Source organism: Vulpes vulpes, chromosome 12 (genome assembly GCF_048418805.1).
Source record: "Vulpes vulpes isolate BD-2025 chromosome 12, VulVul3, whole genome shotgun sequence".
In the NCBI taxonomy this organism is placed as follows: Eukaryota; Metazoa; Chordata; class Mammalia; order Carnivora; family Canidae; genus Vulpes; species Vulpes vulpes.
The window spans coordinates 140259049-140331137 of NC_132791.1; the positions used below are offsets into that span (position 1 = coordinate 140259049).

General features: G+C 39.6%; 1 protein-coding gene, 1 long non-coding RNA gene, 1 other non-coding gene and 1 pseudogene across 4 annotated transcripts; 2 read left to right on the forward strand and 2 right to left on the reverse strand.

Annotated features, from left to right (window-relative positions):
• Positions 1–1384: 1384 nt before the first annotated feature.
• On the reverse strand, positions 1385–41315 carry TEKT3 (tektin 3). The gene is made up of 8 exons (XM_026005200.2): positions 41216–41315; positions 30856–31462; positions 28227–28310; positions 20085–20155; positions 16147–16290; positions 13240–13462; positions 10042–10196; positions 1385–1702 (listed from the first exon to the last, which is right to left on the reverse strand). Exons 2-8 carry the CDS (start codon positions 31432–31434, stop codon positions 1486–1488), a joined length of 1473 nt encoding a protein of 490 aa, XP_025860985.2. The 5' UTR covers positions 31435–31462; positions 41216–41315; the 3' UTR covers positions 1385–1485.
• LOC112925025 (U6 spliceosomal RNA) lies at positions 14284–14386 on the reverse strand. Its single transcript, XR_003236001.2, has one exon. It is a non-coding gene; the product is annotated as a U6 spliceosomal RNA (small nuclear RNA).
• On the forward strand, positions 37116–37541 carry LOC112924751 (SKA complex subunit 2-like; annotated as a pseudogene).
• On the forward strand, positions 40870–57680 carry LOC140594730 (uncharacterized). Of its 2 annotated transcripts, none has more exons than XR_011995943.1 (3): positions 40870–40994; positions 42130–42211; positions 57488–57680. It is a non-coding gene; the product is annotated as an uncharacterized lncRNA (long non-coding RNA). The 2 variants fall into 2 exon arrangements; XR_011995942.1 differs by lacking the exon at positions 40870–40994 and adding an exon at positions 41549–41695.
• Positions 57681–72089: the final 14409 nt, after the last annotated feature.

Sequence of the window (72089 nt, forward strand, 5' to 3'; positions counted from 1 at the left end):
TGTCTATGTTTTTATGATAAGAGTGAGGCATGGTATAAGTAGCCAGTGATAGAAATTGGTTATAGAACATTCTAGAATCTCAATGCAATGGTACATCAATAAGTCATTAAAATGAAGCTGTAAAAAGAATGTTTAATGACATGGAAAATGTGCATATGATTAAGTGGAAAAAGCATAAATGAGCTGAAATGAATGAGGCACAGAGAATGATATCAGACACATAGTAGGTGCTGGCTGCTTTATTTAGAATCATTCCAATTTTGATAGGAACGCCAGTATATAAATACAGAAATAAAACTCCGTGTATGTCAAAATACCTAGTCAGTTTAGAAATATAGAAGACATTATCTTCTTTTGTTGTCTGTATTTTCTCAAGTTCCCACAGGCAATATGTATTGTTTTTTTAGAGGTAGAAAGGGAAGGTTTTCAAAAGCGATGCTGTGGGTAAACAGCCAATAACATATTTACATATGTAAATAACCATAAACATTACATTACCCATATACGTAGCTAAACATTCTGTACACATAGAGTTAAAGCCAAAGCACAGAAAATAAAATGTTGACAAACCTCAGTGATCATTTCTGGGTCTTATGATAACGTGTGCATTTTGGGAGTGTGTGTGTGTGTGTGTGTTTCTCCATTTCCAAAATATGTCATGCAAATGTTTTTCATTTATAATAAAGAAAAAGTTATTTTAAACAATAATCCCTGGGATACCACAGGACCTCCTGGAATTTAAGCAATGCTCAATTTTGCAACCCATGGTAGGGACAACGCCTCTGTCATCCTGGACCCCTTGTACTCAGTTCCCATGGAGTTACCAAGTCCCGTTGATTGCTTAGAATATGTTTTGCATTTCTCCTTTCTTTGTTTCTACTGCCATCACTCTAATTTCATTGCTCAATCGCGATTTCATAAGGCCATTTCCCTGCTCGGAGATGTCCGTCAACTCCCCTCAACTCCTTGACCTGGTGATGAAGGCCTCCCCATGTTATATACCCTCCATATGAATCACAGTGAAACTTGTCCCCCTACTATTGTTCCAAAAGTACTGCATATTATTCCACCTTTGTTTGTGCTCAGATCACCACATACCCAAGAGTTTTTGTCCTTTCCTCTGGGTTTCCTTTGAGACAGAGCTGAAAATCCACCCTATTTGTGATTCCTGCCCCCACCGCCTCAGAGGAAATACATTTCTACTTTCCAGCCCATTTGTGTTACTCAGAGAACAAGAATAACACAAATAATCTTTTTTTTTAACCTTCTCATTAGATTGATTATATTTCTTTATATCCCTTCCATAGCTCAGAAACCTAGTAAATAGTAGAAAATGAAGGTTTGGGCGTAAACAAAAGACTTTCCAAGACAGGACACTGGTACATTTCTAACAACACAATCCTTTATTTGGTGAATATATTAGCACTCAGTTTAAATTGCTGCCACAGGGCTTTGGTTCCACTTTTCCAGTTCCTGGTGGGGTCCCTAACAGAAGCCCACCAGCCGGAGGGTGTTGGGGAAGGTCTTGCGCATGCTCATGCATTTTTCCTGGTCAATGTACAGGGAATTGGCTTTGACAGCCAGGTCATGCTCCAGTGTAGCTTTGGTGTGGACCAGCGACTGCAGGGTGTCCTCCGCTTCCCTCAGGCGCTGCTGCAAGGTCTGGATGGTGTCATCCACCTCATACACTTCATTAACAAGACTGTGTAAGGAAAGAAGCACCCGATTAGCTTAGCAGAAGTCACATCCCTAAGGCTGGTTATGTGCTGAATTAAGGGCCTGCATGGTTACTGAATTCCTATTAGAAGGTGGCTGCTGGGCTGAGTGCACATGCATCATCCCAAAGTCAGAACAAATGTGCAGAGGAAGCAGTACTTGGGCTTCCTTGTAGGTCTGGTATCAGGCCAGGGCCACATCCCTTAACAATGCCCAGGATCCAAAAGGCAAACTAAGCATATTTTAGGGATACCATCAAATTTTTGTACACACACACACACACATTAAATTATTACATAATTTAATAGAAGAGGGAAAACATAAACATGTGACACTTTTTTAAATAGTAAAGATGTGAAAAATCAAAACTTAGCTGGACTTTCTTACGTTACTATTTTATCATGGCAATTCTTTTCATTGTTAGGAGGAAGGGGGATACCCAACTTTACTCAATGGCTAGAATTCAGCACAATTTGTCAACATATCCTGGTGGTGGCCGTGGTAGAGGTTAGTTAATGAGGCATTCCTGAAATTATAATGCCCGTGCCCCCCAGCAACATCCCAAGGCAATGCCTCAAGTTCCCAGACTAAATATATTTGTAATTGTTGAAAACGTAATAGGACAAGATAATGTTTAAAATCAGCTATATAAGTGGTGAAACAGGTTGTAGCTCTAATTACCTTGTGATGATAAAAAATGACACATTCTTCATTAAGACAAAAAGAAAAAAATCATTTCATAGAAAAACCTATCACATCTCCTCAAATTATATTAGTCAATATTGTTTTAATATTTATTTCTCTGATTATTAGAGAAACTTCCCTGAGTGTCTACTGGCCTTGTTGCTTGCATTTCTTCTGTGAACTACTTCTCTCTTTTGCTCCTTTCTACTGAGGTATAACTATTTATCTTACTCATTTGCAAAGAGCTCTTTCCATATTAGGCATATTGATCTTTTTTTGTCTGCTTTGCTCCTGACAAATGTTTTCCCTGATTTCTTTTTTTTCTTTTTAATTTTGGTTATGATGTGTTTTCTATACATAAGATTTCAAATTTTTACAGTAAGCCAAATCTTTTTCTTTATGATTTCTTCCATTGTGTTTATATTTAGAAAGTCTTTCTCTCTCTTTTTGGGGGGCAATTAAACAGAGGCTCCTTTACCCACTGATTTGGCCAATTATATTGAAGAGAGATGACTATGTGGCCACTTAAGAGAAAAGATAGGGAACAGTTTATAAAAAGACAATAATAATAATAGTAACACATTTATTAACTACTTTATTATATATGGTATATAACATATATGTATTATATATACACACTCTACATGTAGTATTTATATATATAAATATATATGCATTGTATATACTATCCTAAGGACTTTCCACAATCAAAAAATTTATTATTAATTTCATAACAACACCATGAAGTAGATACTATGATTATCCCCATTTTACAGATGACAAAACTGAGGTATAAGGAATTTAGGTTACTCTCCTTAGAGTTTTGCATGGAGTGACCTATTGGCTGCCTTTAATTACCATGCTGCTCCCTGCCTGATCCTGGTCAGTTGAAAACACAACTCCAAATTTAACAAATTGTAAGTAGTGCTTGAATATTAAAGTTTTCTTTATTTGGGAATTCATTTATCTGCAGACTGGAGGTGCACCGAGTTAATTAAAATATACAGTAATACAGGGGTCCTGCCTGCCTCATTTAGTAAAACATGTGACTCTCAATCTCAGGGTCATGAGTTCAAGCCCCACTTTAGGTGTGGAGCCTCCTTAAAAAAATAAAAATAGAAAAATAAAATAAAACATCCACTAATGTAAAGAGAATGGTGATGATAACCACAGACCACATAAAGATGTGTGTGTCCCTAGGGATAGAAAGGAATTTCACCATCATAGAAAAATATCCAGGCCATGTTAAAATCATTATACCAAGGCAACAGTCTAGCTTCACAGAACTCTGCAACTGGAAAATAAATGTGAGAGGTCACCAAGCCCAGCTTCCTTGTTTCACAGACAAGGAGACTGAGCCAGGAGACTGATGAACTGCCTTCTCCACAGGCACGCGGCTCACATGTGTTTATAAGCTTCACACAGTTATCCAGGAAACTAAGAAGGAAATAGGGAGTCTCACTGGCCATAATAAGGAACTGGGTCCCATTTCCTGCCCCTACCATCTCAGCTCCCTGCAAGGGGCAGAAGCAGAGACCAGGGAAGTGGCTTCAGGATCCAGGACCCTTTTGGGCAAGACCATTTCTATTTGTAATCCCCACAGTGTAGGGTTACTGGGTAAACACACAGGATGCCTCAGATAAATCTGAATTTCAAAGAAATGTGCATTTTTTTTTAGTGTAGGTATTTTTTTAATTGTGACCAAAGACACACAACATAGAATTTACCGTCTTAACCACTTTTAGGCGAATGGTTTAGTGGTGTTACCTGCATTCACACTGTTGTGCAACCATGACCACCGTCTATTCACAAAACTCTTTATCTTGCAAAACTGAAACTCGGTCCTCATTGAACATTAACTCTCCATCCCCCTGGGGCCCTGGTAATCACCATTCTACTTTCCGTCTCCCTGAATATTACTGCTCTATGATCCTCATACAGGTGGAATCACGCAGTGCTTGTCCTTGTGTGACTGGCTTATTATTTCACTCAGTGTAATATCCTGAAGGTTCATCCATGTGGTAGCAGGTGTCAGAATTCCCTTCCTTTTTAAGGCTGAATAATATTCAGTCTATGTATTTTCATTTGGCACAAGGCTTTTTTTAGTAGAAGTATTTTATGCAGTATTTGGGATATATTTATACTAGAAATTATTCATTGTTTACTGAAACTCAAATTTTACTGGCCATCCTGTGTTTTGATTTGCAAAATTGGGCAACACTACCACAAGGGCCAGTGTCATACCAGCACAAAGTAGGCTCTCAAAGAATATTAAGATGGCACCAAAGCAATAACTTTTCTACCCAAAACTCTCATGCTCTCTTCTTTGGCACATTTTTAAGGAGGGGCACCAAATCAGAAGCCACTGTGTAGACAGAATGGCGGGAAGACAAGAGGGCAGGAAGGGGGGGGTGGTTCTCATTTTGTACCCCGTAGAGATCTGTATTCATTGAATTCATTTTAACATCAGAATGCATCTTGATCTTACTTGTGAAATTAAACAAGAAAACTTTCAGAGAAAAATATGGTAAAAAGTTTGACTTAAAAGAATAAAGGAATAATCTCTTTGCAGTATTATCTTATGTTGCGTAGTAGTATGAGGAAACAGCATTCACACCTAACAATAACCTATATGCTGTAGCCACATGACGGGAGGAATGCAAGCAATACTTTGAGAAAAAAGAATTTGTACTTGTCACGGGGGAAGAAACTCACAATATGATGTTCGTTGAAAAAATCAAGATAGGGGCACCTGGGTGGTTCAGTGAGTTAAGCGTCTGTCTTCAGCTCAGGTCATGATTTCAGGGTCCTGGGATTGAGGCCTGCATCAGACTCCACACTCAGGGAGGAATCTGCTTGTCCCTCTTCCCCTCCCTTCTCCTCCCCTGCTCATGCTCACGTGCATGCACTCTCTTTCTCAAACAAATAAATAAATAAATAAATAAGATTAGAAAGAAAGAAAGAAAGAAAGAAAGAAAGAAAGAAAGAAAGAAAGAAGATAGAAAATCCCATAGGAAAAAAAGAAAGAAAGAAAGAAAGAAAATCCCATAGGCAGCTTGATCACAATTTTGTCAACATACCTGGTGGAAATACAACAAAATGCTAACTCTGGTTTTCCCTCAATGGCAACAAAGAATTGAAGATGGGTTTTATTTTTTACTTCCTTTTTCTGATTTTTCCCCCCATCATGAGCGATAGATACTACTTTTAAAGCCAGAAGGAACACGGTTAAATATTTTATAAAATGGAAACACAATTTTGAGGGACTTAAACTCTTTTTGGCTTTTAGAGACCAACACAACAGGGCGACGGGGCCAACTTATCTTGCTGGGACAGCACGACAATCAGATTATGATGGTCTAGAAATGCCCAGGAACTGCTCTCCCATGCCCACCTCTGGGCACACCCTCCTTCAAGGATGTGCCAGCTGCTGGCTGACCCTGGCTGAGGGAGGGAGTGGAGTATATGTGTCACCAGCACCCCAGGCCATCTGAGGTCCCATCTCAGGCCAAGGGGACATGGTCTTTGCAGATGCTAACCAAAGCATCTTGATCACCCACCACACCCACTGTGCCCTTCCTTCTCTGCTCTGCAGGCAAGTCCTTGAATATGCTTGCTCTGTCTCGGACCTCAGCAACTTCACCCTTCCCGTCTCCACTGCCCAAAATACCCTTTTTTGTTTTTAAAAATTTTATTTATTTGAGAGAGAGAGAGAGAGAGAGTATGAGAGAGAGGAGCAGAGGGAGAAGTAGATCTCCTGCTGAGCTGGGAGCCCAATGCAAGGCTCAACTCCATCTGAGATCATCACATGAGCCAAAGCATCTGCTTAGCCAACTGAGCCACCAGGCATCTCAGCCCAGAACATTCTTACCCTACTTTTCATCCCACTAATTAATGCCATCCTCAAAGCCCAAATGTGAAGACACTCTTCAAGAACTCCCTCCCTCACCCCTAGGACTATTTTGCTACCTAATGGCATGTGTTCCAAGAGCACCAACTCTTCTGCAGCCCTCCTGGCACTTGGCTGGGCCTGTTTGTTACATCTTCCCTGCAGGCCATCAACGCAACAAAAGCAACAGCTCCCTGAGCCCACCTTCCTCGTGGGTGCATCTGCAGCCCCTTCTGCAGTCCACAGGCATCCCAAAAATACTTGTGGGATGAAGACCACTTCCCAGCCCCAGGTGAGAGAGGTCACAGAAGGAGATGGGGAGCTGCCTGGAAGTCCAAGTTCACAGAGTCTTCAGAGAACAAGAACCAGAGCCCACGTGACAAAGAGGAAGCACAAGCTGGAGGGGAAGCCTGGAGGGAAGCTTGGAGGGATCCACTTCCAAGACAGTCCAGGAGGAAGAAGACACCACAAAGGGTCCCCAGAAGGCTCAGAGAAGCAACAACAAGCTGTGAAAACAGATCCACACAGCGCATCTCCCTTCATCTTAGAACCTGCACTGTTTTCTCACTTTTTTTTTTTTTTTTTTTTTTTAGAAAAGGAATTGAAGATCCAAGAACGCAGGCAGCTGGTGCCTTGCCTTGCACTGCTACATGAGTACAGCTGGGAGATCCTGCACTTCCCTCCCTGTGCCCTTAGAAACACATTTTCACCCATCTTTCAAGGCCACATCTCTCCCTCTGCTTCCTTGTTCTTGGCAGATCACAGAAAGCTGTTCTGCTGAAACCATTCATTTTGGGGGGAAATTGCAGAACTGAAAAACATTTTGCATTCAAATACAAATAAAGCTACTGTCATTTTTTTTTAATGCACCAAGATTATTGAAGTAAAGCAGAGCCTGGTCTGGCCTGCCGCCACCAAAGATGCCAAAAATGTTTAGAATTACTTTTGCAAGAACCCGTTCAGAAAATGTTAAATGAAAACAAAAGTCTCAAAATGAAAACTGCAATTTTTCTCCATCCTTGTTTCCCTGAGTCCTTGGTCCTTTGGACCACGATGCTTTAAAAACAAATCTTTACAGAAACAAAAGTAGGTTTTGTCCTAAAGTCTATAAAGGAGAAATGGACATGGTATGGATTCTACAGGAAGCAAAGGGAGGGTGAATTCCATGTAGCTGTGAAGTGAAGAAAAAAAGGAAAAGTCATTCAGCTTCTGTGGAGCAACCTCCCATGCCTCATTTGTCTGAAAACTCCAATGTCAAATTAGACCACTACTCAAAATCCTTTTAAAAAGCAGCCTGGGTTTGTCTGGTGCCAGTGTGAACAATTTATGTATCCCTGTCTCTACTCCTGGTGACTCTGCAGAAACTTCCAGAGAAAGAAACTTCACTCAGCTTCCCCTAATAAGATTTGCAGAAAGCCACAATTCATGATCTAAGCCTAACTGGCCAGATGTCTGAGCTCTCACTACCATGCTCTTCAAAAGCACGGGGACACGGCAGACTGGCCACCCGGGCACCTGCCTGGCCTCCGGAGTGGAGAACAGCTTATCCTAAATCATGAACGGGCTATGTAGGAATAGGGCTTCTCTAGAACCCACTTGGGGAAACGTGTAGCCATCCTGGATGCACACCCATATGGCTACGGCCCAGACAACGGCTCCACAAGGAGAAATGCAGCTAATCCATTGGCATATATTCTAGAACATGCTTCTTAGCACCCAACACAGACAACATGCATGCTGTACAGTAGGGTGTTTTGCTGTAAGGATCTCCTCTGTGACCCTCAGTTTCATCCTCTGTGTGAGAGAGAAATAGGGATACAGTACCTGCCTTGCCAGCTCACTCTATGAGGGCAATGCCTCCATGTGGGCATTGAGGGAGTTGGATGGGATCAGGCATGCAACAGGGAGATGGATGGTAAAAGCACCATACATGTGAAAGATGGGGAAAGCAAAAGCAAATGGTTGGTTTGGTTGAAAAGAGCTCCGCAGTGAGGCAGGCAAGGGCTTAAACTGTGCCTCTACTTACCACATCACACAACCTGCTTCTGCCTCATTTTCTTTATTTGTGAAATGCAGATCATGAATGAGGGCTGAGGATGGGGCTCGCACAGAATGAGATCCATACATGGTGGCAACTACTCTACTCTTGCCATTTCAGCATCTTTCTCCTCTTCATCATTGTTGGCCTCACGACGATCTCCCTGACTTGCTTCCTAGGATCAATCCTTTGTCATGAGAAGGGAATCCCATCATGGAACCAGGTAGGGGACAACACTAGTGGCATCTCCCCACAGCACCAGAAAGGAATTTGGAGTTCAAGAGTGGCCGCTTTGGTTCCTCCAGGTGCTATAAATTTGATTTGCTTCTGTGCAGGGCATTTCGTGACCTGAGAAGAGTGATGAAGAAATCAGAAAGAAATGGCAAGCCGGCCAGTATTGGGAAGTTGGAAATGAAGCCAGAACGCTGGGGGAGAAAAGCTTTGCCCAATTCCTGACAAGACCATCCAAAAAGGAATGTTCAAAGTTAAAAATGATCATCATAGGGGATCCCTGGGTGGCTCAGCAGTTTAGCACCTGCCTTTGGCCCAGGGCATGATCCTGGAGTCCTGGGATCGAGCCCCACTTCAGGCCCCCGGCATGGAGCCTGCTTCTCTCTCTGCCTCTCTCTCTCTCTCTCAATCTTTCTCTCTATGTCTATCATAAATAAATACATTTTTAAAAAATGATCGTCATAATAAAAGGCATCTAGTGTTTGGGAGATAAATGGCGGCACCAGAGTCATGCCGCCATGTATATGGGGGAGAGGACTGTGCTTGATGAAGACAGCTGGTTTCAATTTCTACTGAGAACAGAACAAACTGAAATGAATCTGAGGTAGTCCCAGGAGACCATGAGGATGGTCTTAATGAGGAGAGAAGATATCAAATGCCAAGAGACGCCAATGAGAACAAATGGGTGAGAACAAATAGAAAGGGGTCAGTGGAACTGGTACCACAAGTCCCTTTTCTAATGAGTCCCAGGCACTGAAAACCACACAGCAAGCAACATACTCTGCTGCTTATAAGAGAGGTGTTCTGGAAACTCCTGACCCCTGGGAAGCACAGAGGAACCCAGAGGACCCATCGGCCCCACTCAATGAGGCTTAACATTTATCACTTGTTTTTTTTTTTTTTTTTTGCATACAGTGTTGATTTTATGTCCTTTTTTTTAAATTGTGGTAAAATGTACATACAAAAAATTTACCATCTCAACTATTTTTAAGTGTACAGTGCAGTGGTGTTAAGTACTTTAAAACTGGGACACCTGGGTGGCTCAGTCATTGAGTGTCTGCCTTCGGCTCAGGGTGTGATCCCAGGGTCCCGGGATCGAGTCCCACATCAGGTTCCCCACAGGGAGCCTGCTTCTCCCTCTGCCTGTGTCTCTGCCTCTGTGTGTGTGTCTCTCATGAAAAAATAAATAAAATCTTTAAAAGAAAAAGTACTTTCAAACTGTTGTGTATCCATCACCACCATCCATCTCTGGAACTTAACCATCATCCCCGACTAAAACTCCATGCCCATTATTAATAATTATTAACACTTTCAAAGAAGGCTCCTAGACAATGACTGTTAGTGTGCTCTTCTATGTGACAGCAGAAAGCGACTTTATAAAGAACATGGAGCCGCCACCATGGGGCAAGTGGGTTGCCCGGTGGGTTGCTCCAAGGTGCACCCTGGCCTTGCCCCTCCTGCCAAAGGCACACTCCCACCTCACCGTAGCTGAGCCATGTCCCGGCAGAGTTCTATGTTGGGTCTCCTCGTACGCTCGTCCAGTCTGGTCTGAGCCACCTTCAGGAAGGCAGACTTGTCTTTGATGGCCTTCTTGATGGATTCTATGGTCATTTCAGTCTGGAAAATCTCCTGCAGGGTCTGTATGAAAAGAAGCAAATGCTTGAGGCCTCTTGCATTTAAGGCTTGAGGCCTGCCTTGCCCTCTCCACTGGGCAGGTGGATTCTCTCAAGGCCTTTTTCCCTCCCTGTCCTCCAGACTCTCTGGAGAGCTGACTGTGTGTGTGTCTCTTCCCTCTCCAGGGGAAATCTGCCAGGCCGGGGGTATTTATACCACAGAAATGAGCAAATATGACAAAATGGCGCCCCCTCCCACCCACAGCCCCCAGATCACCCGTCGTTAAAAATTCACATGTGTGCATAACTCTGAAAAAAAGTGAGGCTGTGAGGTTTGAGGGGCCCTTAGGTCATCCTCACATAGCATGTCCTGCCTCTTTTTCTTCTTACCAGTGTCCACGGAGATATTTTCCTGCTGGTGGAGGATTTGCCTTGAAGCAAATCAAGTTCAAGTTCCTGGGTGTCTCACTTATAAAGAAGGAGTACTATACAGGATGCTATTCAGAATCCTGATTTTATATTATTTTTTCTTAAAGAATGCCCCCCCCCCAAACTGTATAAACCTGAGTCCTTTCTTGGTCTTCTCTCCCACCTATGCTCTGACAACTCTTCTTTCTTCTACAGCTTTGACCTTTGCATTCCCAGTTCTCCAAGTCCACTTAGCACTGCCCCCCACTTACTCAACTACCTTCCTGTGGCCTGAAGACACACCCCAATGTCCCCAAATTCTTATAAAACCTCATGTCTTTACCACCACGCTCTCACGCAGTCCCACCTGGGTATTCTCCAGCCGGTACCCTCCCACCTCCTGCTCCCAGTCCTCATGGCACACATTCCATAACAGTCTTGTTCACTCCCTCTACTGAGACCAGCAAATCTCCAGGTGGCCCCTCTACACCTGGACCCAGTGGCCCTCATGAAACTGCACTCTCAGAGTCAATAAGAATCCTCCCCGATATCTCCCTCTCATTGAAACTCTTGCCCTGCTTGTCTTCTCTGGCCAAGCACTGTCCTAATTCCCAGCCTCTCTCTCTAGCTGCTCCTCACCACTTCCAGTGCAAGGCTGTATCTTAAGCCACTTCTCTGCTCTGTCCCTTCTCCCCTCTCATGTAGTGTAACATCAGGGAGATGTTACACTTGCATAATCCAGGAGCCCTGAAATCCATCACTTCAGCTTTGACCTCCCTCCCAAGCTTTCAACAACCTGTTGAAGATCATTGCACTGTCCCTATCACCAAAGCCACCCTTGGGGGCTCCCTGTCCCCCTGAAGCTATCCCTATCTCTCACCAACAGAAATAACTCCTCCTTCTGCAGCTGTTTCATCTGCAGCTCCAAGTCCTTTTTACACCTTTCTGGTCTTTTCTACTTTCATGTCTTGTCTCAATCCAAATACAAGGTGGCAGAGCCAGTGTGTTGTTGATCAGCATATACCCCCAAAGTCCCCAGCACAGTACTTCGAATGTAGCCATTCTGGCCCAAATACTGTCCTCTTTCCCAGCCCCAGAAAGGCTCCTGTGTTGACATCCTAATCCCCAGTATCTCAGAATGTGATTGTTTTTGGAGATGGAGCCTTTGAAAGAGGTAATTGCGTTAAAATGAGGTCATTATGGTAGGCCCCGGTGCAAAATGACTGGTGTCCTTAGAAGAAGGGGAGATTAGGACACAGGCACGCATAGAGGGAAGAGCACGTGAGGACCTAGTGGGGGTTGGCCATCTGCAAATCAAAGAGAGAGACCTCAAATAAATAAATAAATAAATAAATAAATAAATAAATAAAAACAAAGAGAGAGACCTCAGAAGAGATCAACTCTGCTGACACCTGGATCTTGTACATCTAGCTTCCAGAATTGGGAGGGGGCGGGGGGAGTGACTTCTGTTGTTTAAGTCATACAGTCTGTAGTGTTTTGTTGTGACAGCCCCAGAGAACTAAAGCAGAAGTAAATAAAAATTTGTTGAACAAAGGGACTCCATCAGATGAGCCTTCCAGAGGCCTTCAGAATAGCTTCATACTGCCCAGTGAACACCTTCCCATGGATGTCTTCTACAGTGTGGCTCCAGGCTGCCTTTGCAGGCTTCTCTCCCAGGACACACACCATCCATTTACTGACCTGAACTCCACTTTTCACTGGCTACCTCCTGAGGCTTCATTCAATACATCACCCTGCCAGAATGTTCACCTCTTTCTCCAAACCCCAACAACACTTTCTACATTTGCTGTCTGACAACTGCAATTTCTAATTTTCTATTGATATTAATTGTTCGTGAGCTTTTCATAAACGTGCACATCTTGACAAATATAAGCTCCTGGGTGGCACGCCGCCTGGCCCAATAAATATCTGTCGCCCAAAGAAAACAACATGAGAAGGGAAATTGCTGTAGTCTAAGAAAACATAGTGCCCTCAGTTGGATAATACCTCCTTCCAGCACACATGGCTGACTGTGTCAGGTTCTTAAAATAAAACATGAAAACCTATAGGCAGCACAATCCACAGAAATAATAAGGGCTCCAAGACTGACGCTAAATAAAGAGCTCTTTGTTTATCTTGAAACATTCAAATTCTGCATAAATCCTTCATTTTATTGTCACTCTAAAATGCTTATGCTTGGAGCACTTTAAAAAGTTCAATATCAGAAACACTCTTGATCCACCTAATAGTTTCCTGTATTTGGTTTTGTATTCCAGAAAAAGGGCCTGAAATAATTTCACAGAAAACATTCCTCCCATATGTTCTAATAATAAATTCACTTCCTAGTTACATACAGTGATTCATTAAACTTTAATCATAATATTTTTGTTTCTATTAAATGCTAGGAACCTTTCAATGCATAGTGCATTCTTTGTATTCCAAAAACCAGGGGATTCCAATTTCATTTTGACACCTGGCTACTTGGCTAAAATAAATGGTGTGCTTTGTACTGTTTTTAATTTTTCTTAGTCTGCACGGCCAGGAGGCCATGCATCTTATGGTGTCTCTCCAGGAATGGTGAGAGATCTGTGGTCCCAGAGCCCCCTCCCCTGTTCTAGCTATCCAGGTCAGCTAACGGGTACCACCAGCGCTTGATTTACCTTCGCTAAGTGAACCTGAATCTTATTTTTAGCATCTGCAGTCTCAGCAATGCGATTGGTGAAAGATACATTCACTTTGTTGAATTGATTCCACATCTCATTGGCAGTCACAACCAAGAGGTTTTGAATGTCATCTCTTAGCTTGGCAGAGGCTGCACGTTCACTTTGGGAACGGAGAATATTGTCATCTGTAAATTTGGCCCAGGACTCAGGCACTGAGACTCTGGAAAAAAAAAAAAAAAGGTAGAACCATACAATGGTAACAATGATGAGTCAGCCTGGACAGTCTGTAGGCAATCATTCATTTTGTAAAAGGAGAAATCCCCTATCACTGAATCCTGGTTTTACTACATAAAATGTAAACATCAGAGGAAAGCTTATTTAAAATTTTTCTTAATTGTTCCTTATTTTCCTGCTTAGTTTCTGTAAATCCACAGCATACACCAAGTCCTCTGCCACTCGTCGGCCAGGGGGCGGGGAGCAGTGGGGAAGGGATGGATGAAGGATGCGAGTATGTTGGTTCACAAGAAGTGTGTCTCCCCAGTCCAATAAGCAAATGAGAAAATATCCAGTGTCAGGAGTAATCAGAGTACTAAATGAAAGCAGCAACATACTAATAACCCTTTATCAGATTAGCAAAGACTGAAGAGAATGGTAATTTTCTGGTGTGCATGTTTTTAAAAGTTTTCTCTCATATCTTGCAGGCAGGGTTGTTGAATTGGTACAATCATGTCAGAGGACAACATACACCAAGAACCTATCAAATGTAACCCAGAAATTCCATTTACAGAATTTTTTTTACTGTGATATAACTAACATATAACATTGCATTAGTTTCAGGTAGATGTACAGCATAATAATTTGATACATGTCTACGTTGCAAAATGATTCTCACAATAAATTTCCTAATCACCTATCGCCATACATGGTTACAATTATTTTTTTCTTTGAATGAAAACTTACATTCTACTCTCTTAATAACTTTCAAATATACAATACAGTATCATTAACTATAGTCATGAATCTCTATTTTACATTTCTAGACTAAAAATAATGTGCTTCGTGAATTTGTGTGACATCTTTGCCCAAGCCCCATGTTAATCTTCTTGACATTGTTCCAATGTGAGTATATGTGCTGCTAAAGCAATATAAAAATTTGTCCTAAGGAAATAATGCTCCCAAAAAACTTGAGGCCATTAATGTTCAGCAATATTTACGACTATCCTTGAAAACCTTAAAACAGTCTAAGTGTCCAAAAGTAATAGAAAAAGTTGGTAAATTACCATACTTTTAAATGAGTGATCCATATGGCATGCAGACTCATGTTGTAGCATATTTTCACAGTTTTTATAAATCAGGAAATGAAAAGTCAGACAGACTGTATAAACAGTATGTGTGTAATGCCATTCTTTAAAAATATAAATCTGTATCTATATGTGTGGAACAATATTGGAAGGACTAAGACAGCCCAGGTGGCTCAGCGGTTTAGTGCCACCTTCAGCCCAGGGTATAATCCTGGAGACCCGGGCTCGCGTCCCACGTCAGGCTCCCTGCGTGGAGCCTGCTTCTCCCTCTGCCTGTGTCTCTGCCTCTCTCTCTCTCTCTCTCTCCCTCTGTGTGTGTGTGTGTGTGTGTCTCATGAATAAATAAATAAAATCTTTAAAAATATATTGGAAAGACTAAGAGGTCACATTGGGTATGGTGGGCTTATGGGTGGCATTTCTTTGTTGGTATTATAGGAAATCACATAAGGCTAGTTGTTAGCTCAGGCCACAATGACCCAAAATAACACCCTATGTGCTCCATATCCTGACATTCCATGAAGGATGGCTAAAAACTCATGCTGGAAATAGAGAAGGCCCTTGATGGAGGGCAAGGTGCTCAGAGCATGTGGTTAGATCATAGCACATCCCCTGCCCCAGAAGGAGAAGAGGAAGATGCTTCTTGTTCACTTCAAGCCAAGTAAAAGGCATTTCAAGGGAACCACTTAGGGCATAGGGTTTGAATCTGATTCATACCTGAAGAATCTAAAAATCAAAGTTGGCACATGCTGCTTTGGGCATGACCAGCCCTACAAAAGGGAATCCATTTGGGGGTCACTTTAAAAGGGAGGGGGCATAAGCATGGGAAGGAAAACAGGGAACTCTTCAAGGTGACAAAAATATTCTTCATCTCGACCATGGTCACAGTTGCATAGGCATAGAAATTTGTCAAAACTCACCAAAATGCATTTTAGTGTAGGTGAATTTCACTTCAATCAAGTCGATCAAGTCGGGTTTTTGTTTTTGTATTGTTTTGTTTTTAAGGGAATGACTAGAGAAAGACCATGAATCCAAGACTGCATCCAGAGCCCCGGCAAAGACATCATTGGTGGAGCAAGTTTAACAAGTGGTGGTAATAAAACATGATGCTGTTTTTTAGCTTGTACCCTATGGAATCCAGGGCATCCAATACATTGGCAACAGTTTATTTTCTTTACGCTTATATGTGTTTCCTAGGTTTTTCTGCTTCAAGTAACTGTTATTTTCACAATTGGAAATACAAATAACAAATATTCTCTTTTTTGAGCTTTAGAAAAGATTTATTATTGAAGTACAGTTGACTTACAATGTCCTATTAGTTTGCGGTACAACACAGTGATTCTGCTATTCTATACGTTACTCAGTGCTCACCACAATAAGTGTAAATAACAAATATTCTTTTACAAAACAATATAGGAGGCAAGTATCAAAGCCTGACTGAGGAATACTCCTGGTTACGGAAGACTCATCCAAAGCAGGGTGTGTCTTTTACCTTCCCACATCTTCCCATGTTTTGCACTTTAACCTGTAAGCTGCATCATTTTGAAAGGAGAGGGGATGAATTAAATGACATTGAGATCTCAGAAGTGGCTTGTGCCTGACTTACGTTGCATCAACCCGCTCCACTCCGCGAAAGTAGCTCACACCATCTGACGTGTTTCGCAGATTGTGGCATTTATCGTCGATTCGGTAGGCTGCCTGTTTATCACTCAGGTCCTTCTCCAGCTCGTGCTGGGAGGCTCTGTTAGCTCTGTAACATAGGGGTGGGGAAATGGAGTTTCAGGTTTAGGTAGTCATTTGATATAAGGAAGAGTAATTGCCCTTCTGTGCTGGGACCCACCTACTCCTGTAGGTCTCTCCTCTTTCACACCATGTCCAGCTTCCCAATTAAAAGGAGACTTCCCTGGAGATGTCCATACACGTGAGTAATTAGAACCTAGCCCACACTGCCCCTCCCATGCGTGGTGGGCCTCGGGAAAGAAGAGGTGCAGATAAACAGAAGGTGGGTATCTGGAGCCCCAGGGCTGGGGTCCGTCTTCCTAACACAAACACTGATCCAGATAGGACACTGGTTTAAAGTAATATGGCCACATCTGTGCCTCTCTTTGCTTCTTCTTTTTCCTCTTCTATATCCTAATTCCTCCATTCTTTAAGGGACAATTCCCCCAAGAAGTTCTGAGACATTTATTAAATAGGGCCTCTCTCCATCTGTATGTGAACTCCATTTATGGTCACATGAGGCCTAAGAAGTTGGCCAAGTTTGCCAGGAGATAGAAATAAAGCATCAATATTGAGCCCTGGGGCAGGAGACAGAGGGCTTGAAAGGAGATCAGGAATTGGGGGGCCTCCTGGCTCATCTGCTCCAGCAGCCACCACCCTCCTGGGAAGGAAGAGGCACTGAGATGCATGGTGTTCCCTGTCCTGCCAGAGAGGAGACCTGACAACTCACTACCAAAGAGACAGGCCCATGGCACGGGCATGGGTGACAGGTGAGCCACATCTTTATTAAGGCAGCAGTTCATTCAACAAATTACTGAGTGTCTACTACCTGTCAGGCACTGTTCTCCAAGCCTGAATGCATCAATGGACAGAGCAAACAGCTCTTCTCCAAAGAAGCTTACACTTTACAGAGAGGAGATAGGCAATATCCCTCATGAATAAGCAAATCGTACAGCCTGTTAGCTTATCAACGCAGAAAACAAAGCAGAAAAAAAGGAAGCAAGAGTGCGAGTGATTTAAATAAGACGGTCAGGGTAGGACTCCTTAAGGAGGCAATGCTTGAGCAAAGACTTACAGGGGGAAGAAGCAGATCATGCAGAGCTGTGTTGGAGGACATTGGAAGGAGTCAAGTTTTCCTCCAAGTGAAGTGAGGGACTGCTGATTTACAATTTTAAAGGATTGTTTGGTGCAGGGGGCAGGGAGAACCCTTAGCAGATAGGTACAGTGAGCCAGGTGAGAAATAGTAGCAGTTTGGACCAAGGGGTAGCAGTGAAGGAGGTGACAAGTGTTCGGATTCTCAGTATATTTTAAAGAGAAAGCCAAGAGACTCAGCTAGGAGATTAAACATCAGTGGAGGGAAAAGAGGTAGAAGCTGAGTAATTGGAATAGCAGAATTCCATCGACAGAGGTGGGAAAGTTTTTTGGGGAGAAGACAAAAGTTCAGCCAATACACTGAGCTTGAGCATCCATTAAACATCCCAGTGCAATACCAAGGAGGCTGTTGGAATTTGAAAGAGAAGTCTGGGCTGGAAATAAAAATTGGGGGATCATTAGCATATAGAAAGTATTTGAAAAAGCAGGATGAATGGATGATCTCCATTGTTTTGGTATTCCTGGCCACTCAAAATGCTCCTGGCATACAGAAGCCATGTGGTAAAGCCTACGCTGAATTTGAATAGATTAATTCCAGCTGCAGCTTCCCCATAGCCCATACTTTTAGGGAAGTCACTTGATCTATGAGAGTTCATTTGTGTGTGTGTGTGTGTATGTATGTGTGTGTGTGTGTGTAAAATGGAAATGAAGGTAGCAACATGCCAGTAGCCCGCATTTTGTGAATCCTAAAACAATTTTGTGGATTCTAAAGCACATACAACAGATAAAGACACCTCCCTTTGCTATTGTTTGGTCTCCCATCTCAGGTTATTGTTCAAACTCTAGGATTAAAGGCCTTTCCCATTTGTGGTTCTGGGACCAAGATGCCCCATAGCCTTCCTCTCTTGGGCTGACATAACCTTGACCTCCTCTGACTTAACATCAGAACCTTCTTAGGAAGGTGTTTTAGGCAGCACCCCATTGTTCTGTCTTATAGCCCAAGATGGGAAAAAATCTTGGCTGCCATGTTGGTGACTAATGACATTCCATTTCCAACTGAGATCCAAACTGAGGTCTTCATTGTGGGTTCCAAAGCAAATAGAGTTGAAAAGCCCTCTTCCTATCACCTTCAATGGACCAAAACCAATGACCATATTAAGGATTTCATAAATTCTGAAGAAACCATCCCAGGAAATGAGGTAGACATTTTATTCATTGTATATTAAGGTTTTTAAAGGATCACAACAAAGGTTCCACACAGTGCATACATGGAGACAGAACTTCCCGCAAAGACTTCAAACAGGGTCAGGAATGAGGTGATTTGGTAGCAGAGACTGATAGGAAGATGTGGATGTTTCACAGTGGAACAATCTGGATGAGAAGAGTGAAGAATGTGGAGGAGGAGCTGCAGATTTTAGGTTATAAAAGAAAATAGGATTGGGACCTGGACCCTCCAAAGAAAACAGAACAGACGCCATTCTGTGAACCATGCTAAACTGTAGTTCTCCAATTTCTAGGCAGCAGAAGCCATAAAGGAGTATCAGATCTGCACTGCCTTGTATTTGAAGCTCTGGTAAACTCTAGAGTTAACCAAACCATGCATAGTCAGTCATCCTTAGCTAATCTTCTACCTATCCTCAACATTTCTGGCTAAAGAGCCCTCCTAGTCACAGCAAGAGAGAGATCCCAGACATCTAAACCTCTCCGACTTGCAGAGCTTGGTGGGCAAATAAAACAAGCAATACTGATACCTCTAAAATATGTATTCCTTCTGGGGTATCACAAATTATCCTTGACAATATCTGTATAAACAGAAGCATCCTTTCCTTTGGGTGACATATTTGATGCTGCTTTCCATGGCCATAACCAGGTGAACATTCATCTTTCTAGTCACGTTAGGAAAGAGGCTCAACCAATGTGTTTTCTAAGCTGAGAGCTGTTATCATTGCATAAGATCTTCCTTTGATTATTATTCCCTCCTCCTCCATTGCAATCCCCACCACAAATATCAAGTACCTACTATCTACTATTGCCAAGGAAAGAGGGCTATGTATCCTGGTAGTGAGTAGGATGGGTGAACGATTACAAAGTTGCAGTGGTGTGACCAGAGCACCAGGGAGCAGGGACCAGGGTAATCAGAGAAGGCTGAGTCTTTAAGGAGTTCTGGAAAGAATCATAAAAGTGAGCCACAGTTCATTACTTTTCCAGCTATTGGGATGAAAATTCACAAGTTAACCTCTCCTCAAAGAATGAAAGTCTTTTGAGTTCAAAGAAATCTTAGCCATACTCCAAGTTAGGGCTGAAATCCTTTCTATAGCATCTCAAAATTGATTTTCTTTAAGATTTTATTTATTTGAGAAAGAGAGCACATGCAAGAAGGGAGAAGGAGTAAAGGGGGATGGAGTCTCAAGTAGATCCGTCCTGAGCATGGAGCCTGACTTGGGGCTTGATTTCACAACCCTGACATTATGACCTGAGCTGAAACCAAGAGCCTGCACAACCAACTGAGACACCCAGGCGCCGCTCAAAATTATTTATTTAACTACAAATTTAAAGCAAGCACTCCAAGTACTCATCTTAGCCTCCAAATAAAAATGTATATGTGTGTGAGTATGTATGTGTATCCATATATAAGAAATCCTTACATAAGAAGCTAGGATAAATTTGAATGGGAGGCACAAAAGCACGGTTTCAAGACAGATTTTCAATTGTATATAGAGTTAAAGGTCTTACGCAAGTTGAGCAATGGCCTTATCCAAATGCAGCTTCATCCTTTCTTGACAACACAGAATGATATCAACTTCCTACTTGATTGAAAAAAAAAACACACACACATTAATGTTTTCATCATCAGGTATAACATCCAAAGTCAAAAATGTAACAAAACATTGACAAAGGAAAACTTCATTCCTGGAAAAAAATGTCAAGTTAAACAAGAAAACAGGGGCACTTCAGTGGCACAATCTGTTAAGCACCATGATCTCAGGGCCCTGGGATTGAGCCTCGAGCCTCAAATAGGGCTCCCTGCTCAGCGGAGAGCCTTCTTCTTCCTCTCCCTCTCCCACTGCTCATGCTCTCTCTCTTTCAAATAAATAAAATCTTTTTAAAAATAAAATAAAATAAAAACAAGAAGACAATCTTTACATCCACTTATTTATCTCTATGCCCTCATGATACTGCAATCTAAACATCAGACTGAGGTTCACCCCTTTATAGGGCTATAAGAAAATTATTTTATGGAACAATTTGGGACAGGAATAAAAACTGTAGGATTTGCCTTTATTTTTCTCTCTGGCCCTTAAGTAAAACAATAAGTAAATAAATTCTGATGATGTGCAAGGTTGAATTTAATGCATGCTTCTTTTATAATAATTACTCTTCCATGACAAAGTAAACTGGTGAGCCAAAGGGGCAGCTAAAAAGGGACTTTCTTCTGGCAGTGTATGTAACCTCCGACAGATCCAGCTCTTTAGTCCAAGTGGAAACTTGATTTCCACACTGGAAGGCCCACCCTCCCCGCCCATGCCCTGTTACTCAGCCACTACACTCATACAAACACCTTTATACACCCCTCTACTTGACCACACACCCAGCATTCTAATGCCGCTAGGAATATAGACATTACTACATAGCATGTGTTGTATCCGAGACGTCTTAAGTAAACATTTTTTGCTTCCTTCTGAAATTCAAATTCACATTAGAAAATCGAGAAACTCCAAATAGTACCAAGAAGACATTTAGATAAGTGCACATGGTCACTGTTACCACTTTTTCAAGCACAGAGTGATCACACCATGTGTATTGTTTTGCAGCCTGCCTTTTCATTTTTTTTTTATATTTTAAGATTTTATTTATTTATTGAGACAGAGAGAGTATGAGTGGTGGGGAGAGGCAGAAAGAGAGGGAGAAAGAGAATCTGAAGCAGATTCCCTGCTAAATGCCACCCTGACACAGGGCTCAATCTCATGACCCTGAGATTATGACCTGAGATGAGATCAGGAGTCAGACGCTTAACTGACTGAGCCGCCCAGGTGGCCCCCACCTTTCCATTTTAAATCTGAACATTTTCCCATGACATTAAACTATACCATGATGAACGACTTCAGTAAATTGTAAGGGGTATACCTTTTTTTCAAGATTTTGGCAAATACAGCCAATTGCCCTTCAGAGAAGTTGTACCCACTCACAATAATAAATGAGAGTACACTTCCTCACTTTACCTATTAAATGGTCACTATCAAATCCTCTTCATTTTTGCTAGGGTGATAGGACCCCTCCCACAAACAACAAACCTCATGAAATTTGCAGGTTAATATTTTAACTATGTATTTGCTCATCATTTAGCTTTCTTCTGTTGTGAACTACAGTTCACTCTCCTTCTCCACTTTTTCTGTTGTTTTTCCTTATTAATTTATAAGGATTCTTATATTTAAAATTCATTCCTTTCCCATCATAGATGTTATAAATATATATGTAAATATATATAATATGAAAATATATCTATATTTTTAACCTGCTTGTGCCTTGCCTTTATATTCTGCATAGTGACTTTGATATGCAGACGTTTGTGATTCCTATGAGGTCAAATGTATTAGATATCCCTTTTGGTCTCTGTCTTTGTTAATTTGATTATAAAGTGCTTCTCCATTCCAGTACCATTCCAATATCAATTATTACTCAACTATATAGTCTTCTTATTCTCTTATTGCTTCACATAAAAATATGCCTAGAGTTCATTTCACTGATAACCCTACCGACTAATTCTTTGATCTGAATTAGTGGAATAAATGAAAAGCTACATTCCCACCACATGTTGTCATCAAGGCTCGCCCTGTTCTTACAGGCAGCAAAGGTTTCTCACACATTCTCACAGTGAGTTGTGCATCAGTCTTTGCTTTTAATGTTGTTCAATCTTCATTTTTTTTCTATGGTGGTGTGTGTGTGTGTGTGTGTGTGTATGTGCATGTGTGTGTGTGTAGTTATTTTACTAAACTATTTGTCAAAGGATGCATGGGCTATTGCTTAGAAAATACTATTTAACACCCAAAATCCTAGTGAGCTTTTATACTATGTATACACAATGCACATAGTGGGAATTTCTGGGACTTTTAATGGGGGGAAATGCATTTAATGAAACTCGCTATAAAAAATATTCTTCAACAATAATTTCTATATTTGAATTTAAATAATGCCATATGGTGAATGTCAGATGGTTGAGGGCAGATGGGTTCATGGAAATAGGGAATGCCTACAACCAAAGACCTTTGGAACTGTCTCCAGTGTTAATTTATCTATTAATCTATACTCAAAGGTTCATTTGGCTTTAAAAAGTTCAAGGAGTTGGGGTCCTTGGGTGGCTCAGTGGTTGAGTGTCTGCCTTCAGCTCAGGTTGTGATCCCAAGATCCTGGGATCAAGTCCCACAACAGGCTCCCTGCAGGGAGAAGCCCACAGGAAGCCTGCTTCTCCCTCTACCTGTGTCTCTGTTTCCCATGAATAAAAAAAAAAGTTCAAGTTGTTAACCTGGTCTGGGAGGACCAAAAAGACAGTACCCTAATCAGTCCCCCAAGAGAAGCCATTCTGTAAGAATTTGGTGAATATCACTGATTGAATGTAAAAGTTGGCAGAATTCATGAGAAAATATTTCAATATGGCCACCTTCTTTAAAAGCAGGGCTTTTAAAAAATAAAAAAATAAAAGCAGGGCTTTTAAGGCAACTTCTTTTCTTTCTTTCTTTCTTTCTTTTTTGTTATTCCAAAAAATTAGACCAGTGTTGGTAAAAAGAAAAGATATGCTAATATCACTACTTTGAGTAAGCAAAGTATACACTCATTACTTGAAATTATTGGCAATGACCAAGGCACCCGTCAATTGACGAACCATTACTTTCATTGCAGATTTAGTTATTTTGAGACAAAGTAACCTCTGCTACTGGCCTAAGAAAATATGAAACCTCTAAAGCAGTAGTGGTTGTTTGAAAAATAGATTTATCAAGATATAATTCATGTACATTAAAAATCTTCTATTTGACTGCAATGATTTTTAGTATATTCAGTTATGTAACCATCATAGAACCAATTGTAGAACATTCTCATCACCCTCCAAAGAAAAAACACACTTCTTCACTGTTACCCCAGTTTCCAATCCCCTGAGCCAGTTTCTCCTAGGCTATCATTAATTTATTCTCAGTCTCTGTAGATTTCCCTAATTTGGACATTTCATAGAAACGGAATCCTGCAATATGTGGTCTTTTGTGACTGACTTCTTCACTTAGCATAAATTTTCAAGGATCATCCATGTAGCAGAATGTTTTGGCACTTTTTAGGGCTGAATCACATTCTATTGCATGACTACACCTCATTTTAGAGACCACTCATCAGCTGACAGACATTTGTGTTGTTTCTAAATGGCTGTTATGAATAAATAACGCTGCTATGAGCATTCATGTACAAGTTCTTGTGTGGGCATGTACTTTTTTTCCTCTTGGGCAGATACATAGGAGTAGACCTACTGAATCATGTGGCACCTCTGGGTTTAACTATTTTCCAGAGGAGGTGTATCATTTTACAGCCCCATTAGCACATTCTCACTATCACTTGTTATTATCTGTGTTTAAGTATAGCCATCCTAAAGGGTGTGAAGTGGAATTTCATTGTTGTTTAATTTGCCTTTCCCTGATGAACTATTGATGACCAATCTTTACTGTCCTTTACTGTCCTTATTGTCCATGTGTATATTCACTTTGGAGAACTCCCTATTCAGATCCTTTGACTATTTTGAGTTGGGTTATTTGGTGGGGGGGGGGTTTGTTTTTGTTTTTGGGTTTGTTTGTTGTTTTTTTTTTTTAGCTTTAGTTTTAAGAGTTCTTTACATACTATAAATACAAGTCCCTTATCAGATATATGATTTCAGAAGATTTTCTTCCTTTCTATGCATTGTCTTTTCACTTTGTTGATGATGTTCTTTGATGCATTAAAGTTTGTCATTTTAAAGATCAATTTCTCTTTTTTCTTACGTTGTGTGTGCTTTGTGCTTTTGGTATCTGTTTTAAGAAATGATTGCCTAGTCCAATGTCACTAATATTTATGCCCATGTTTTCTTCTAAGAGTTTTACAATTGTAGCTCTTACATTTAAGTCTTTGATCCATTTTTATTCATTTTTTTTATATATGGTGTGATATAGAAGTCCAATGTCAGTCTTTTGGTCATGGACACCCAACTGTCCAATCACCATTTGTTGATAAGAGTATTCCCTTCCCATTGAATCGTCTCGGCACCCTTGTTGAAAGTGAATGGATTGTGAAAGGGAAGGTTTATTTCTGGATTCTCAAATTCTATTCCATTAATCTATATGTCTATCTTTATTGTCTCATGTATTGTAGCTTTGTAGTAATTTTTAAATCAAGAAGTGTGGGTCCTCTGTCTTCTTTTTCAATATTATTTTGGCTGTCCTGAATCCCTTGAATTTACAGTGATTTTCACGGACAGCGTGTCAATTTTTACAAAGAAGTCAGCTGGGGTTTTGATGAAGATTCTGTTGAATCTATGGTCCATGTGGGGAAGTACTGCCACCTTACCACTATTTAAATCTTCCAACGCATGCACCATGATATGTCTACTTACTCAGATCTTAATGAATTCCTATCAATAATATTTTATAGTTTTAAAGCAGTGGTTCTGAGTTCTGGCTGTTCATTAAAATTTTCTGGGGAATATTTTTAATACATATGCCTATTCCTCACTCCAGATGTGAATCAGAATCTCTGGGTGTAGGACCCAGTTATTGATGTTTTTAAAACCTTCAGGTGCAATCAGTCTTTAAAGCTAGAATAATATATTAAAAGTGGCAAAGTTTTTTTTAAAAAAAAAACCTCTTGTAAATAACCAACAGATATTCTGATGAAGTTAAAAATTGTTAGAACCACGTATAATTTACTTCACAGAACATCTAGGATCAGTAAGAATAAGAGGCCAAGGGATATTTTCTGGTAAATACTTCCCCTTTTAATGACAAAGTAGATGACAGATCATTTCAAGATGGGAGATTCATCAGAGGCAGGAAAGGAAGAAACAGCAGAACGTGGACCTATTCCCATAAAGCTACTTTATCCAAGATATCTTACTCTTACTCACTCATGTGCAGCAATAGGCACTGTGGCTTTTACAAAGGAGATTGCATAGCTTTTTTGTAGTGGCCAAAACTTTCCTGAATTTATTGTTTCCACTCATATGGCTTTTGAAGAATCAGGCAGAAGAGGAAAACAAAGAGCAAAGAAAAAAACTCTGCTTATCATCCATAATGCAGTAGGTCACTAAAATATAATTTAATGCAATGTTAAAATGTACCCTGATGACTTGTGAAGGTAATATTACTGATGACCAGATTGCTAGCTCATCATATTTACTTTCTTACCAAGGATTCTTCTTTTTTTTTTTTTTTTTACCAAGGACCGACCAATCACAGAAAGGCAAACAGGCAGAACCCAGCAAAGCTGGTTCAGGGATCATGTATTGATTTCTTGCAGCAGAAATTCAGCAAATCGAGTAGGAAATGGGACTGAGAAGGACTGAGAGCCAGACAATGGAAGGCCATAGAAATTAGGGAGTCAAGGAAGAGATTTTAGCGGATGGAACCACTGGTGATCATGGTAGTACAGATTCAAGTGAAGGGAGGATATTTGGGGATTTTGCATTCACCAGCTCTGATAGAGGAAAAGATGGTTTTGAGCAATGGTAGGAGAGAATGGAGTGCAAAGGGGAAGAACAATTTAAGGAGCTGGAAACTGATTACAAAGGGTGAAGAGAGTCAGCAAGCCATGCTTCAAGTGACTGGAGAACCTTGGTACCATCAGTAGGAAGGGGAAGGCAGAAGGAATCAGGGTAGAAGAAATGTATACTTGTAGGCTTCATGAGTATTAACCAAAAAAAAGGAGACAGGTAGCAGGGTTACCAACATAAACACATTTGACAGGGACTTAGGGACACAGAACTAATGCATAATAGAGTGTCTGGCCTGAAAAAGAGATTAGGAAGAGCCGAGGCTTTTTTCAGTGGCTGAAATCTTAAGGAATGGCATAGATCTCATGGGATTAAGTCTGGGAAGTGAAGGCAAGAGAACTTAGAACTAAATCACATTTAATTGGTGGAGGTGGAAGAGACCCTAGCAGGAGAATCAGCACAGTAGTGCACATATAACTATCTGCTTCTGGATGACAATTTGGCTATATAGGAAAACTTCCCAAATGCATATGCCTTTGGCACATCAATTACATTTCTTGAAATGTATTCTTAGGAAATAATCAGAAATACATAGAGTTATCAATAAGAATATTTTTGTACACAGCTGTGTTATTAAGATAGCAAAAAAACAAAAGGGGGACTGTGATAGGGAAACAAACCTAACTACTCAAAAAAGAGAGGGTTTTTTTTGTTTTGTTTTGTCTGTTGTTTTTTTTTTTTAATGATAGCACCTTCACATTGTGGAACACAGTGTAACCATTAAAATCATGCATATCATACATATGCATATGAAAGTATATCTAATGCTATAGGAAAATTACCCCAATGCAATTCTTAAATGAATAAAACACTTTTAGAGGGGAAGGATGAATAGGTTAAGCACAAAAGATTGTTAAGGAAGTGAAAATTCTCTGTACACTACAATGATGAGTATGTCATTATATCTTTATCCAAACCCATAGAATCTGTACCAAGAGTGAATGCTAGGGGTATATCAGACTTTGGATGACAATGATATATTAATGTAGATTCATCAATGGTCACAAATGTACCACTCTGGTCAGGGATGTTGGTAATGGGGGATACTGTGCCTACGTGGGTACAGAGGTTATATGGGAAATCTCTACACCTTTCCCTCAATTTTGCGGTGTCCTTAAAACTGCTCTAGAAAAATTACATCTTTAGAAAGAATGGCACAATCGCCAAACTGTGGAAGGAGCCACGATGTCCTTCGACAGATGAGTAGAGAAGATGTGGTCTATATATACAATGGAATATTACTCAGCCATCAGAAAGGACAAATACCCACCATTTGCTTCAATATGGATGGAACTGGAGAGTTTTATGCTGAGTGAAGTAGGTCAATCAGAGAAAGACAATCATCATATGGTTTCACTCATATAGGGAAGAAAAGAAATAGAGAGAGGGATTATAGGGGAAAGGAGGGGAACTTAATGGGAAAAATTAGAGAGAGACACAAACCATGAAAGCTCCTAATTCTGGGAAACAAACAAAAGGTTGTGGAAGAGGAGATGGGCGGGAGGTTGGGGTAACTGCGTGATGGGCACTGAAGAGGGCATTTGATGGGATGAGCACTGGGTGTTATACTATATGTTGGCAAATCGAACTTCAATAAAAACAAATGAAAAAAAAGAAATGAATAAATGGAAAAAAAAAGATTGGCGTTGCCTTCCCTACAACATTTAAGAATAAACATCATTAAGCATTCACCTAGCCAAAAAAAAAAGCACTATTCAAATTATATATACAGTATAATTCTAATCTTGAAGATATGTTTGTGTGTTTTTAAGTTGCGTGGTGTCTAAGTATGGTTAATAAAAAAATTTCCTGAAATTCTCTGAATAAACTGAAATTCTCCTAAATTAACCATGATTTCTGTCCACCTGAGCTTCAGGTAATTTTTATCTTTCTTTGTCCTAGTCTGTATCTTTTGAATTCTCTCAATAAACATCCATTACTTTTATAACCCTCCCCCCAAAAAATCTTTTCCAAATGATATAAATATTTGACACTATAACTTCTTACTTATAAATGGCTTCATATAACATAATTTTTGTTTGTTTGTATACATTAAGCCGGTGTTTGCAATGACATTTTTTGTTATTGACCATACTAACCGTCAGCAGTTCAGCTTCCACTTCATCGTGAACTAGATCGATCCCCATTCTCTTCTCTCGATGAAATAGACATTCTCGGGCTACCTACAGATACACAAAAAATGGAAAGCACTAATAGAAAGTAACCAAAATCAGTGATCAGGAAGCAGTTCTTAGGACCTGTTTCTAAAACAAGTCAACAGATATTCCCAATACCAACTTTTCAAGCCATTTTGTTGGAAATTTAGCAGAAGACCCACCATGACAACTAAGTAAATCCCTATTGCTAGTTAAAAGGACAGAGTTCACTCTTCAGAGTAGTTTGGAAAAAGAATTCTAATTTGGAAAGGTGACAAAATCAAGCGTATGGCATCTACTTCATTCTTACACATCAGCATCTGACAAAATTCCTTAAACATTAATTCCTTCTACAGAAATAATCTGAAACATAGTTTTCAAGATACTACTTCCAAATGTCTTCTACTGAAAAGAGTGAGAAAGAAACAAATTATTATCTTTAAAGATACCAAAATATTTGTGTAGCCAAAAATCCAAGTGATTATTTTTGAAGTTCCATTTATTGTTTTCCAAATAATGTGTCTTATCCATTAAGGAGAAAAAATATAAAAAAGTAGAAAATGATTTAACCATATTCCTATCACTGTTTTTTTTGTTGTTGTTAATAACAAAACAGATTATAATGTCCTTAGAATTTTATATTATGCTTTTTAGGATTGACATTAAATAGTAGGCCCTGGTCATAAAATATTCTTTGAAACAAAGTATGCCAATGACTCTAGTGGAAAACAGCTTGGATTGCTAATAATAAATTATTGAAAGAACATTATATAAATGTTAAAATACTTTTTCAAAGACTATTTTGTGACCTGTAATAACTGCATAATGTTAACCTTTTCAGCACAAAATATAGTAGTATGTACACTGTAATCTGACATCATAATGTTGAACACAATCTTTGAGTGGATACATATTGTTTTAATAGTAAAATTCACATTTACTAGAAGATGAATTAATGGGTTGAGGGGAACACTGACTGTTTCCATGTATATTACTAAACTGCTTTTTTTAAGTTCCTACTAACCCACCTTCTAGTAGGATTCTACTAATCTTACCAGCAACATAGAAAAGTATCCACCTGCTGCACTTCAGCCAACTCCAGAAGTCATCAGTTTCCACTGTTGCAAATATGACAGACCAAAGATGGATACTTCATTGATTTAATTTTCATTTTTATTAGGGAATTTTAACTCTTTTGTCTTATATTAGTCGATCATCTGGATTTTCCCCTTAAGATGTATCTGTTTATGTGACTAATTCTAATTTTAATCAGAACCTTCAAAAAAATAAATAAATAAAAAAAATAAAAATAAAAAAATAAAAAAATAATAATAATCAGAACCTTCTAGCACTGTGCTGATAGTAAATGTTTGAACACGTAGGAACATTTGGACAAGAATTGTAGGAAAAAATACAAATTAGAACCATCTCACTGAAAGGAGTATTGAAAGGAAGAAATTAGATGTCCTCTGGAAATTCAGGTAAGTGGCTATCATTTTAAGGATACTCTAAAGTGGGATGGGTAAGGTGGGGTGCAGAATAGACCAGGAATCCTCAATATGAGCCAAAGCATGAAGAAGTTATGGAAAGGCTTCCAATCCTCAAAAGTATTTCTTGACGTTAGTGTAAAAAGGTCTCATTTATGTACTAGCACCCTTTCTCAGGATTTCTGGTGATTGTGCTTTTTTCTGTATGCTTGTGTCTGGTGGGGGGGACAGGGTGGGGGTGCACAATAAGAAGTAACAATGTACAGGGGTCTCCAACAAACTTTTCAACCCACTAGACCTCTAGCTCCTTCTCTAAATTGTTCTGTCATTGAAGTCATAATAAAGACATACTGCAAATGCTTATCATATGGGAAGTCATATAAACGTGAAGAAAAGTGCTGTTTGCTTCAATTTTATACAGCTTCTGAAATAATTTCTGTAACTTGCGTGTCTTCAAATATAGAATGTCTTCTTTCAATGGTGGTGGGTAGAATGGGGTTGGAGACCCCCTCCTCCATCACACCCTCGAACAGTGAGGGGTAGCCAGAGGCTAGCAACAAACTAAAATGCTGCCTCCATGACCACTACAACTGGCTTAACCTCAGGCTCATTTCGCTATTACCAAATTCACTCCATCTCCTAAGATGGTCTCACTGATTATTTCACTATGCCCCAAAAAGGAATTGTAACACATTAACAGGAGGCATTTCATGACACCGATTAAAATAATAGTACTTTTTTCTCTCAAATATTATATATGATATCCAGGGAAAGCAATGACCAGGAAGCCTATTTAGTAGATGGGAAGATGGCATTCTCACCATAAACACTGTGGGTCCTAAGGGTGTCTCTCTAATTAACCTCCTTTGCTTTGCATTCAGAATTCTTTCTACTTAAAGAGCTGTTCTGCAGGATGTGCAAAACTGGTCATGGTTTTTGAAAGTAGTTAACAGATGTATTGATAGGAGGTTGGCTTCTACAGGTGAAGCAAAATATATTTCAACAGATAATAACCACAGTAATTCGACCAGTGGATTATAATCATACAAATATGTAGTGTCTTTTATCAAAGCTCTTATATTTACCTGAAGAGGGGCTTCTGTCTCCATCAAAGCCCTCTCCAATTTTTTCTTAACATCAGTGAGTTCATTCGTTTCTCCAATCATCGCATCCAACTCGTGATTGATTTCAGATTTCCAAAATCCTATGTCATTGACTCGTTCTCCCAAATTTTGGGTGGAGCCTGCCTGGGTTTTTCTTGTTTGCTGATATTTGTCTTGAATCAGGCGAGATGTATCTACCCTTAGTCTCTCTGAATTATGTCGGGAAGTGTTGGATTCGTGATAGTTAGTTAAATTGGACCTGTACCAATCATCAGGAGTATACCTTGTGAAGAGAGTGGTTCTATTAGAAACAAAGGGAAGCATGGTGCTCTCGCACACCTTCTGAGATCTGGTGCAGTATGGGCCCAAGGTTGGTAAGTTGGATGCTACTTTGTAGTATGTGCTTGGTCTCCAAGGAAGGCTCAAGGTATGGGTTAAATTGTAGTGGGGGAAGCGGTCCCTGTAGCTTGATGCCACAGTACTGATGGCTGGTAGGAAGTTGGTTGGTGTTGGTCTAGGGTGGGCATAAGTTGCCGTTAACGTAGAACCTAAAGGCTCCATGATGCTCAAACACTATTGTAAATCTCTCCTGTTTAAAAGGAGGGGAGGGGATGTAAAAACAGACAGTCACATAAATTAATCTTAGGTGAAAATTTACAAATAAACACCACATTTGACTTATTTTTACTAGCAGCATTCCCTAACATGTTAAATATTTGTCTTAATTTGATATCCACTTTTACCAGTGCTAATATATTCCAAAAAATTTTTTTTCTATCTTTGTTTCTAGAATATACTAAAAATTACATTTTTTAGGTTGGCCATTTGAATTTCTGAAATTTTTTAAATTTGAGTTATTATTATCCTGTAGCAAATCTAAATTAAGAGACTAAAGTATGCATTTTAACAGGGACTCAAATCTGCTATTTACTAGCTGTGAGGCATTGGACAAATTATTTAAACTATCTGTTCCTCAGTTTCCCATCTCTAAATTAAGAATAATACTACTACTTACTTCTCTGGATTCTTATGAGAGGTATTAACAGCAAAGTGTTACTTGGCAGCATTTCCTCTACCAAGTCATCCTAAATGAGCACAAAACCTGGATAATAACAACAGTGTGCTTGGTATGCAAACATAGCTCAAGGCAAATACCTGGCTCCCTTTTCTTGGCAACTTGTCACCTCTAGGCACCTTCAATATAGACATTCTAGGGCAGTTGTTAGGGCTAAGTAAGACAATGCTAAGTATTTGGAATGCTTATTATCATTCTGGGCTCAAAATAAATGTTCATTAAATGTGAGCTTTTTAAACTACTAATCCAAAAGAATATATAAAATAAAAGATAAATATCCATCCCTCCTCCAAAGTGATCTCCAGTGAATAACTGATTCTAGTTGTTTCTTTCTAGATTTTTCCAATTAATATACCAACATATGTAGTTTTTAAAGCTACCTTAAAAATGCACCTACTTATATACCATTTATACATATGAACAGACCTTTTTAAATATAAATACTGAATTATCTTAATGATTATATGTATCATTTAGAATACGTATATTTTAAAATATATATTTCTGACCTCCTCCCCTGTTAGAACATATAGATCCACTTTATTCTTTTGAATAATAATAATAATATTCTTTTCTTTGGTTGAAAAATATTCTATTGTCTGGAACTTTTGGTCATTATTAGCTAGGAAAGTCAAGATGCCACAGTCTACGGTATACTTTTCAGCATCTAAATATCATTCTGTTTGGGGGTTAGTGCCTATGGACCCATTTACTGAAAAGGAAAAATAAATCAGATATAAACATATCAGAAAAAAAAAATCATTCAATGATTATGTAAATAGCTATGTCTTGAGGCCTTTGGTCCCCAAACCACAAAATAATCTATTTGTATAATTGTGGTCAAATTGAAACACACTCATTCCACATGTGGTGAAACAACTGCCCACTGCCATGGTGGTGGCCCACACAGTCCTAACTCCCTGACCTTCTCCTAATTCTTCTTTCCCTCAGTCCCCAAATACTTGTACTGGCCAAGCCTAGGAGTATGATGGTCAAAAGGAAACCTTAATAACCCCTTGCAGTTCTTCACTTCAGTTTGAAAGTTAAACACTGTTTTTCAAAAAAGCAAATTCAAAGCAACTTGAAACCTTAGGGTCTTCATGGCTACTTTCAGTTCTAACCTCTTCTCCAGTCAAATCTAGACATAATCTTGTCACTTTTCTTTCATAAAGAAGCTTCATGTGGGTATTGGATGACTCTTAGTTGGATTTTCTTAATTCTTGACAATAATAGCTAGCAACACACTTGGTCCTTCAACCAAGGAATTCCAAGTGCAGAATTACCACATATGTTTACCCAAAACCTATTATGTTGAAGTCTTGAAGCATCTAAACCCATGTTTGTTAAGCCATGAGTCATATACTATGAGTGGTGATTTGTGAAATGCAGAGGTTCAGAAGCCAGAGGAGACATACGGATTGACTAATTCAATATAGTTTCCAGTGATATATTTTTTAATTCAACAAAAGTTTCTAGTGATATATTTTTTAATTAGGGATGCGATATAATTTCAAATCTGGAATCTGAAGCATAAATCTCCATTGTTTAAAGTACACAGATGTAGAGATCCTTGTGTGTGGCAGTAAGTTTCACATGGAGACAATATTTTACGCAAGACACATGTTCTCACACAGTTACACAATGGAAGTTCCAGCTCCAGTTAGCCATCTTGCAAGTCATTCAAGAAGCCTGATTAAAAGACAATAGTATGCAACATCTTATATTTCGGTCATTATTGGTCAAGGAAACTGAGAATGTCATGTCCTAAGAAAGACCTAAAATTTCAAAATAGACTTCTGACTCCAATCATGATAGAGTAATAAAAACTAGACTTAGCCTCTTACATCTAAAACACTAGACAAAATATATGATACACCTGTTTTGAACAATGGACAGCACAAGACTCTGATCCCTGAGAAAAGAGAAACAAATAAGGCAAGCCTTCTGATTGTCCTGGCATTCTTCCTGGAGGCAATTTCCAGATTACAGGAAAACCAGATGAAAAGTGAGCAGATCCTGGCAACTTTGTGAGTTGAAGAGATCAGAATTTCGGGAAGCTGAGACAGCTGGAAATTGTGAAGCAGGATTCCAGAATAAAGCAAGCTATGTAGAAAAAGAGCTTCCTATATAAGGGGCCCACTTGTGTCTTAGCTGAGCAATAGGTTGCACATACACGAAGGAACACTGTATGAACTTTGGCGAAGAATGATGGCTGGGTTGTCAGCTGAACAATTTCTAGAGCTCACAGAAGGTGGAGAGATATTTTTAACTCAGGCCAGTCAGAGTGGAGGTGATCACTTGGAGCATTCCATGGAGACCTCAAAGGAGTCACACACTAGAGACAAGGCTGATCTATCTCTGGAGTAAAAATACTAAAAATTCCTTCCAGCAAAGCTTTAAAAATAGGCCTCAGAGAGATCAAATTAATCCACAAGTAATTTAATTGCCTGACAACATCAAGACATTCAAATATATATCACAATGTCCAGCATTCAATTAAAATTATCAAACATGCCAAACAGCAGAAAAAAATGTGACACATAATTAGGGAAAAAAATCAGGCAACAGGAAAGATTTGATAGAACAAACAAACAATGTACAAGTATTTAAAGGAAAACAAGAGTAAAATGAACATAAAACAAGAACATAATTTTTAAAAAAGAACCACGCATAACTTTAGGAATAAAACATACAATATATACTCATACAGTTTATACTTGAACAATTTCAATGGATGAGATTAACAGCAGAGTAGACACTGGAGAAATACAGATTAGTGAGTTCAAATCTAACCAAACCAAAGCACAGACTTTTTTTAAATGAAAAGAAAAAAAAGAGAGAGAAAGAGAAAATCCTCAGTAACACAGGCAAATATCAAGTAATCTAACATCATATATGCAGAGTCATATAGAAAAAGGAGGAAGACAAAAATATTTGAAGAAATAACGGCTCCATATTTGCCAAATTTGATGAAAACTATAAATCTCTAGGTCTAAGAAACTCCAAATACTCCAAGAGGATAAGCCCACACCCATTCACACATGCATGCACAAATTACTACCATCACTATCACCACCACCCCATCACCTCAAGGATCATCATAATCAAATTGCTGAAAATCAGAGAATAAAATAAAGAGAAAAACTTAAAACAGAGCAAAAAGACATCTTACATATAGAAAGGAGCAAAAATAAGAATTAGTGCAGAATTCTTGTCAAAAACTATGCAAGCCAAAGACAAACATCTTTAAATGGCTAGAAAAAAGTGTGAGCCTAGAACTCTATATCCAGTGAAAAGATCCTTCAAAGATGAAGGTGGAATAAAATTTTTTCATAGAAATAAAGCCAAGATTATTAACCTTCAGCAGAACTACACTAAAAGAATTCTTAAAAGGAAATTCTTCAAGCAAAAGGAAATCATACCAGATGGAGACTCGGATTTACACAAAGAAATAAACTGCCAGTAATGACAAGTATAAAAAATATTCTTCTCTAACTTTTAAATTTCTTTAAAGGATGGCTGTGTAAAGTGAAATAATAAAAAAAAATATCGTGGAGTTTATAATAAAAAGAGAAGTAAAAAAAAATAAAATAAAAAATAAAAAGAGAAGTAAATTATATGGTCATAATAGCACCAATAAAGGAGAGCCGAAATGGAAATGTATTATTCTAAGGGTCATAACTAAAATGAAATAATGTTATTTAAACATATACTGCAATAAATATAAAATGCATATTGCAAACTTGAGAGCATCAGTTCTCAAGACATCACCCATAACCCAGGGACTTGTCTAAAACCTTCTCAGGGCTGACAAGGTCAAAATTATTTTCATAGTAAATGCCCTGGTGCTGTTTTCCCTTTTCACTCTCATTCTCTCACAAATTAACAAGGGAGTTTTCCAGAGTCACATGATGTGATCACAACAGACTAAATACAGTATATAGGAGAACCCAGCTGTTAAGACAGAAATCAAAGAACTTTACCATGCATGTAAAATAATGCTCATCTTCTCACTAGATATTCTTTGTTTCAGAAATATAGCTTTTTAATAAAGCATTTGAGTGGGATGCCTGGGTGGCTCAGCAGTTGAGTGCCTGCCTGGGCCCAGGGCATGATCCTGGAGTCCTGGGCTCAAGTCCCACATCAGGCTCCCTACATGGAGCCTGCTTCTCTCTCTGCCTGTGTATCTGCCTCTCTTTCTGTGTCTTTCATGAATAAATAAATAAGATCTTTAAAAAAATTTTTTGACTTATGTTACTATATAATGGGTTGCAATGTTTATATTTAAAAGACTTAATATTTTTAACTGTTCAATTTTAATTGCTAATATAATAATATCAATAGATGCAATTCACATAAACTAAAGCTCCTTGAGATCCTCAATATGAGGTTATTTGACTACAAAGGGATCCTAAGATTAAAAATATTTTGAACCACTGACTGACCTGGAACATTTTCTAAGAAATAAATAAAAAAGAATTAAAGCTAACCAGCTAAGAGCGGAGACAAAAAATAGAAGACTTACAAAGACATATAATTAATCCAAGAGAAAAGAGACAAAAGTAAGACAGAGGAAGCAAGTAGCAAGATAGTAGACACAAACCAAATCACACTGATAATTATATTTGTAATAAATGGTTTAAACAATCAAAAGGCACAGATTTTTTTTTTAAAAAAAAGATTTTATTTATTTATTCATGAGAGAAAGGCAGAGACATAGGCAGAGGGAGAAGCAGGTTCTATGTAGGGAGCCCAATGTGGGACTCAATCTCAGGACTCCAGGATTGTGCTCCGAGGGGCCAAAGGCAGTCGCTCAACCACTGAGCCACCCAGGTGTCCCAAAAGGCACAGATTATTAAGCTGTTTTTTATAAAGCAATATTGAACTATATGCTATCTCAAAAAAAATCCATTTTAAATATAAAACACAGATAAGTTTTTAAAAGTATGGAAAAAGATATGCCATGTAAATACAAATCAAAAGAATATTGAAGGGCCTATATTAATAACAAACTAAGGAGACTTCAGGACAATAAATACTATCATGAGGAAAGAGAGAAATAAGGAGAAAAGGATTAATCAAGGAGTTATAATGATCTTCAATTTCTATGTAACCACTAATAGAATTTTAAACACATAAAGCCGCTGAGGAATGTCAACTATTCAACATGAAGGCGGAGGTCAATAAGCTGGAACTGATGTTCCAGAAAACTGACTCTGATCTGGATTACATTCAGTACAGGCTGGAATATGAAATCAAGAATAATCATCCTGATACAGCAGAGAAAAATCCAGTTACACTGTTAAAGGAATTGTCAGCAATGAAGTCTCGATATCAAACTTTGCATACACGCTTTAACCAATTACTGCAGAGCAGAAAGAAACTAAGAACCGCATTTTTGCTACTGTTGATAAGACTATGACCGTGAAGCAAACAGACCTGGAGCTGTCACCATTCACTAAAGAAGAAAACACTTCAGCAGAGCAATTAAAATCTTTCATGTCAGACTTATGAAGAAACTGACTTGCAAAAGGGAATTCTAATGGAGAAGAGATTAATTCCAGAAAGATTTAAGAAGATGTCTTGTTAGCACTTGATGACTAAAGGTGGGGGGATGGTGAAGAAGAAGATTTGTCTGGGGTGACTGGATAATAATGCCTTTCATAAGAGAGGGGACTATCAGAAGGGCAGATAATATATGAATAAAGTTTAGCCAAAAGGATGGAATGGGAATAAAGGGATTTAAAAATATATATGCACACAAACTTAGTTTATAATTTCAGACAAGGAAGTCACATAACACTATTTTGTAACTGTTTTTGTGTAACTGGGATAACATTGATGCCTGGCCTATCATGAAAGGATATTTATGTACTATCAGTCAGATATGAATTAGCATGCTTTGGAAATTAAAAAATAGAAAAAATATTTGTATTACATTATATATGTATATAATTTTATATTTTTCAAAATTCTGATTATAGATAATAGTCACTTTATTGATGTGACTGCTAATATGTGATCTCTGGTCCTCCATAAAATCAACTTTAGCAATAATAAATTGGATTTTCTGTGACAAAAAAATAAAAAATAAAAAAATAAACTCATAAAGCCAAAACTGATAGAACTAAAATGAGACATAGATTCACAACTATAGTCAGATATTTCAACACTCCTCTCCCAGTAATTGTTAGAACAAATAAAAAATTGGTTAATAAGCAGGATATTTGAACAAAATAGCTAACTGTACCTAATTTACATCTATAGAATACATCACTCAAAACAGCAGATTATTTTGTATATATGAGATGCCAGATGTTAACTAAACTTATTGTGGTACCCATTTCACAATATATGTAAGACATTATGCTGTATACCTTAAACTTATACAGTGCTATATGTCAGTTTATCTCAATAAAACTGAAAGAAAAATACTTTTAAACAGAGAAAAATACTTTTAAACAGCAGATTACATACTACTTCCAATTACAAAGAGAATATTCACCCAAGTAAACCATATGCTGATCATTAAACAAGTCATTGTCAGGAATGTCAATAAACATAAAATACTGAAATGATACAGAATATGTTCTCTGACCATACTGAACTAATACAGAAGAATATTTGGAAACTTCTCAAATAGTAGGAAATTAAAGACACTTTTTTTTTCTTAAGTAGGCATTATGCCAAGAAATTTGACAACAGAGATGAAATGCACAAAATGCTTTAAAAACACAAATAACCAAAACTGACCAAAGAAGAAATTGATCACCTGACTAGCCCTATGGTAGTTAAAAGAGCTGAATCTAGAGTTTAAAATCTTTCCTCAAAGAAAACTTCATGCCTAAATGGGTTTGTTCATGAATTCTACCACTTTTAAGGAAATAATACCTCAGGTTTTTTTTTAAAGCCCATAGCTTACTTTGATGATGTGCCTTTTACAACATTTAAATTATTCTTTAAATTCTGAGTCACACATGAATAGGGCTCGTGCAGCACTCACTAAGATCATTAACCGATGCTATCTATAAATGTCTCTTATTTGCAAGCAAACTGAACAAATTCTTTGGAAAAATTACTGACAATAGCTGTGGAAAAAGTCATACCCTAAGTTATGCAATTGTTTTTATTATACTTTTAGGCATGACCAAAAAGCATTTTAAGAAATGAAGTCAAATACAGTGTTTGGCTCTATTTATTTAATGTGGAGTCAATAGTTATTTACCTACTGGGAAAAAATGCTATAATTGTCTTCTATAAATATTAACATGCTAAAAATATGATCAATAACACAAAGACTGTAGGTACAGGGAAGCTCCACTTATAATCCAAAAGATGACCTCAAGTTGGATAAACATATTTTATTAGCATGTTTAGGCAAGGTTTTAAAATCATAAATATTTTAAGGTATAAAAACCTGTGGATCACTTTCTACAGAAGACATGACAAGTACAGAAAGAAGATTTCTATGACTTGCTCCATACCTTGCCTCACATCACTGACCAGAAGAGACTTGAAATAATCATATACAACTCCCCCCCCCCCCCCCACCTTAGCTCCTTTGGTTATATCCACCTAATTAGTCACAGTTTCAAACTGGGGCAGAAAGAAAACAGTGCCCCCATACATTAATGAGGAGCAGATCTTTAAAAATTGTAGCAGATTTCAACATTTAAGCATTTTCTTTTTATGCATATATTAAATAAGAATGCAGGAAAAGTTACATAATATATTTCTTCCAAAAAATATTTAATATGGAACTCTCTTCACTGAAAGTGGAAAGAAAAATTAAGATACTTTGGAGATCTATGTGGCAGTTTCTAGCAAAGTTGAAAAAGCACATTCCCCATGACTCACCAATTCAACTTTTTGATATGCCTAGAGAAACTCAAGTGTGTACCCAAGAATGTAGAAGAATGTACAAGAATGTTTCTAAACATTCTTAAATTAACATAACATTTCTTACAATTTTCAGACAGTTTCAAACATACAATTTTAGACAGTCTCAACATAAAATTTCTAACAACTTTTAAACAGTGTAAAAGTTTATCAACAGAAGTAGGCATACATCATTTGTGTAAGTTCACACAAACATTATCACACAGCAGTTAAAATAAACAACCTAGAGCATGTAAAGCATGATGCCATTATACAAACTTTAAGGATAACACTATATATTTGTTTTTGGACAAATACATAAGTAGAGAAGGCATAAAAACATACAGAATATAAGTAAACACTGAATTCTGGTAGGTAAGTTCAGCCGGAAAAGAAGAAAGGGGAATGAGATTCCCAAGGGGTACATAGGAAGGAGATGTCATCCACAACTGAAACGTTGCTAGCTTGTTTGTTTAACTGAGGCCTGAGTGAGCACATGGATGCTTGGACACTCCACTTATTGCACAAAATATTTCACTTTAAAAAGAAAAGAGTAGGGACTCCTGGGTGGCTCCGTGGTTGAGCATCTGCCTTTGGCTCAGGTCCTAATCCCAGGGTCCTGGGATCAAGTCCTGCATCGGGCTCTCGACAGGGAGCCTGCTTCTCCTTCTGCCTGTGTCTCTGCCTCTCTGTGTCTCTCATGAATCAATAAATAAAATCTTTTCTTTTAAAAGAGTAGAATATTTTATCACAAACCTCGAAACACTTTGCCTATGAGTGGAACAACTTGCTTTATTCACAGCGACCAAACACCCAATATTACTCATTTCTAAAATATGTATCTACAACCATCATAAGCATCCAGGGAGAAACATAAAGGGCCTTGGTCTAAAAAAAAAAGGTCAAAAACCAAGTAAGAGCTTCAGGGTCAGAGGGAAACAGAACACCTGCCTTGATGGGAATGTCAGGAATTCTCTTTGGTTGGAACCCCTCCCCTTGGCCGCACTTGAAAAGCCGGCGGATGAGGCCGGACACAGCGCCCCGTGCAAAAGCCCTGCTCACTGGTGGAAGAAATCACGGGAGTGAGCACTGGATCCGGGGGGCAGGCGCCCCTTTGCTCGTTCTGCATTTAGAAATAACTTCTCACTCCTTGAAAAGCGTCGGAAATGTAAGCTACGAAGGCATGGGGTGGGGGCCTGGGGAGCGGGTACCCGGGGGTTTGGACGGTTTCTGCTTTGAGGGGTGCGAGCAGGGAAGTGCAGACTGAGGAACTCCAGGGTTTCCACGGCTTCACCCCGAATTCTGGGGTCAAACGATGGGGCCTCGCCGGGGAAGGGGACGCGGTCGGGGTCGTCCCAGCGGCGGGCAGGCGCCGACCGGACCACTCACCTGTCCGCGGCCGCCGGCGAGGGGCGGGGAAGGGGCGGTGAGCCGGAAGGGTGGCTGCCCCCACCGACCGCCCTCCGCGGCTGCGCCCCCGACCCGTCGGGCGCCGGCCCCGCCCTCCCGACTGTGACGTCAGCGCCCGCGGACCACTCAACGGCCGCCCCTGCCGGCTCGCTGGGAGCCGATTGGCCGGTGGGAGGAAGGGCGGGCGGCGGGAGGAACCGAGGGAAACCCTGCGGCCGGCGGTTGCCATGGACGCTCTCGCGCCTAGTAACCAGGCTCCGCGAGACCTGGCGGGTCGCGGAGGTGACGCCGGGAAGCGCAACCCAAGGGAGAGGCCGCGGAGGTAACCCTGCCGCTCCTGGGGGGCCTCTTCAGCGGCAGAGGGCTTGGTGGCCCCCATTCTAGTGCAGGATGCGGGCAAGCCTCCGCGTTTACACCTGTCTGCTGCCCAGCTGGGCTTCCCCACGGCGGCGTTATCTAGTGAGTGACCTTCTCCTCCCTGCTCACTCTAAGGGAAAGATCTGCTGTCCCCCCCCCCCCCCCTCTTTTTCTTGAGCAGATATTTCCATCCACAGTAGCCTCCACTAACTAGTTCATCCAGGGTCTGGGTCACCTGTCTCCCATACATCACCATCCGTCCACCCATGCAGCTTCCTTAACACCATGTGGTAGGAATTTATGTTTTACAGGAAAGAATTCAACTTGGGGAAGTTAACTGACGAATGCACACACACACACACACACACACACACACACCAGTATTGGACTGTAATAATGTATTGTAGTTAATATTTCATGAACCCTCACTCTGTGCCATATGCCATATTTTATACTAGGGCTTTACAGGCATAATCTCATTTATTTCTCTTACTAGCAATAATAATCTATTGATTATCATTACTTCTGTTTTTTAGATGAGGCAATGCAGGTTTGGAGATGTTGGGTAGCTTGCCCCAGAGACACACAAACAGAGGAAGAGCCATGCTCTGAATCCGGGTCTGTCTGGTTTTAATTTCTACTCTCTTTGCCTCTATATGATAAACAAATAAGCTTGAAATAAGGCATATATCAAAAACACAATACCAACTACGAAGAAGTAGCTTTAAAGGGTTACACTGTGGCAGGCACTACCCTTCACAACCTTGAACTTCAACTCATCAATGCTGGTGTGAGAAATGTACTGCTGGCCCAGTTCACATTAATACCTGCTGGAGGCCTGGTGAGTTGCCTTATCTGTAACAACAGGTAAACCAGGCACTGGGTCACAGGTGCCCTCTTGGGAGGCATTAAAGTCACCTTTTATAGGATAACACCTTTAGTAAGGCAGGCTAGATAATTTCAATACCACCTGGAAGGGAGAATTAGTGGCCCACAGATCAGGATCCAATAGCTGGTCCAAGAGAGTTTATACACAACCTCCTCAAGTTCTGGGATCAGAGTCCTTGCAGAAGATGCTTGCTGTCAGCACAAAGGCCAATGGAACCATAAGATAAAGGACCCAGATAGCTAGTGGTGGCCCACAGCTACTTTGTGAGATCTTTGAAGGTCAGCAGGGTTGTAATAGGGTTGTGGACAAGCTTCTGCTCATCCTGGATGGCAGAGAAGGAGACAGTGAGTGAGAAGCTTGCCAAAAATGAGCATGAGTAAGAAAGTAAGCAGAGACCCCCATCGCAGACTGCTGCTTCTCTCCTGAGAACAGCAGCCCTGTGAGACTGAGATGGAGCCAGAGAGCACCTTTCCTCAGCTCTTGAGCATAGAAAAGAAAAGTTTTACTGCATTAGTTAGGTGTTTCCCAAAATGTGTTCCCTGGTCCATTAAAGAGGCTATTCAATCAATGATAGCTCTATAATCAAATAAATTTGTGAATTTCTGACATAAAGAGACTTAAATAGGCTTTCTTTAGCACAGGAAATCTTAGTCTTCAATGTGCCCATTTGTATTTTCCTCCTGGATTCCAACCATGGAGTTTTTAAAACCAGAACACTTGTTAACATCTCCATGAACACTAATATTCCACAGAACACAGTTTGGGAAACATTGGCTTAGCATTAAATGTGTCTTAAAAATATGTTTCAGTGAGAGAAAGTAAAATTGATATATGTGTCTAGCTAATTACAGACCTTCTCCAAAGCAGTAGAGAAGTAATGGGTTTATCTTTATATTCAGTGAAAGATTCTAATTCAGTTGAGGTTCGATGACAGCTCCCCATCTAAGTATCCTACCTAGGAGTGTGGGGATAGGGAGGAGGAGTCAAAGAGTGGCTCATGGAAAACTGATGGAAAAAGAACTGAGAGAGAAAGAGAGGTGAAAGAGGAGTATGGGGGTATGAGTGTGTGGGAGTGAAGGAGAATGTTTAGGAAAATGAAATAGCAAATATTGCCCTTAGAGCCAGCTGTCTCTAATCTGCCCACTCTCTAAATTCTTTTAATTCCATAATTCATTTTATGGCTATTTATATGGGGAAACTGGAAATATTGCACTGTAAAAATGTGAAAGTCTAAATCATAGAATAATGTAAGCTGTAAATTGCAGTCTAAAAATTAGAGAATAATGTAGATTCTTGAAATGTGTTCTTTATCATTGATTCTTAGAAATTACTTAGCAACAGATGCACAACATTTTACTCAAATTTGCACCATCCATATCAATGGCTTTGTTTTCCTTGAGCACTGTGTTGATTGTCAGTATGTGAAGGCAGCAATGTCAACCTATGGACTGGATATTGGATCGACATTGACTTAATGTACAGAATACAGGACTCATGTTTACATGAGTAAACTCTGCTTCACAGAGGACTGATTGGGAAACTTGATTGAGTGTGTGATGCATTCGTTGAGAATTTTATCATTTACAACCGTAGCACAACAATATCAGCTATCACTGTTATGTTTTGCTTTTGTTACTAAGCTATTTGTAGAGGTGTGTATCACCGTCAGCCTTTTTTAACTGAATAGACTTTCTCATTGCATGAATTGCAGGGCACACCTTGTTGGGAGTACCTCCAGAGAGCCAAAGGTACATAGACTCAGCCTAGTTTAAATATCATCTTCTAACTCCTTTGTTTAGCACATGAGGAGCTGTGATTCTAGAGGTTCCAGGACATGCCCAGAATCACATTTTTTGCTGTGACCTCCTGATCAAGTGGGAAATGATAAGCTCCCACAGCGTTTTCTTTCTTTGTGCTTCCATCAGAGTCATTATCCCATTATCATATGTCTTTACATATCATCTCTCCCATGAACCCTAGGAGGACAGGAACGGTAAGTTTCCAGCCTTAGTCACAAGAATCATTTTGGAAGTCATTCATGCCGTTGAGTGAAGTTGTAGCGCACACATCTTCATTTTTGTCTTACCTGTTAACATAAATGAAGATATCAACCACCATCCAGGTTGGAACTCCCCTTGTTCAACTGCATTGAGAGGTTGGCCAGAGACAGAAGAGTTCAGCAAAAATCAGTGAAAGCACTCTGTGAAAATCAATTGGCTATCTGGAACTTAAAACACAGAGTATTGTATAGCTTATTATTATTTTATATATAAATTATGTGCTATACATCCTTTATATCACTAAAATATATAATAAAGTGGTGTATGTATATATGAATGTATTTTTCCCAGAAAGCCAGTTGTTAAATGTTTGTATTGCTGTAAGTGGATCCCTGTTCCTATCTTTAGAGATTACTGTCTAGTAGGACGTGGGAAAACCCCCATGGTGCAGGCTCCAATGTGATGAGAGTCCTCAAAAGAGGGAACACACTGTCAGCCAGGGATTCTTAAACGGTTAATTTATAGGTGATATGGAATATCGTGTAGCTCTTTAAACTGAAGAGAGTTTGTGGAAATAAAAATGGAGCGGGCTGTAGACAGATGTGCTATATTTGTATCAGATATTTGAAATGGTATTTCTCAGTGATAAGAAAGTTGATTTCTTTTTGTTGACATGGTTGAAAACAGTTCATCTCTTCTTAATACACTGGAAACAGCTACAGTCTGGCCGAGTGTGAACTCTTGTCTGCTTTGTGATGGCTTTTGCCTGATTGATGCGAGCTTCTGTTGACCATTTCTGAAGGTGCCATACTGTAGACACAGGTACCAGATACCTGACTGCACCTTTTACATGCTGAACCTAAGTTTTCAACTCTGTTCGTTGTTGTTAGTGAGACAATATAGGCCAGACAAGCCATGACCACAGTGCCCTGGTGAAGAAAGCCTCTCTAGCTCCTTCTTTAGGTGGCAGTATCAGATGCTGTTAGTGCTACAATCCATGTTCCCTCAGATGCTTTGACCATTTTTTTTTAAAGATTTTATGTATTTATTTGAGAAAGTACACACCCGAGAGAGCATGAGGCGTGGAGAGGAGCAGAGGGAGAGGGAGAAACAGACTCGGCGCTGAGCAGGGACCCCCCCCCCCACCAGGCTCTATCCCAGGACCCTGAGCTGAAGGCAGACTTACCTGACTGAGTCACCCAGGCACCCCCACTTTGACCATTTCTTAAGCACAGCCTGTTTGTGTGCTTTCACTCATAGCAGTGGACTCTACATCTCCTTAAGGAAGGACTGCCTTCTGGCTGCCAGCATCAATTTTGCCAACATAAGAAAAGCTGAAGTGTCTAGGAATTTGTGACTTGAGCCAACCCTTCCTCAAAGACTAATAAATTCAGGGGTATAAATACCCCCACTTCCCTGCCCTCATTGTTACAACTCTGAGGGGTGACCTACCCTGTCTCCAGAGCTCCCCTACAGGACTGAACCAAGCCTACCCTCCTAGAGATTTGATGATACCATACTCCTGCTTCCTCTGACTTCCCATCTAGATGTCTAGATCTCACTTCCTCTATCTTTACTAATTTTTTTCAAGGGAACACTTTCTGATAAATAATTTTTACACTAATCTTCAGGGTCAGCTTCTTGGGAACCCAACCTATGGTGGTGGCCATGCGTTCTATGATGTGCTATCCACCACCATCAAGTGCTCCCTGGCCACAGTTGATTGGACTACAGGTGGGCACCTAGCTCAAAGGTAGCCCATCTGTAGTCTGGCAAGCAGACAGAGGTGGCTTAGCACAAAAGCCCATCTAACTAGATCCTTTCTCAAAACATTTGATTTTCTGCTATAAAGAGAGTAATTGAATTAACACATTTGATGTTGCAAAATTCTAGTTGAGATTCACAGATTTGGACAGCCAGGGAGCAACAAGATATTACTGTCATTGAGGCCCTATTACATCTTCAGTGACTCTCTAGTTTGCAAACATTTTCCCATTTCCATGAGATTTCTTATTTCTACATGTCTCCTTCCTGTAACCCTCATTATTCGAGATAATCTGATCTCTCTATTTCCCCAAAGAGCCTAAACCACAAACTAGGAATCACCTCACTGGTGGCCCCAATTTTCTGGCCACTAATTGCCAGATTCTTAAGGTAAAGTTTCCAGATAATTATCTAAAAGGCCATAATGATTTGAATAGAAATAACCCGAAGACAAATTAGTGTTCTAATAAGTTGAATAATGAAGATGGAAGGAACTCTGAGATACTGAAAAACTGAAAGGAGGCAGACTAGTCCTCATGCTTGAGGTAGAAAAAACATTCAAATACTCTTCGGACTTCCAAAACCCCTTCTGTCACTTGCAGCAGCCAAGATGAAGTTCCCAAGCTAGGTAGGAGACAGATAAGGGAAAGAAAGACTGAAAAGCCCACCAACCAGGAGTGTGGAGGGAATGATATAAATCATAAATGTGGAGCCCTTTGGCTTACAGGTGACTCTTGAGCCTTTGGATGCCTTTGGTTCAGTGATGAAGGGACCACACTAGAATGGAAACTGAGCCGTGTTGTCTGGGACTTGCTCCAGGTTTGCTCTATGACTCGATTAAAAAGGAACTTCTGATCTAGTCCAGCTCACCAGGGCCCAAAAAAAGAGACAGGACTACAGGACAGACATCCTTGTTCAGAAATGGAAGTTGAATGACCTTTGAGGTATCAGGCCTGGTAGGACATAGAGGTGTGTAGTATCCACACTACAACCCTCCTTGTCAGAATGAAAGGCCAGAATTTTATAGACACAACCAGATGCAAACAACTAGAATTCAAGCTTGCCTGGAATCAACATCGTCTCTCCCACCCCTACCCGACACTTCTCTAGAATGCTCATAAAAATACCAACTGCTCTTCATAGGCTGATATTTAGTTCATCTGAGTCACAATACATAGACATCTTTGCTCTGCTAGAACATTCCCAAGTACTGAGCATTACACATCAGAATTGCCCAGAAAGCTTTTAAAATGCAGATTTTGGGGTCTCATCCCAAGAGGATTTGATTCAGTAAGTCTAGGGTGGAGCCTGGGAATCCATACAAAGGAATTTACTTGTATTTGAGCAATAATAACAGATTTTACATTTTGTTCAGATGATCCTTAAATCTTGGGGATTTTTTTTTAAGTATAATTGACCTACAGTGTTATATTAGTTTCAGGTGTATGATGTAACCAGGGGATTTTTAAAGGCAAAGAGGACATTCTGTCTCTTGATTTCCTTTGTTTGAGATAGATATTTCTAAACTTACATAACCTACATTGTAAACAAGTTGTCTTTTTTCTTGCTTGTGAGTGAGATTTTTTTTTACTGGAGTTCAATTTGCCAACATATAGCATAACACCCAGTGCTCATCCCATAAGGTGCCCCCCTCAGTGCCTGTCACCCAATCACCCCCACCCCCCGCCCACCTCCCTTTCCACCACCCCTTGTTTGTTTCCCAGAGTTAGGAGTCTCTCATGTTCTGTCTCCCTCTCTGATATTTCCCACTCATTTTCTCTCCTTTCCCCTTTATTCCCTTTCAGCATTTTTTTATATTCCCCAAATGAATGAGACCATATAATGTTTGTCCTTCTCTGATTGACTTATCTCACTCAGCATAATACCCTCCAGTTCCACCCACATCGAAGCATATGGTGGGTATTTGTTGTTTCTAATGGCTGAGTAATATTCCATTGCATACACATATCACACCTTCTTTATCCATTCATCTTTCAGTGGACACCGAGGGTGAATGAGATTTTTTTAAGGTTACTTATGTTTCTAATTCAAATTAAGTTTCATTTTTTTTAAGTATCCAGGAGGAATTTTTTGTCTCTTCTGTTTCTCTCTCCCCAGGTTTGGGAGACCCATCACCAACATCCTTTGATGTCTCCCCTATATCCAGGAAGCCTCATGTGAGCATTCTCATTAGAGCTTTATTTCTAGTCTTCTGCAAACAGCAATTCTGGGTGAACTGAGCAAGGGTGGAAATATTATCTCTGAACAGAGCCTACCTAGGTAGCTCCATCTTCCCTCTGATTGATCAGACCTTGGCTAAAAGCATTCACGTCTCACTGCCTTGAAGCTTCCCTAAGGAAGAGTCTTCAAGATTACAATGAAAACCAAAAAGCAAATCTCATCATACTCAGGAGACACTAATGCCCTCAGATTTACCCAAATACCTAGAGCCTGCTTACACTTACCTGCTGAGAATATATACCTATATATTCTCTCTTATCTCTCCACCTCTCTCTGTGTGTGTATGTATGTACATATACGTATATACACCTATATATTCTCTACTTCCTTAGAAATCATTTGAATCTAAAGTGAGAATCATCAACTCCACACTGTATTATTTCTTCTTACTTCATTCAGAACAATGTTTGAATTGTCAATCAATTCAAAGAAAAAGAGAAAAGACAGTGAGCAACTGTATGATCTGTAGGCAATCCCAGTCCATCTCTCCACCCACCGGGACAAGAGGTGTTACAGCTGCCTGTGAAAGTGTCCTCCCACTTTCTTCCACCTTATGATTCAGTCACCAGTGCTCTGAGGGCACTAAGTGTGTCGTCATGAATTTGATAAAGGATCATCTATTGCTTATCCTATGAAGGATACAATTCTGCAGACACCCCACTGCCATGGTGGCTGGTCCTCAAAAACTGTGTTTGAGTTGCACCTGTACACTGTGGGTCAGACCACCAGTACCCATGGCCTACATGGATTACAAGTGTGCTGTCTTTAGCACCTGGGATGACACTGGGCCTTTTGCCTCAAGCCTTGGAATGCTTCTGTATAACCCAAATACCTGCTTTCCTCTTCTCTACATGCTGTGATACAGAAGTGGTTGGGAAGCACTGCTCTAGAAACACATAGGCATTTCTGAAGACCATAGTCATCTACCATAGTGACTTCCCACCCCTCCATCTGGGGTACAGCTAGGGAGATGTTTTCTACCTAAGCTGACCCCATGCCTGTTGGAAAGAACATAACCTCACTAATAAGACAGACCCAACTGGTAGTCTTGGTTTTGCCCTCCACTGGTACAAGACAGTGACCAAGTCATAGCCGCTCTGAGACTTGGTTTCCTTATCTGTAATGTAGGGATAGTAATACCACCTTCACAGGTGGTTATCCAAATTAAACGGGAACACAGATGAGATAAGAGCTCTCCTTCCCCTCACAGGAGCACATCACTGTTGCTACAGAACAAGAGAGGGATGACGGAGGAAGATTCTTGAACCTCCACAGCCACACATGGTGGCTATTTTCTCCTGGCTTCCCCCTCCCACAGCAGCATAGCAGGAAGAGAAGCATCACATTATCTTGCAGCAGAAACATGGCAAGACAGAATTTAATTATATGTGGCTGCAAGTTAGCCACAACATTGGATGAGGTCATCAGTTCTTACAGAAAATGACCAAGGCTTCTTGAAAGGTGACAACTATTTTTAAATAACTAGACTTTTTTTAAAAAATGTTTTTTTCTCTCCCCTCTCAGCTTAAGGCAGATTGGCCCAAGTCCTAATTTAGATCAGGGTTTCTTGTGAGTACTAGAGCTTATCTTTCTTCCCCTGGTTCTCTATCCCTGGAGTTTGTATACACATCCAAGCACACAGCTTAGAAATAACAATGAAAATATATAAACTGGTATCTGAGACACATATATAGAAAGTTTAAATAACTTATTGGGTGCCACACTCTCTTGAGGGGGTGGTTAAGAGAGTCAGGAAGAGATTGCAGAGGACACAGTGACTCTACTATGGCTCTGAGAGTCGTTCTCAAAAACGCAGAGCATTGAGGATGGGTGTTTGCTGGGTCTGGGGCACCACCCGAAGTGTAACATAGCAGGCTTCTGCAGCCCAGTGGAGACTTCTAGTCTATGAGGCAAGCCTGCTAGACACCCTGGAATATGTTCCATGGAGCATGTCGGCACTTACGTGGTTTTAGGGCATCAATTTCCAATCTTCGGCTTCTGTACATACTCATTCCTACAACTGATCTTCCTTGAGGGGAGCAGGGTCAAGGAGTCCACTTGGTTCCTTCATCCTTTCACTAAGACCCTACGTACTTTCAAACACATGTTGGCGTCAGGTGTGAAACATCTTGGGGTGACAAACGAAGAGGCAACCCAAAGGCTAGAAATTCTATGACTGTAATAATTAGGTAATGAATTATTTTGCCAGTGTAGTGGGTTTTAGTTCATTTCCTACAAAATTAAAGGAAGTTTCAAACAGTTGTTCATCCATCAAATAATTTTTGAAGATAGATGATCTTGTTATTTAAGGCATATCATTCAGAAGGAATTATATTTTAAGTTGAGTAACATTGATACAAGGATTCTTCTTTCAGTCCTATTTAATTTGTGTGAACAAAGTTTCTCAACACCAGCATCCATAAAAATGAGACATTGGCACAGACATAACATGGAAACTCAACTCAGTTTAGCAGTGACATGTGTACTAATAGTAGAATAAGTAAATCATGTCCTATCTATCTCATGGAGAGGTGTATTTCCAATAAAATGTTGCTTTGGGAGTTTAATAATAAGATAAATTTCTGTTTCTTAGGTCAATAGTATGCCAGTAATTAAAAGTTTGACATCTTTATGCTTGGAACCTTATTTGATGCTGTTATAAAGGTTTCAGAATTGTTAAATCTCACTTTTGTACATATTTCTGTTTTGTTTATATTTTCTTTTGTTTCATTTATATACAAATTTTGAATTGAATTTAAATAAAATAAAATTATGCTCTATGTTGGCAAATTGAAATTTTTAAAAGATTTTATTTATTTATTTGAGAGGGACAGTAAGCAAGCAAAAGAGAAAGAGCATGGAAGCAAGGGTGGAGAGAGAGAAAGAGGGAGAAGCAGATCCCTGCTGAGCAGGGAGCCTGATGCAGAGCTCCATCCCAGGACCCTGAGATCATGACCCAAGCTAAAGGCAGACAGTTAATCAACTGAGCCACCCAGGTGCCAGGCACATTGAATTTAAATTAAAAAAAATTTTTTTTGAGAGAGAAAAACAAGAGGGTGATCAATGGGAGATTTTCAAGCCCAAATACACATTACAATAAAATGCATTTCTGGGGGGGAAGTAGAATAGGAAAATGAGCTCAAAGAATTGATTAAAATTTCTGACCATTAAGATAAGCTTGTTCATTTATTTTTAAATAGGTGATGGTGGATATCATTCGTTACGTATTTTACTAGATATATTAAAAAGAATGACGTAACAACTTTACTTTTAAATATCAGTATTGATATTGATATCAGTACATTTTGCAATTACTTAAACATACCTTTTTTGCACATCAACTTTAAAAAGTGCAAGAGAATATAAAATGTTTTAAAGAAATTTTTAAGATTTATGTGAGCTCCATGTTTTGAAGACTGTGGCTCTAATGTGCCCAAATGGTAATGATTTGACTCCTCCTGTCCCTATCTCCCAAGGAATTCCTGCTTCCATTTTAGCATTTGAACTCAAAGCTGCTCATCGCTGTCCTGTCACACAGGGATAACCTTGGAATGATCTGTTCAGGAGGGAGGCACATTCTGGTATTATACTTTTTAGTTAATATCTTTCTACAAAAGGTAGAAATAATATGAAAAGTACTCTTTCCAGGCATAATCTTGAGATAAAAGAAGTGACAAAAATCAGAGCAGTTCCTGGGAAACACAAAACATCTGGGATGGAAGAAAAGATTACTCCGGTAGAGGGGGAGGAAGGGCGGCCCCCACTTGTACTTGGGCAGGAACTAGAGAGGAGAGAACAGAGAAAGGATGTGGAGGGGACATGCCAAGACAGAGCTAATCACAAGGCCAATCAATGTGTCCCTCACCGACCCATGCTCAATAAACCTGCCCTTTATCAGTGTCTCCATGAGTTAAGCCCATTAGCTCCTACCAAAAAGTGGATATTGGCACAAGAACAACTGATTGGTAACAGATTCATCCCAATGTTGAGAAATAAGCAGGAAGTAGCAGCGGGAAGCACTGGTCCCCATAAAATTGGGGGTTTGGGGGGTGGGGGGCTTTGTTTTCCAAAATAGGCCACCAAAAGCAGAAGCTGGATACACTATAGGAAAACTTCATCAGCTGCACAGTGTTGCTATGGCCTGCCCTGTTTGCTTTCAACGGGTAGAATAAACGAATGGAATTGTACAGACTGATAGCTTAGATCAGGTCAACGTCACAAATACACCATATTACAAAATCCTGGCTCTTCCTACATAGGCATACACACACACATACATGTTCCCTAAGCACCTTGTGAAGAATTTTTGCTTTAATGTGGCTGCCTTCATGATCAGGGAGTTTTGTTCGCAGGTAATTAGTAATCAAAGCAAGAATGGGCCCCACCCCTCCCTAACCGGTGGCCACAAACTTGCTGCTCCAAGTGTGGTCTACAGACCAGCAGCAATGGCATCCCCTGGGAGTTTATAAGAAATGCAGAACCTAAGATTTTGCCTTTGTGACAAATCAACAGAATTCAAAGTTGTATCGCATGTCTAGGTGAGCTGTATGTATACTAAAGTTTGAGGTGCACTTGACAACATGGTACAGCTACTCTGAATGTAGCACAGATGAGATGAGGGTTGGATACTTGATATAAATTGCACGGCCCAGTATTTTTCTTGGGAATCAGAACTGAGAACAACAATCAGGGAAATCAATCTTCTTAGTTGTCATCCTTCCTAGTGTATTGTATAATGATATACTTATTGGACAAACATTTCATTTCAAGTGTCTGAAGCAGCTTAGATATTTGGTAAATTATAAATGTGTGTGTGCACACGCATGCACACACAAACATGCATAGCATAAAACGCACAGCACAAGGAAAGGAAACTACAGACCAATATCCCTTATGAATACAGATGCAAAACTCCTTATCAAGATACTAGCCAACCAAATCTGACAGCATACCAAAAGGATTATACCGCATGATCAAGAGAGATTCATTCCTGAAATTCAAGTGTGATTCAACGTGTAAGAAGCAACCAATGTAATACACTAAATTAATAGAACAAAGGGGAAGAAACACATGATCATCTCAGGTGATGCATAAAAAATATTTGACAAAATCTAACATTCTGTCCTGATAAAAACACTGAGAAAACTGGTACTAGAAGGTAACTTTCTCAACAGGAGAAAGGACATTTATGAAAAACCCATAGCTAACATCACAGTTAATGGTGAAAGACTGCACATTTTCCTCCTCTAATATCTAGAACAAGACAAGGCTGCTACTCAATATTGTACTGGAAGTACCAGAGAAAGTAGGCAATAAAAAGAGATAAAAGGCATCCAGATAAGAAAGGAAGAGGTAAAACTACCTCTCTTCACAAGTGACATGACCCTACATGCAGAAAATCCCAAAGAACAAAAAGAAAACCTTCTAGAGCAACAAATGAGGTCAGCAAAAATGTAGGGTATGAGTACAACACACAAAAATCAGTTGTGATTTTATACACCAGCAATGAATAATCTGAAAAGCTAATTAAGAAAATAATTCCTGTGCAATAGCATCCAAAAATATAAAATACATAGGAATGAATTTAACCAAGGAGGTGAAAGTCCTGTGAGTTGAAAACTGCAAAACATTGCTGAAAGAAATTAAACAAGACCTAAATGAATAGAAAGCAGCCACATTCATGGATTGGTTATTGTTAAGATGGCAGTACCATTCAAAATGATCTAGAGTCAATGCAATCCCTTTCAAAATCCCAATGGCCTTTTTTGCAGAAATGGAAAAGCTGGTCCTCAAGTCCGCGTGGAATTTCCAGGAGCCCAAAATAGCCAAAACAAATTGAAAATGCAGAAGATGTGTAGAAGACTCATACTTTTCGATTTCAAAACTTTGCATAGCAAAGTAATCAAGACAGTGCCATACTGGCGTAAGGAAAGATACACTCAATGAAATAGAAGTGAGAGTCCAGAAATAATCCCTGATATCTATGGCCAGCTGGTTTTCAACCAGGGTGTGAAGACCATTTGATGGGAAAAGGATAATCTCTTCCACAAACTGTCCTGAGTCAATAGAGTATCTATCTACAGGCAAAAGAACAAAGTTGGACACCTATCTCATGCCATATACAAAAATTAACCAACGACCTAAATCAAAGAGCTGAAACCATAAACCTCTTAGAAGAAAGCATAGTAGTAAATCTTTACAACTTTGGATTTGGCAATGGATGAAGAAATTACTTTGTTTGCATTCTGATTGCAAAATTTTCCACATCTATAAAATTTTACTGAGTACCTTAAGAAACTTGAATTTGTTTAAGACAAGTGCTACAAAATAGCAAGTGTATGTTGAGTGGTCATACGTTCCATACAGGACAGTGTGCTTCACACGTATTATGTCACTAAAATTCAAAAGGGCAGTATTACAAAAGGGCAGTATTATTAACCCCTTTTTTACAGAGGAGAAAAATGAGATTTTAGAGCTAAATTAGTCCATACAGAGCTAAGCAGTTACTACGTGATGTTGCTAGAATTTGATTCTACATCTCTGACACTTCCCAGTTTGCTTCCTCATAAGAAACTCGACTTTTTAACCTAGTGTTGGCTGTCTTTGGATGCTTGGCTCTTAAATCTTGGTGCAGTCCATCAGGCATGGCGTCAAGCATGGCAAGAGAAAGCACACCATCACCTCCTGTCTGGAACCCAGAGAAGCCAGTGTGGATTATTGTGGGGCTCCTTCTGACATGGGATTTCAAGTGGCGATGCTAGTCCAGAGGGGTCAGAGTGTGTTATGAAATATCACATGACCCAGAGCTTGAAGATACTGGGTCAAACGGGAGGCTTTACTTGTTTTCCACTCAGATGCTTGTTTGATTAAAAATAACTGTAAGATTCAAGAACATGTTCTTGGATTTAAATATCACTCAACCATTAGAAACGACAAATACCCACCCTTTGCTTCAACGTGGATGGAACTGGAGGGTATTATGCTGAGTGAAGTAAGTCAATCGGAGAAGGACAGACAGTGTATGTTCTCATTCTTTTGGGGAATATAAATAATAGTGAAAGGGAATATAAGGGAAGAGAGAAGAAATATGTGGGAAATATCAGAAAGGGAGACAGAACATAAAGACTCCTAACTCTGGGAAACAAACTAGGGGTGGTGGAAGGGGAGGAGGGCGGCGGGTGGGGGTGAATGGGTGACGGGTACTGAGGGGGGCACTTGACGGGATGAGCACTGGGTGTTATTCTGTATGTTGGTAAATTGAATACCAATAAAAAATTAATTTATTAAAAAAAATAAAATAAAATAAATAAATAAATATAAGCTAATAGTTAACGAGAAATATGTTTAGTAGAGATGCCTCAGCCTCTACTAGGCCCACCAGCAGGGGTTCAGGCCAACACAAGACCTCAAGAAAGGTGACAATTAGTGCGTTGTTACTTAATTTGGTTTCATAACAGCCATACACATATCGACCACCCGAAATTTAACTTCAATGGTCACACAAATAAAGGAATAGTAGGCTTTTAGAACTAGAAGAAATGTCAAGTGGCTCTATTTTTCTTTCTATCTTATTCTGGTACCAACATTTTGTTCCACAGGAAGTGAAAAGTATATATACTTGCACTTTTCTTCTGGAAAAAGTTAATCACTGACCTCTTCCTCTTGCTCTGCAAAGAATATTAGAAATCTAAGGAAACTCAAAAATTATACATTTCAGTCTCATTTCTTTACAGACAAGGGAACCAAAATGAAGCCCAGGGAGTTTCAGAGAGTTGCCCAAAGTCACACTTTTGGAAGAATCTGGACCGGAACTAAGGTGCTCTGATGCCAGGGAACATTCCCCAACCCAGTTGAATGTTTTTCACAGAGCAGATGGAAGCTTCACCTCACACAGCTGACATCCTGAGACTTCCATTGGCCCTTTTTTCTCCCTCCTTCTCTCTATTAAATATTCTCTTACCTGGCTCCTTTGCTTTTTTCATTTCTACTTTTCTCTCCCACTTCAGTGGAATAAATCCTCATAGCCTATCCTATGTGAAAGTTTATGGTCAGTAAAATCTGTGATTCCCTATCTATCTTAAAATGGCATCAGTCATCCCTCACCCTTGATTAACAGTTTGACTCAGAATTAAGTTTCAGGTTGAAAATAATTTTCCTGCAGGATCTTGTCATCTGACTTCCAGGTTGGTGTGATAGCACTGTGATTCCTAATACTTCCATATGTGATCCGGCTTTTTCTCCCCTTTTCTTCATCCTTACTGTTCTGAAATTTTATGTAGATTTGTTTCTTACACAGTTGTTGTTTGCTTATTTGATTTTTTATGGTACTGGGCACCTGGCTGGTCCTTACTATGTAGACTGCCATGTCCATTAATTCCAGAAAATCTTCCTGCATTATTTCTTTGATAATTTTCCCCCTTCTATTTCCTCTGGACTTGGTGTTAGGTGGATTTTGTTTCTCCTGAGCTTCTAATGTTCTTACTTCTCTCCTGCTTGACATTACTTTGTCATTTAATATTTACATTGTTGGAAGATCTCCTTGACCATATACCCAGACTTCTTGTCTCATTTATTTTAGTGATACTTTTCATTTTGAAAAGCTTTTTTTTTTTAAAGATTTTATTTACTTATTTATTCATGTGAGATACACAGAGAGAGGTAGAGACATAGGCAGAGGGAGGATTAGGCCCCTTGCAGGGAGCCTGATGTGGAACTCCATCCCAGTACCCTGAGATCACTACCTGAGCCAAAGGCAGACACTCAACAGTGAGTCACCCAAATGCCCTTCTAAGAGCTTTTATTTATGATTCAAATCTCCCCCACCAAGAACAATGTTCTTGTATGAATGCAATGTCATCTCGTACCTCTTTGGAAGCATTAGCTGTGCAATATTTTCAGTTTCCTTCTCTTCCCAGCATAATTTCCTCCCTCTTTTCTTCTGTTCATTGTGGGCACTTGTGTCAATGGTTGATGATCATTGACTATCCATTCATATTTCAGAGCGAGACATTGAGAAGGCGATTAGGAGCTCCAAGTATGTGAATACATTCGTCAGCCAATGGCCTCCACGCTTGGACTCCTCCAGATTTCACTGTGTGGACCTGTTTTCTCTGGGGAAGAATCCTCAAACCCTCACCCTTGTGCAGCTGCTGGCACTGTGTGAGCAGAGTATCATCTCTCTAAAATAAATAAGTAAATCTTTTATTTATTTATTTTTTAATAATAAATTTATTTTTATTGGTGTTCAATTTGCCAACATACAGAATAACACCCAGTGCTCATCCTGTCAAGTGCCCCCCTCAGTGTCCGTCACCCATTCACCCCCACCCCCCGCCCTCCTCCCCTTCCACCACCCCTAGTTCATTTCCCAGAGTTTTTTTAAATGACATTTGGAACTTTGGATCTCCATATCTCTTCCCTTTTGTCTTATTCTTTCATCTTCTTCTTTTACAGGATAAAAATCCAGAACATAGAAGCATTATTCACAATAGGCAAAAGGTGATACAACCCAAGTGTTCTTCAGTGGATGAATGGTTAAGCAAAATGGGGCATATTCATACAATGGAATGTTATTTGGCCTTTCATGAGGAGGAAATTCTGGTACAGGCTACAGTATGGATGAACCATGTTACATTACTTAAGGGAAAATAAGCCAGTCACAAAAAGACAAATACTAGATATTCTACTTGTATAAAGTCCCCAAAGGAGTCAAATTTATAGAGACAGGAAGTAGAATGGTGGCTTCTAGGAGCTGGAGGAAAAAGGAAATGGGACATTCATGTTGAATAGAGAGAGAGTTTCAGTTTCATGAGATGAAAAAAGTTCTGGAGACAGATGGTAGTGATGATTGCACAAGAGTGTGAATGCTTAATGCTGCTAACATGGCTAGAATGTAAACTGTATGTATGTTTTACCATATTTTTAATTTTAATTTAAAAATTATATTCTTTTTTTAAGATTTTTAAATTTTGTTTTAGAGAGAAAGCTCATGAGGGGGGGAGGGGCAGAGCGAGAGAGAGAGTCTCAAACAGACTCTGTACTGAGCACAGAGCCCAACACAAGGCTTGATCTCATTGCCCTGGGATCAAGAGTGGGATGCTTAAATGACTGAGCCCCCCAGGCTCCCCTCATATTTTTCTAAATCAGGGAGAATTTCTTGGTTCAACTGTTTGAATCACAGATTTATTTTTCACATTAGTTATTTATTCTATGTATAAAAGTTTTAAAAATTATCTTCTTTTAAATGTATAGAATTTCTATTTGGATCTTTTTTTTATATCAGCTGTTCTTATGGTGATCATCCAATTCACCCATCATAAGACATCAATTAATTAGTTAATCTTTATTTTAAAGTATTTTTCTGTTTTTACTTATTTCCTTAGAGGATGATTTCCCACACACATCCTATTATGATCAATAGTTCTCTTTCTGATGTATATTTGTCTGGAATGGTTGTTCTTTTTTCTTTTTAAGATTTTCTTTATTTATTCATGAGAGACACAGAGAGAGGGGCAGAGAATAAGCAGAGGGAAAAGCAGGCTCCCTGTGGGGACCCTGATGTGGGACTGAATCCCAGGACCCCAGGACCATGCCCTGAGCCAAAGGCAGATGCTCAACCACTGAGCCACTCAGGTGCCCAGGAATGGTTGTTCTTATGCTTCCTTTTGTATTGAGGAGTCCCTCCTTGTCTGTCTATGAAGGGGTTTATTTTCACTGCACTTTGCTCTTGGTGATTGTAAGGTGAGGTTTTCTGGCTTGGGCAGGCCTCCATCCTTCTTCAGGTTCAATAGCCTCTGGAGGTACCTCCTTCCCTCTTAGTACCCAATGCTCACTCTAACTATCTGAGTCAGGGTGCAAAAGTTATTGCTTCGGAAGTAGGAGCTGGGGGGAGGGGCTGCTGGACTTTCAAATGCAGCTCCCAAGTTATGTCCCCAAGGAGAGCCCAGCAGTCCTATCTGTATCTGGGCTTTCACATGAAGACTGGGCACAGGGCTTCCTCCCACCACTCACAGCCTTTCACCACATGTCCTCCGGATGGCTTTTCTGCTGTTCTGTCTTCCCCTCCATCTTCAGAAAGTCTTCCATCCTTATTGACTCATGGAACACAATCTTCTGTTTTTCATGCTGTTATGGATTTATGACTTCACAAAACTTTCACATAGGAGTTTAGTCCACCTCCTTTGCCATGCCCTTCATTTGTTCTTCTCTTTAAAAACTTCCTTGGGGAGGGCCATGTTTCTTCTTAGGTCCACACCCAGCCTATGGATGTGATATGTTTGAATGGTTTTAATACATTTGAATAATATGTTTGACTGGTTTTCCACACCTGGGCTGGGCCCACAGAGTCTGTCACAGCTGCACATGCCCAGACAGACAAAAGGGATCCTTGTGACCAGCCGAAGCTGTTTTCCTCCACAGGGTGCTAGATGAATTAAGCCTGTCGTTTGTCACATACCACAGCCTCAAAAGCACTTCCCTGGGAGTGCAGGAGACCAAGGTGCTGTGCTCTGTGGTTGCAAAAAGACCACGGAGTGGAAACACTGGCTGTTTTGATACCAATGCCATAAAGAATCAATGCACAACCATGGAGTAGAGAGAGACATAGGCGTCCTTTTGTTCAGCAGCAATTAGTGCATTCCAGTAGAGCCAGTTCTGGGCAGGGGGCAGAGGGAGTAGCCACAAAATGGCCTTTGTCCCAACTCCTCATAAAAAATTCCAGCCAGTGGGAGTGAGCACAGGCACAGTCCAGAGAGTCGATTGTAGATGTCTCGGATCTTGGCTTTTACGGTGAAACTATTTCAGGAATTCATGGAGCGTGGTCTATCGAAGGAGGAGGAAAGCAAACACCCTCTCAGGAGAAGGTGCCACTTTCAGAAGAGTTGGTTTTAGGATCAAGAACTTACTAAGCACTGGATCTCTAGAAAGCTAGGAGGGTTATTTTCTTAATAGCATATGGATGCAGCCACCCAAAGACATCTTTCCCTCTTCACTCAACCCTATGCCCACCCCCAGTTCCCTCATCCACACATAGAAATAAGTGTTTGGCCATTTTGATTCACATTTAGGTAATCCTAAAACTTTGGTACACGATTCTAATTGTAGACCTACATGGACCAACTTGCTCCTTAGGTAGGTATCCCCAAGTTAGAACTGGGAATACTGAAGATACAGGAGGTTAAGTAGCTGGATGAAGGTTACCTGTAAGGACTGAAATTTTATTTTTTTAAAAGATGTTATTTATTTATGTATTCATTAAGACACAGAGAGAGGCAGAGACATAGGCAGAGGGAGAAGCAGGCTCCCTGTGGGGAGACCGATGTGAGACTCAATCCCAAGACCCCGGAATCATGGCCTGAGCCAAAGGCAGATGCTCAACCACTGAGCCACCCGGTGTCCCAAGGACTGAAATTTTAATCTAGATCTGTCTACCTGAATTCTCTGGATACCAGGTCTACCACATGGAAGACCATGCAGCTGAAGAGATATTTTGGCACAGCAGTATGTCACCTGCCTCCAGACCTGCCCTCACTATTCACCTGTAAGCTACAAGGTGAACACATCTCTGTGCTTTGCTTTTCTCAGCTTTATAGTGGGCATGCTGACAGTGCCTCAGTCATAGAACTTCAGCAGCACTAAATGATGGGCAATGTGGTGTACTTAGCATAGTACCTGGCCCTTAGTAATCAGCCAATGAACCTATTTTCATTATGTCAAGGACCACAGAATAAGAACCTATCCAGGATCAGTGAGCTATGCTTGGTAAGATTCTTGCAGCTCAGGGGGATTTGCACTGATGCACCCATTTTTAGTATCTTCTGGGACTAATCATATGCATTCAGAAAGCAGCTGGCTGGATTAATGGTGCAGTTTTGGCCACTCAAACATTAACTGAGTTCAGATGTCTTAACTGCTGATCACCTCTGGGTTGGGTAGAGGAGATGGATGGGAGACATCCTACTGTCCAACCTAGCTAGGACACAGTAGCTTCTTTTTTTTTTCCCCCAAGAAAGTAGGATTCATTCTATCAAATCCAGGGAGACCGTGTGCTAACAAGAATCCTGAATGGAAGTCATGGGATCTAGACCTGAGGCTACCTCATCCACTATCTGGTGGGGCCCAGTGGGGGGACAGGACTCTAATTTCTTTATCTACACAAAGAAGAAGAAATAACTAAATCACATCTGATCTTTTAAATCACTCTAAAAATGTATATTTCTGCAGCTTTACTTCTTTGTCTCAAGGTCAGACTCCAGCCAACCACCACAAAAAACATGAGCACATCTGGAGCACCTGGGTGGCACAGTAGTTGAATGTCTGCCTTTGGCTTACGTTGTGATCCTGGGGTCCTGGGATCCAGTCCCACATCAGGCTTCCTATCGGGAGCCTGCTTCTCCCTCTGCCTATTATCTCTGTCTCTGTCTCTGTCTCTCTCTCTCTCTCTCTCTCTCTCTCTCTCTGTATCTCTCATAAATAAATAAATACATGAAATCTTTTAAATAAATAAATGAGCACATCCAAACCTTCAAATGATATGTGGTCATTTCAAGTGAAGTGGACCAACTCTGGGCGATCAAACCTGAAACAGTAAGAGCAAACCTTGTGCAAAATAAGTAATCATAAGACACACTCAGGCCCTAACTTGGTGATAAACACCTTCTTGCCCTTGTATAGGACATTTTGTGTGTGTTCCTACTCTATTGATTCATTTCCACTGGACTTCAGAATATAATTTAATGTTTATGAAGTCTGGAACTTTTTATTATTGAAAGGGTGGGAACAGGGTATGGGTTTAACATCGACACTAGGAATCACTTCACGGGTCTGTCTCAACCTACCTGAAATGATTCAGAATGCTGTCATCTTCATAATAGCTGTCCTTCACAGGTCACTGTGTCCTAGGGGCTTATGATAGCCTCATACAACACCCAGCTCTGCAAGGGAGACAGTTCCGATTAAAGACTCGTGTTCCCACCCTCCTGGAGAGTCTTCACTATAATGAAATATTTTAGTACTGTTGAAGTGTAATTGGTATGATAGATAGATATATAGATAATTGATATCAATATAGTTGGTTCTCATTATTCATGGTAGTTACAGTCTCTAAAGTCACTGAGAACACTGAATTAGTAGATACTGAACCATTGCTTCTTGGGAAAATACAAGGCTAGGTTCCTCTGAGTCCCTGATTACAATATTTTCATTCAACCAATCAATACATAGCCCTATTTTATGTTTGCTCCCGTGTAAATCCAGTTTATTTAATATATATTGTTGATTCACTCACATTGAATTCATGGCCAATAGTGCTGTCACTCATGTCCCCACAGAGCTTACCTAGCAAATGGACTTTCTCCAGAAGACACATTGACAGCTTTCTTGCACTTAGGAACACCAAATAGCATTTCAGCACTACACCTGGAAGCCACATTAAACAACAAAATCACCACCAACAACAATAACAACAACAAAAACACAAAAATGTGGAAAATCTGGCATTAAATATACCCATAGAGATGACCCTGGCTTGCAGTAGAGATCCAGAACAAGAAGGATATGACCTTGTGTTCACTTTAGACACCTCATATGTTTTTGTCACTTTATGCAGGTCTGTGTCTGAGAAGGACCAGGACAGCTATGAGTCCTAATGTAGGTGTTATAAACACATTTGAGCAAGTAGACAAATTCGCGAATATGGAATCCACAAGTAATGAGGAGAGACTGTAGTTTAAAACACCAAGGGATGGGATATCTGGGTGGCTCAGCGATTGAGCATCTGTCTTTGGCTCAGGTCATGATCCCAGAGTTCGGGGATCGAGTCTGACATCAGGCTCCCTGCAAGGATCCTGCTTCTCCCTCTGCCTATGTCTCTGCCTTCTCTCTGTGTCTCTCATGAATAAATAAATAAAATCTTTTTAAAAATTAAAAAATAATAATAAATAAAACACCAGGGCTGCCAATGAGGAGGCAAAATAATACACAGATTAAGAGCCAGGTTTTAGAGTCATATCACATATGTTTAAATTCTGGCTCTACCACATATTATTACGTGCGCAAATTCTCCTTTACATCTTAGTTTTGTCATTGGTAACATCAGACTAATAAAAGCACTTACTACAAATGAGTTAAAATATATTAAAGTTTTCAGACTCAGAAACAGTGCCTAGCATGTAAAAGTACTTGATAACTGCTAGCTAATCTTTCTCTTGCCCCTCTGTCTTTTGCCCCCCCACCCACCCCATTCCACCTTCTTTGAGGGAAGTAGAAAAAGTGGATTCACCCAAACTGAGAGCACCTCATTCTGGACTTCTATAATCAAAAAAGGAAAAGCAATTCCACTGGTTTTCCATCTGACAAGAAAAAAAAGAAATGAAACACTGAAAACATTGATAGTATTCATTAGGATAATAAATCCACATACTTGTGAGTTTCTAGATGTTTCTGAGTATATTGCCTTTTCACTTTTGTAATAATTTATTTCTACTGGATTTTAACATAATTTTCTTGTTATGAAGCTTAATACTCTTCCCACTAGAAGACTAGGAAACTGGAATGAGGCTAATGTTTGCACAGCATGTGGCAACACCCATGTGACCCAGAGCCAGAAGGTATGATTCACTGTGTCATTCACGGCTGCTTAATCTCTAGATAAATCCTAAATAACACACCTGCCTTGGAATCTGGATCATGTAGCTGAAGAACTGCTGTCAGATGACAGCTCATCCACATCATAATTCCATCTTCTTAGAGAGTAATAAACTTCATTTCAAGGTTGGATTTGCAAACAAAAATGCATGGGGAAAAAATTCAACACTATGTGTGGTGCATGGGGACTAGAGTTAATAATCAATCAATAAATAAAATCTTTAAAAAACAGATTCCTATTGAAATGTAAGACAACATTTGAGAAAGATGAAATAAGAAAAATTACAAATGACATCATTAATGGTAATTTCAAGCACTAACAGCTAAAAATTCATTATATTAATTTTAAGCATCCCTAACTCTAGAAAACAAGATTATTGAAAGTATCGAAATCATGAAGATGATCATTATCATCCTTATTAACATCTGAGCTGTCCCAGAGGAAGGGAAGGACAAGCCAACCTTAAGGGTAACACAAGGATTATGGTTCTATTTCCTAAGCCACATAATAAAGGGAAAAAGAGCTCCATAATACAGAGTTGTCATGATTGAACAGTTCATAGGAAATGCTTAGCACCATGATGCAGACAGTAAGTCTTCAATAAATGTTGATTACTGTTGTTGCCTGTTGTTGACCTCCCAAGGAGCACTATAGGTGGTAACTCCAATGCTACATACCTAGCCACACCTGAGGAGTCAGTATCCAAAGTCCCTTGATGGGGATATAATGTAAGCTCCTCCAAAAGGGATGGAGCCAACTCTTATCTGATAAACCTTGATCCGACTAAATCTGCCCATCAGGTCATCTCTCTTTTTGAAAAATCATCAAATGATACCAAACCGTATAAAAATCCTTTCCCAAATACTCTAAAAAGTATATATCTATATATAAAAAAATAAAAAATAAAAAATAAAAAAATAAAATAAAAAGTATATATCTATATATAGATATACGGTGGTACTATATATATATAGTACTATATATATATATATAGGTATATATATAAATATATATATCTACACACACATACCATATATATATAATTTGAATTTTTATTGCAGAAATAATTCTATTACACAGTAGGAAATAGAAAATGCACATGAACGAAAAGCAATCTAAAACCCATCCACAACACCCCCACTGAGATAACCACTATCAACATGTTTGCATATATCTTTCCAGGCTTTTTCTTTACATTCTACCTGTAGGTGTATTGATTTTTCTAACAATGTTATCATATAGCTCTTTAGCTTACATTATTTCGTTGGATGTATTCCATCTGTTCATATGAATTGGTCATTCTTGTCATTTTGGGGCCCTGGTGGCCTACCACAGCTGTCCCAAGCATTTGTCAATTTTTTTCTGACCCAATGAGATTAGCATCATTATAACTACTTTACAAATGGAAAAATTAATGTTTTTAGAACTTTGAGTAAACTTGCCAAAGTCCACATAACCAGCAAGCATCTTGCCAGGCTTCAATTCATCACAGGCATCAAGGCCTATTCTCTAAACCAAATGTTCTTCTAGCACAGCATATGCCGTGGCTACATGTATCCACTGGGAGTGACCCATACTTTGTTTGCCCAGTCCCCCATTATTGTGCATATATAATGTTGTCAGTTTTTCACTCTGGCACGTGTGGACAAATGTCCTTATGTATACTTTACCTGATCCTTTTCTTAAAAAAAAAAAAAAAAAAAAGATGTATTTATTTATTTATTTGAGAAAGAGAGAGAGCAGAGGAGAGGGGCAGAAGGAGAGGGAAAAGGAGAGAGAATCCCAAGTAGACTCCATCCTGAGTAGGGGCTGGATCCCATGACCCTAAGATCATGACCTGAACAGAAACCAAGAATCAGATGCTCAATGGACTGAGCCATCCAGGCGCCCCCTGGTTATTTTCTTAGGAAAAAAAAAATCCTACAGTCAGAATTGCCAGATTAAAAGACTTGCAAATTTTAAAGCTCTTGATAAATAATCTAGTTTGGCCTCCAAAAATATCGTACTATTTAAAACAATAAACCCCACGAACAATAGACGGGAATGTTTATTTCTCTCTCCACATCATATATTCCTTTAATCACCAAATACTTATTTAGCACCTCGTTAGATGCAAGGCTCTTATTAACCTAGTGTATTTATAGTCACTGGATTTTTATTATTATGATGGGTAGAAGAGTATATATTTGTTTAGTATTGGTGGTCACAATAATCCAGGAGAAAGGCAAATAAAGAAAATTTGCAGAAGAGGAAACAGACACCCAGTGAGTTTCAGGAGCCCATCCAAAGTCATGCAGCTGGTGAGGGACAGAGCCAGGATCAGGGCCAAGCCCATCAGGATCCAAAAGCCATGTTCTTGCCTTTCTGCCACTCTGCCAACCCCAGACACCCAGGATCATCTGAGGGTTTTGTGCAATTTCCTGTCCCTTCCCCACAAGCTGCATATTTTGAGCCAAGGCCATTAAAGAGAAACGAGCAGAAGAGCTGAGTAGAGAGAGAGTTGCAAATGGGGTGATACTTCCCAAGCTTTGAGGCTGACCAACATGTTGTGGATATGCTGGGTCTGTCTGAGGATCCCAGTAGCAGATTCATGTCAATGTGATGGCGATACAGTCCAGTTGCAAATAACATTGAAACTGGGGGAGATACTAGAAATCATCTGGACTAAATGCTTTAACACTGTCAAAGTGGAGAATCTGAGGGAATGGCTGCCTTGTCCAATGTTAGGTTGCTGGGTGTTAGCAACATGGTGATTAGAACCCAGGGGTCTGTAACCAGCAGGTCTGCTTTCTTTCCATGAATCTGTTCTGAACAAGCCCAGATGGTTCTCGATCCTTTCCCCCACTATCCAGAGCCTCTGCTCATCCCAGTAAGCCACCAATAGAAAGGTGTAATTACACCAAGAAAAGGTGTAATTCCTATGAAGTATCTGGATCTTTACCTCCATTTCTCACCTTTTACAATCTTGCTTATAAAAATGTTTAACTCCTGTATGAAAAGCCCCCCTAAAACAGAACATCAAACTGGCCCCCCCTAAAAATATTCATAAGACATATAGAAACATATATACAAATGTTAATTAATAAGCAGTTCATATGGATCAACAACAGCAAATGACAAACAATCCCACAGAAAAATGTGAATGGAAAGGAGTAGGCATTTCAGAGGGGAAAAAAAAAAACAGAAATGGTTTATTCACTAAAATATGTTAGATCTCACTCAACCTTAAAGTCAAATCAAAATAACAAAAAATAAAAATAAAAAAATAACAGCAATTAGTCAATGATAAAATACCAAAAAGCATGAAAAATAACTACACAACTAAATACTAAATAATCAAGTAAAATTAGGAAATAGTTCAAAAACATTTACCCATCTTTGCTTGTCCGTGCTTCCTTTCCCCATCATTCCAGTAACATGGGATGAAATGCCTTCTACTATTTGCCATACTAATCAAACAAATTAATCTCCATCTTAATAGTGGCCATACGAATAGGATATTTTATTTTACTCCTGAGAAATGAGATGAAATCTAGTTCTTACAGGAAAAAAGATGTTTCTTCAGACACAGCCCACTTAGCCACAGACTAGGAGACAATATTTGTAAAACATATCCAACAAGTGATTTATATCAAGGTATGTAAAGGACTCCCACAACTTAAGAAGAAGACAAAGAACCCAATAAAAATGGGCAAAATGCCTAGGCAAACACTTGACCCAAGAAGATGCACAGATAGCAAATAAACACATGAAAAGACTTGTATTATCATTAACCATGAGGGAAACTATGCTGAGATGTCACTTATCCATTCACCACAATATCTGCAATTCAAAAGACCAACTATACCAAGTGTTGGCAAAGGATATAGGGGAACTGGACCTCTTTCTCATACACTGCTGGTAGGAATGCTAAATGGTCCCACCACATCGGAAAATAGTTTGGCTATTTCTTACAAAGTTAAATATATATATATATTAAGAGGATGTAAAGACAAGCTAAGACTGGGAGAAAATATTGGCAAATCACATATCTGATTAAGAATGGATTTATAATTTTAAGAAATCTTTCAAAACTCAAAATTAAGAAGAAATCCCATTAGAAAACAGGCATTTTTTTCGCTGAAGAGGATATACAAATAGCAAATAGGCAACAGAAAGATGTTCAAAAGCAACAGCTACCAGAAAAATGCAAGTTAAAACCACAAAAAGGCATCACCACACATCCATCAGAAGGGCAAAAATAAAAAATCATACACTCTAAGGCTGTTAAGAATGTGGAGGAAACAGGTTACTTACTTTTTTTTTTTCAAACTCCCGAGGGTTTATTTACAAGCTGGAGCTTGGGTCCAAGTGCACCCGACACAGCGGAGCAGGGACTTGGACCCCGAGACTAAGAGGTGTAGCAGCTTTATAGGGGCCAGTGGCCCATGGAATACGCAGAAAGTTGCACAGTCATGTCAACTGGAAATGGAAAATAGTACAGCCATTCTGGGAAACAGTGTGGCAGTTTCTTATAAAACAAAGCATAACAACTACCACAGAGTGCAGTCATGGCATACTTGGGCACTAATCCCTGAAAAATGAAAATTTTGGTGTATACAAAAGCCTATACCAAAATGTTTGTAATAGCTTCATTTATCATAGACAAAAACTGGAAACAACCAAAAAGTTCCTAAACACGTGAATGGTTAAAGAAACAGCAGTCTATCCATACCATGGAGTACTATACAGCAATAAAAAGAAACATACAACTTAGATGAATCTCAAGGAAATGATGCTGAGTGAAAAAAAAGTCAATCCCCAAAGCTACATACTCTATAATTCCAGTCACGTCACATTCTTGAAGGAACAATAAAACAGAGATAGAGAACAGATTAGTGGTTGCCAGGAACTGAGGACAGAGATGGCATGGGGAAGAGGGGAGGTGTGTGGATATAAATGGGAACACAGTGGATCCTTGTGATGGTGCAATTAGTTTGTATCCTGACTGAGGCAGTGGATACATGAACATACTCATGGGATAAAATTGCATAGGACTAAATGTACACACACATACACACACACACACACACACACACACACAAATGAGCACAAACAAAACTGGGGGAATTTGAACAAGTCAGTGAATTATAGCAGTGTGAATATCCTGGTTGTGAAGTTGTACTTTGTTTTTGCAAAATGTCACCATTGGAGGAAATTGGGTAAAGATAAGACTTCTGACAACTGCATATGAATCTACAATTTTCCCACAATTAAAAGCTTAACTTAACAAATTTAAATATATACTTATCATGTAATCCAGTCATTCTATTTCTGGGTATTTATCCTGGAGCAAGGGAAACATGTGTTTACATAAAAACTTGTACCTAAATTTTTAAAACAGCGTCATTTCTAAAAGCCCCAAATTGAAAACAACCCAGATGTTCATCAACAGGTGAATGTGTAAACAAATAACAATAAAAGGGAACAAGCTATTTGCACATGCAACAACATGGACAAATCTGAAAATAATTACACTAGACAGAAACAAGACTTCAGACTGTACTGTATGGTTCCCTTTGTGAAAAATTCCAGATTGCACAAATAAACCTATAGTAATAAAAAAACAGAAGAGAGGGTAGGGGCAGGGAGGAATGAGAAGGAAGGATGACAAAAAAGGACATGAAAATTTTGGTAGGTGTATATACATTCGTTATCTGGATTGTAGTGATTATTTCGTGGATGCACATGTATATGTGTTTATATACGTAAAAATTTGAATTGTTCATTCATGCCAGCTCTACCTCCATAAAGCTGGTAACACACCAACCCAAACCATGTTACCCTGTTCTTTTACCCATAAATTAATTCTTGGGGATTCCATATTTTTGCAGCTCTTTGTGCTTCTTTATTTATTAAATACTCACTGCTTGAATTTTCTTCATATATATCCTCCCGTCAGATTCTCTTTCTTAGGATTTGAACAACAACAAAAAACAAGGAATAATAGTAAGATCATCCCAACAAACTCAAGGGAGGGAGAACAGAAGCTACTATCATCTATCAAGGAGGAAACTCAAGTTCCGAGCAACCTGAGGATCTGCATATGATGTGGCCCAGCACCATTTCTACCACACCTTGTGCCATTCACCCTCTTACTCAGAGGCTAAGAACAGGGGAGAATATTTTCCCTTTGTCCCCACACCTCACCTCAGCCCAGGATCAAGGAATTATTGAAATCTCCAGCCTAGAACTAGATTATTCCCAAGAAAGGAGAGGTTGACAACCTGAGCAGTGAGAGTCTGAGATAGTCACTAGGTCAGGGTTGACAAGGGAGTAGGATCACTTCATAGAAGGTGAGTGATATTCATGCACAGACTCTCACCTTCTCCAAGCCTCTGCATCCCAGGCTGGATGAGTCAGTCCAGTCTTATCTGCTTGGCACTCACCAGCCTAGATTCCAGAGTCTTCATTAACTCCTGGCCAAAGTTACATTCACCCATTCAGGTTTACCAGGGAGCTCTGCCTTGGGAGTGGGGGGTATCTGAACTGTTCTCTCCATCTCAGAGAGGACAAGGATATGCATCACAACTCAAGCACCAAAACGTTTGCAAATCCCTAACTGCTCATCTCTGTCCCTCTACCACAGCCCTTGTCCTCCTAGAGCCCAAATCTTAAAACTGTGCAGTTCATGTACTCCTTCCCTTATGGGAGAAGTGTGTGGAATCTTAAGTAATGTTGATTTTATGATTCAAATAGATTCCCCAGAATGCCTCAGTTGAGGTTAGTATGTCAAAAACTCCTGATTGGCCATATAAACATCCATTCCCCCCATTTTGTAATAGAATCCCAACTCTTAGTTGGAAATGTTGCTGCTACACCCCCCCCCCAAAAAAAGACGATTTCCAGGCACCTCTACAGCTAGATATGGCCAGGATACTAAGTTCTAACCACCAAGACTTGAGCAGGAATGCTGTCCTACAAGAAGGCTGCTATAAGAGCTGCCGGAGATAAGAGGGGCTCGTCTTTCATCATTTCCGGTGCCTGGAATGCAGGTGTCTTGGCTGAAGCTCTGCTAGCCAGCAAGGACAAGATGGTGAGGTACAAGCCAAAATAATGGAGCAGAAGACAAAATTCTGAGCCCCTAATGCAGGTGAGCCATCATACCAGCCCAGGATTGCCTGCTCCTGGACATTTTTTATGTGTAAGAGAAATAAACCTCCATCTTATATAAGCCACTATTATTTTGAGGATTTCTGTCATATACATCTGTTCCTGATCTTAACTAATGCAGTTAATCTTCACTCTGTTCCTCTAGCACTTTGGAGGCTTATTGCATTTTATTGGAATTGTCTCTCTATACTCACGTTTCTCCACTAGACTGTGAATTTTAGTAGTCTACAGATGCCTAGTACTCTCCTGCCTAGCACACAACAGGTACCTGTTGAATATTTTGAAATATTCGAAAACACAAATCTCCAAGGAACAATTCAAAAGCTGCCTACAGTTGGAATGCCCTATAATATTTGCCCCTGGGGTAACTCTTTCTCCTCTACAGATGACTCATGATGTCTGGCTCTAGGGCTTCCCTTGCTGGCAAACCAAAGTATCCAGGGGCTAGAAATATGGATGTAAAAAAAGCCATTGTTGGCCTCCTCCCCCTCACCCAGGATCTTCCCCCTCACTCGCAGATGACAAACTGAGGCTTTGTTTAGGAAAAGTGCAGTGTTACATTTCTGACCTCTCAGACCCCAAAACTCCAGGAATGGAGGAAAAAAAAAAAAAACACAAGTCCTCATTTTACCATTACTCCTTGCACATCCAAGCCAACATTCATTTAAAACATCCAAGCACAATTATTTTAATATATTTTTCTCTCAGATTTCTACCAAGTCATCGAACCTCGCATCTACCCTTCTACCAGCAGCACAGCCAACCTCTTCACCTCTCTATTTACTATTCTCTTTTTTTTCTGTACAT

Excerpts from the sequence above, each read along its gene's own strand:
- TEKT3 (XM_026005200.2), bottom strand. The coding sequence starts at position 31,434 with ATGGAGCCTTTAGGTTCTACGTTAACGGCAACTTATGCCCACCCTAGA. Across the intron at positions 16,291-20,084 it reads AAGGCCATTGCTCAACTTGC|AGCTAACAGAGCCTCCCAGC; the intron begins GTAAGACCTTTA and ends CCTATGTTACAG. Across the intron at positions 13,463-16,146 it reads GTGGAGCGGGTTGATGCAAC|AGTCTCAGTGCCTGAGTCCT; the intron begins GTAAGTCAGGCA and ends TTTTTTTTCCAG.